Genomic DNA, 68,380 nt, shown 5'->3' on the forward strand with positions numbered 1-68,380 from the left:
CGACGGCAGAGTCAACCATGCAAGGTGACAGCCAGCTCGTCACTTATTGTTTTCGTCAGGAGCAGTTAGGGTTAAGTGTCTTGCTCAACACATCAACACTGAGCTAGGAGGAGCTGGGGATCGAACTATTACCCTTCGGTTACAAGACAAATGCTCTACCTCCTGAGCTAAGCCAAATTTGCATTCAGGGTAGTGGGCTAGGATTAAGCCTAACCAGTAGCGTGTGGTGACCCTAAATTTCAGTGGGGCAGAAACTGCTGGCGTATGACCACACCCACAATTTGTTTTTTGTTCACTTCACTCAATTTGAAGAGAAGTTAGAAATCAAACAACTTGGACCAGACAGACCGGACATAAACAATGTCCAACAAACGAAAGGAAAACTTACAACATATCTTTCTCCCGAGCATGGTATGAAAATAAATAATGGCTATGTGGTTGCTCAAAGAGAAACGCTGTGTTTTTGTTTCCTATGTCTACTTTGCAAGACACGTTAAACTCAACTAGAATCGCCACCATCATCCAAAATTTGATGTCAACTGACCAATAATAGTCGTAAAGCCTACAGAAACTAGAGATAGTTAAAGTGAAATTCACATTTTTAAAATTGGAGCCATGATTTACTGAGGAAGAATTTTTTTGGGAGCATGCTTTTGCAAGTAGTTTGCTGCCCCGCCTGTCCATATGGACGGCACGCGGCGGAGCTAACCCTATTAAATAATGAGAACATTAATACCTTAGTTAACATCAACACCATTACCTTATTTAACATGAACAACTTTAAACATGAACGCCTTGAGTAAATTATTACTACACCATTAGTTAAATGTTAATTAACTGTTACTGAATGCTCATTACTGCACTGTCTAATGTTAATTAAGGTTTAATGAAAAAAATCGTTTTTTTTACAAACCAAACTACTTCTACTAATACCACTAGTTAAAAATAAAAGCAGTTTCTCAAAGTATTTCATCATTGACATTCAATACAGCAATGAAGCCTGTATTCTCTCTCTCTCTCTCTCTCTCTCTCTCTCTCTCTCTCTCTCTCTCTCTCTCTCTCTCTCTCTCTCTCTCTCTCTCTCTCTCTCTCTCTCTCTCTCTCTCTCTGTGTTCTGCTCCCTCCTACTGAGGCAGGCATGGTTGGAATAATGCACAGCAGGCTTGTCAAAAGCATTAATTTAGGAGTTTGGTTTACAATCTGCAATTTCATAACTCACTGGCCTGCCAGGGCACCTGATAACAATTTGAATCTCTTTAGCATCCGACGCGTGTGGAAGACGCATTTTTGTTTTGGCCTCGCCATCTGCCAGTTATTTAATTGTCCACAAGCACACACACATATCATTTCTCTCTCTCTCTCTCTCTCTCTCTCTCTCTCTCTCTCTCTCTCTCTCTCTCTCTCTCTCTCTCTCTCTCTCTCTCTCTCTGTCTATGATGAGATTGAAATATACAGTCACAATAAAGTCACATTCAAATGTTATTTGACCTTTTTCCTGGGGTCAAACAATATAGACGATGAAACGCAGTACCTCACAATGTTGTGACTAGATGTGCTTTTACTGACCTAAAAGATAGTTTTTTATACAACGGAGGGCGGACATCATAGCTGACCTCTCAAAGCGACCACAGAAGCGGCGGCTGAACGGCCGAGCATCAAGGCTCAGCCGTTCACCAGGACGCACAACGACAATGTTCACACGGACACTCTCACAGTCTCAGCCTTTCATTAACCAGCCCGATTTCCTGCTCATTGTTTCCCACAGTCTTTGCGTGTTGTTAGTGTCTTTCTGTGTTTCTGTCTGCGTACAAAATGTGTCATGTAAACCATTTTGCCTTACCTCTTAATGCAAATTGGACAGCCAAATACGCACATAAATAATGCATATAATGCAAAGTGAATACAGGAAGATGTGCGACACATTTACAACAAAACGAGTCTAGCGGCTTTGTGTGACGCCGGTTTGCCAACAGAAGGTATGTGCGGTCAGAAAGAGGAGCCAACATGCCGACCTATGTCTGCTATTGAGCTTATTTGCGGCCTCTTTTTCAGTGCAGAGCCTGTTGTCAACCACTGCTGCTATTCAGGCATATAAACTACATGTATACATATATATATATATATATATATATATGTATATATATATATATTTATACTTCCGAGACACTCTTTGTTCTTTGTTTGAAGGCCCACTGTGAGATGCCACAGTTTACCCGTGAATGTGTGTATGTTTGTGTGTGTTTATGCGTGTTTTATGCGTCCACAGCTGGGTATTAGGACTGGATGCCATAGTTATGGGGGTCCTCAATTAGAGATCATATGTGAATGCATGTGTGTATGTTTGTGTGTGTGTATGTGTGAGTGGATTGTGTGTGTGTGTTTGTGTGTGCGTGTGTGTGTATGTGTGCATATGGGGCAGGGCCGCAGATGCTCCGTCGGCTGATATTACCCAGGATGCCTTTGTGTGTGTGCGTATGTGTGCGTGGGGGGAGGGGGGTATGGTTACAAGGGAATGACTCTCCAAAGAGAACGCAAAACACACCTGTGACACAAACACACACAGGCTCACATACACAAACTCTGCACATTAATACACACTCTGATGAACACGCTAATACTCGCTACGGTAGCAGTTTACACACCATCAAGCACAACACAAGGTAATCAGCCAAACTGACTGTGTGTATGTGTCCGTGTGTGTATGTGTTTGTGTGTGTGTGTATATGTGTTTGTGTGTGTGTGTGTGTGTGTGTGTGTGTGTGTGTGTGTGTGTGTGTGTGTGTGTGTGTGTGTGTGTGTTAGTGTGTTTGTGTGTGTGTGCGTGCATGCGTGTGTGCGTGCGCTCGTGCGTGTGTGCGTGTGTGTGTGTGTGTGTGAGAGAAAGAGACAGCATTTGTGCACATTCCAATTGTACCCATTAACCCATATTACCTGACGGGAGAGTGTGTGTGATTTGGCGTGCATGTGTGTGTGTTGGCGTAAGTCTGTGTGTTTCTGATTATGCGAGGGGGAAACAGCGGCGTATACTAATTAACGAAAGGGAGTCAATCTGCTTTAGTTACTTTATGTTAAGGCTTTGCGTGTGTTTGTGTGTGTGTAGGGGGGGGGGGGGTTGCATGTGTGTGTGTGTGTGTGTGTGTGTTCATACTAGTGTGTGAGATGACTTAATTCCACAGAACACATGTGTCGGACCCTCCGGCTCCACTCGCTTGTCTCTTGCCTCATCCACACCCTGCCACAGGAAGTACCATTGTGTTGATACACTCAAGAAGCCGGCCCATTCTATCTCTTCAGAAAGCGACGGCATTGTAGAGGATGTGATGAGCTTGTCGACGCTTGAGTGAGGAAGTGTGTATGATGCTGTATTGTGGTACTTCGCTGTGTTCTGGTGAGCTACGGGGCTTTATGTTGAGGTATACAATGTGCTGAGCTCATGGTTTGAAGCCCCACCCACGCACACACAAACACTAATAAAAAGCACACCAACACACAAAACACACAGTTGTTGAAAGAAGGCGGCAGATGAAATAAGTCTGAATTTGACCACATCACAAGAATAAACATTTAATTAGGGTGATGCTGGCAATTTTGGATGTGTTTTCATGTGCTGCACTGAATAACCTTTAAATATTTAAACCACGGCCACCAACATTTCCCTGTTTTTGCAAAAAACAAAAGAGAAGAGCGAGAGAGTGAGAGTGAGAGTGAGAGTGAGAGAGAGAGAGAGAGAGAGAGAGAGAGAGAGAGAGAGAGAGAGAGAGAGAGAGAGAGAGAGAGGGGGGGAGGGGAAGGAGAGGGGAAGCTAAAACATGAGAGAGAGAGTGAGAAAGAAAAAGAGAAAAAGAGAAAAATGGAGAGAGAAGAAAGAGAGAGGAAGATAGAGAGAGGAGAAACAAACAACATGGCAATAACATGAATGCAGAGAAGACAAAATAACCAGAATGCCAACTTGATCACCAACCTAAATAACAGTATAGGTTGTTTGTCAATGCGACCCAAAACCACCAATATGAGTGTTTTTATTGAAAGAACATCAAACAGTATCATAAAACAGCTCATATAACTTCACAACGAAAAGACAATGATTCAAACAACATGCAAGCTGTGTGCATCGCCCATATTAGCAACCACAGTGAGATGATAGAACACCTTGCATTAACTAACAAACTTAACATCATTTACATTCAGTTAACAAAGTTTATGAAAATAAATGCAACTTTCCTGCAACAAATGTTATCAAAACAAAAATTACAAAATCTTAAAACATAACATTTTCCACTGACAATAAAAAAACATGTCAGTAATTTTGTTTTCACAGTCAGAAATTGTCAGATATGTGACATATTTCTGGTTTCTTCGGCCAGCTGCTGCACCAGCGAACGCTCATACAGGTCATTTTGAAAATAAGAAGATAAACATATTGCCCTATAGGGTTTATAACCGGTTGGCATATTCAATTTTAAACGTATGCTTCATTTTGAGAGGGAGCGAGAGCGCAAAAGCGAGAGAGAGCAAGCGAGAGAGAGAGAGAGAGCATCCACAGCTGGTCAGAGCTGTGGTTGTCGGGCGGCCAGCTGCAGACACTTGTGCCTGCAGAGCCACCAGCTTGTGAGGATTTCACGCTCCTTCCCCGCCTCTGGACCAATCAGCCGTTAACGCCGCTCCGCAGACACCGGCTGTTTCCTGGGCTCTGCGATGGTCTGCGATTGCCTACAGGTCATGCTGTTGTGCCTTGAGGCACCTGGGAGAAATAGTCTTGCTATATTTTGATAGCTGAAGATGGATACCCCAGGGACAACTCACTCTCTGGTCAAATTATGGTAATTAGGGATAGGTCATATTCGTTTTTTTGACTAAAATCGAATTGGCATGGACGCCTCCGGTGTTATTTGTATGTCGATTTCTGATTGTTGCAAATGCTTCTTAAACGCCACTCTTTTATCTGTACACAGTCTGAAATCATTTGGACAGCCTTCATTGGAAGGTGCCACTCCCCTCCAATCAGGGTCTTCTGGCAGTTGTAAACACTTATAAACACACAAAGGAAGTCTTTAGGTAGACAATCACAATGCTCCACCACTCTGATGGCAACCACACAAATTTACACACGCACACACACATGCATACACACACACACACACACACACACACACACACGCACACACACACACACACACACACACACACGTTGAGTTTAAGACTTGGAGATCTTTGTTTCTAACTTTCAGACAACTGTTAACAATCAGGCTAATTAGTGGCCCTGGGTTGCCAGCTACGCCGCTCATTTATATTTGATGGAACATGAATGTCATAACAGTGAAGTTTGGAGAGAAACAAGATGAATCAGCGAGATTACATTTTACTGTAACTGTCATGCCAATGGCAAGGTTATATACATATATATAAGAAAAAGGGGTCAGCTTCTTACATTTTGAGACAATTCATAATGTAGCTAAAGCAAATGCTTCATCAGGAAGAATGCATTTCCCTTCTATTTCTCATCAAACCATGTCCAGGTTCTTAATTCCCATGCTGACATTACAGGGCCCTATCCTTCATCTCCTCATCTCTTCGACCCGTCTCTACCCCATGCATTAAACAAAAGTACAATGTAAGTATACATCTCTCAATCATGCTCGTCGCTGTTGTCTTAACTGGGACTCATGGTGGCCCTCTTCCATCCCAATCGGCCCAGGGAAGAGGCTCCACTTTACTATGGAAGAAGAGGAGGTGGAGGTATAATATATATATATACTATATATATATATATATATATATATATATATATATATATATATATATATACTCTATAGCCAAGTACTTCCATCCATCACCACCAGCTGTGTCTACTCCATCAGGGGGAACTGCTTCTGATTTCCAAAAGCATGTCTGGTTTCCAAATTGATGTGTCTTATTTCCAAATGTATTGCTATTTCAGTCAATTATCTATTTTTTTAACACTGGTCTCTCCTTTTGTAATGGAGTCAAGGGGAAAGCTAGAAGATTTTTAATCAAATAATAAAAAATAAATAAAAGCTTTTATCGGCCATTTCATGATGGATATTATTCAGAGCCTTTTAATCATCTTGATTAATTATTCATGAAAAATTGTCAGATTCGTAAAGAAGACAAATCGCAAATAGATTTCTCTCAATCAATTGTTGAGATTATTGACAAAATACAGTGAATGGAATTAAACTGGATTCATCATGAAATGCAATCTGTTGTACAACACGGCTTATTCATTTCTGAAGTCGGTTGGGCATTTAACCCTTTAGATTTGCTGCTCTGAGGGCAGGCCTTTCTTAATCACTACCTGTGTCTGGGCACTGAGGGGTAATTGTCAAACTCAAAGAACCAGAATCATATGCCATGAAAGGCAGGAACGCCAATTTTGTAGCTCACTCATTGGCTGATCCAGCTTTGTCTAAATGTGTGCTTCTCCAAAATGAACCCTTCTGATTGGTTGGGCGGGCCTGAATACAGTGTGGCCAATCACCCGGGCCATAGGATGGTTAAATGTAGGGTGGACTGAAAACATTGTTTCTTGAAACCTGCCTTTTCAAATTTATTGAAAAGGCAGGTTTGGAGACATCCTTCATTTAGTTTTGAGTTGTGTGTTTTTTCAATTAATGAGTGAAGCATCTATTCAATTGACTTTTCATGGGTGTTTACTTTGTTCAAAGCGGAGGGGGATGTGTGCTTGACTGCCGTAGTGTGGTTTGAGTATGAGCAGCCCTCTATCTGAAGGCTTGAGCTAGCCTCATCCTCTGGGCTTAGTGTTAACATAGGGAGTCTACATAGACACCACAACGTTTAATGGCGTTCCATCCTGTGCCTTCTTTCGTCTCGGTACGGGTGACGTACACTCAAGGTTTGTCCCCTACCCCCATCCCGTGCAGCTATCCCGCGGTGGGCCTCATCCCTGCTATCTATTGGGTTATCTCGTCCCAAAAGTGGATGTGATTGAGTCGGACATATTTATTTAAGATTTGATCATAGCAGTCAAGCTGGCCGCTACCCACGCTAATACCCTATACTTTAAGTTAATTTTATGCCTTAAATATTTATCAATATAGATATATAGATATATAGATCATCCAACTGCACTACCAATGTGAAAGTGATTTCAAAAAACTTCATGAAGAAATGTCAATTTATTGCCAAAATTGTCAATGTCACTTTTTGAAAGTTGATCATAAAGGGCTTAAAATACTAATTCAATTAAAAAAGATTCAACTTAATAAAAAATATTTAAATAAAACAAATATGAATTCCAATACACCATCCAGTTTTTAGTTTCATACCAGAGACCACCTTGTTTCCTAAGCGTGTTAATCGACCATCACTTTATCATTCATATGGTACACGTTCACATTGGCAGCATTGCCAGTGCTCAGGTTAGCTCTACTGGTTATACCAACACTGTGTCTCATCATGTGCAAGTGGGTATATAGGTTGTAGGGCGCCATAAGGTGTTAGAGGACATTGGCCCTGGTGAAGAGCAACCAAATAAATGAATTAGCAGCAGGAGGAAAGCTAGCGCATGGAGCTAGTGGGCTAACAAGGTTAACATGTTGGAGAACGGCAGGGGTGTCAACTGCCCTACATCTTTCAGGGAATTTGCCTGTCCCTGTACAGACACACATACAAACACACAGACACACCCACCACACACACACACACACACACACACACACACACACACACACACACACACACACACACACACACACACACACACACACACACACACACACACACACACAGAGGAAAAATCAACAAGGTTGTCTTGTTTCAGTGTCTGTCTGCCTCTCTGTCCCTCCTTTTGTCTGTCTGTCTGTCTGGCATCCTAGCATTCTGGCCCACATCAGGGATCCAATGTGTGCGTGCACTTGTACGTGTGTGTTTGTGTATATGTGTGTTTGGGTGTGGATATATGTGTGGGTGTGTTTATGTGTAGTGCGATCGTGTATGTGTGTGTCTTATGGACAGATAGCGGCCCTAATTTAATTAATTATAAAGCAATATGTTGCCCCTCCCCATCTCCAGGGCTCGGGCATCTGGTCTCCTCGCTCGCCCCGAAGACTGGTAGAGCGAGGGGGGAGGGGGGGGGGGTGGGGGGCACCAAGGACATCTCCAACTTCTGGGGTTTCTCTGAAGCATGGAGTTGTGTGTGTGTGTGTTTAAAGACGTTTCAACATTTTCATGAATTTGACTTGATTCACTGCTGAGGATCAACATACCTTCAGGATAGTGTCTTTAATGTCGATTCTTCACGCACACCCTTACACAAGTGCACAAGGTTCATTACTGTCAGCGGTACAGAAACACTTTGTCTGTGTGTCTGTGTGGGGGGGGGGGAGATAGATTGTTTACATCACAAGGTCTTTAAATGTATGACTGACCGTGTTCTTACATAAGTGGAGTGAAACTATATCCCCTGCATCAAAACAGATTGAACCAAGGTGATGGGTGGGCTGTATCATTTATCGGGGTCGAATTAGATTCTGTGATTAGAGTCAGGCCACTCAGGCCTTTTACACATGCGTTTTGCAACGACAGAATCGTTTTTATTGTCAATATGACCCTAAAAGACAAATTTGAGCGTTCGCTTGTATAGCGCCCCCTATCGACTGGTCAAAAAACAGCAGTAAGCATGAAATCCCAAAAATTTCATATTTATTCTTTTTCTTTGGGACGGACTTGGCTTACAGTTTTTTTTTCTGGGAAACCCGAAAATAGCTATTCCCTTTCTTTTCAAATGTTAATTTTATATTATGCAAAACGTATTATACATTTTGTTTAAAACCTAACCATGACAAATAGAAAGTTTTTCGAAGCGTGAATTAAATCGATAGAGTACATGATTTTCAGAAGACTACCAAAATGATCTCCATGGTACAGGAAGTGACCACTCCCCTGGGGACTGAGACGGCCATGTTTGAGTTGTGAGGGTCCCATTCAGGCCTTTAAACATGGTTGTGAAATCACAGGGTTGTAGGACCTTCCTAACTTTACAACACACAAACACCCTGTACACCACATTTCAGGTTTTGTGGGCCACCTTTTTGACATTTTTATTTTTTATGTATGTATTGTGGCATCTCTAGCCATCTTTAAATTGGACAAAAAGGGCTGTGAGCTCCAATATTAGAATACATTGACATAAAACGTTGGTGGTGTCCAGTTCCCTATTTCAAGTCGGATGGAGATGGAAACTTGTGCCTTAAGGCGTGAAAACATAGCTGACAAGTTTTTCATATTACTTGGATCGTTTCGGTGTGGGTCGAATTTCACCTCAAAACTTCAGAAATGGGTCGCAGGATGAGACATCACCAGAAGGGTACATTTCCTGAGGCTGTGTTCATCACTTCATTTGGGGTAGAGCCTCCAAAATTGATCTATATCCTTACATACACAACACCAGGTCTCTAGCTCACTCCTAGGTGTGCTTGACCCCTAAGTCACCTACTTATTACATCATTTCCTTTAGGCCTCCAAGTATTTCAATAGGCTTTAATGCCCTGATTCATGTTAAGGAGAACAGAAGACTCTTGTCTTACTTCCACGTCATTCTGCGCCCATGAATGAGTGTATGAGTGTTTGCATCACTTCCTGTCGTTGTATGATCCCCATGTTGATAATTTTTGTCTATTTCTAATTTTTTTCAAGCTAAAGCAATGTGAACTGGTACACCACAGTTTGTACCTCTCTGCCCATTCATGGATATTGTGAAAACCATGAATGCGGTGTGAACCTGAAACCTTTGTGTGCGTGCGCATATCAAACGGCGATCTCTCTCGTAAACTGCCCCTACGTTTAAACATGCTGTGAGTGCGTTGTGCCTTCATGTAGGGTCGTAGAACCTAGGAATTTCTCTGGTGTAAACAGAGGATACAGTCTGGTCTGGAGGCTTCACAGAGCAGCTGAAATGGCCGCCCCCTCAGTTGAACAACATGCTAAACTCGCCATGACACGGGCTCTGTGTATGTTTGTGTGTGAGTCTGTGTGTGTGTGTGTGTGTGTGTGTGTGTGTGTGTGTGTGTGTGTGTGTGTGTGTGTGTGTGTGTGTGTGTGTGTGTGTGTGTGTCTGCCCGAGCAGGGACAGTCCCCAGTCTGGCGACCTGTGTTGTTCTGTTTGGGTCCACTGCTGCCACATATTCATAATCACGCAAACACACACGGACACATACACCCACACACATGCAGACACCCACACACACACACACACACACACACACACACACACACACACACACACACACACACACACACACACACACACATACACAGTCACACACATATACACACATACACACACATTTACAAATAGCTGACCTATTTTCAAACATACAAATTGAGAAAGTATAATTGTGTGAGTCGGTGCGTCTATGTGTCTTTGTGTATTTGTGTAAATATGCAGGAGCATCAGACCGTGAATCTAACATGACATCAGGTTGTATCTACGTGTCAAATAATTGATGATCCCTGCCTCCCCAAAGGCCACCATGGAGATGAATTCCCCTCAGCCTTCCTGTTCCTGTCCCCGGCCGTACTGGCGGCCATGTTTAATTTAGTGTGTAGAGTCCTATGGGCCGTAATAACAAGCAGAAATAAGAGGCTTTGCGATTCTATTGACCCTCTGTTGCCCCGTTGGCTGCCCAGTAAACATGGCTTGATCAGGAATGTGTGGTTTAGATATATATGCTGTAAAGTTTCCCTACTCTGTCTGCTGTATAAGCATGAATGTCTGGGAGTTCCATTTTTTTGTCTGTAACAGGTTTTCATGGGTTGTTGAAGCTCTTCAAAATTCATTAATTATTCGTTATATCTTGTAAGCAAGGTACTTTCATTTAATTGTTTATTTGAGCGCCCTCGTGTGGCAGTTGATGGGAACGATAGTGACCGGAAATCGTAAGCTTGTCCCTTTTTGACGTTTTTCTCTGGATGAAACCCCGTGTCTTTTTCTCTCTTTGTTAAAATTAACTTCACCCAAGATAAATTGTATACTATTTGACATCAATTGTTCGGCTTACGAATTGTCATTCTGTGTTTCTATTGTTCGGTCGAGTGGGGTTAGTTTGCTAAGCCTGCCTGTGTGACGGTTAGCTGCTGTGCCTCGTGCTTTAGTGTTCTAAGGAAGTCCTGCACAATACATTTTTATTGTGTAAAATAAATTAAAAAAAGTTCAACAAAACTATACAATCACAGGGTAAAACAAAAAAACAGGGCGCCCTTTTGCTTGCTTACGATTTCCACTGTGGGGCAGGAGCTGTTTTGTTTCATCATCACCACCAACAACATTCTTGTGTTTGTTTGTGAACCTGAGAAAAGTTGTCAAACAGTCTGCTAAGATTGAGCTGAGACAGAAGGGTTACATGCGGATGTGTGCGTGGGTGTGTGTCTGGACACAGCGCAGTAAATATAGACAACCCCAAATAGCACGTCTGGTTAAAGACAAATCCACAGGATTCTCTGGGGGGGGGGGGGGGGGGTAATGCAATACATCTCAAAACCATTTAGGGTCAAGACTCATATACTTCAGAATATGTAAGGACAACATAAGAACCATCATCATGATGCTCATGTATCACACAACTATCAGCTGGGTGTAGATTGTAGATTAACCCCAGAACACTTAACAAACACATACTGGTGATTAGAAAACAGAAGTAAACAAAATCGCACCAAGGTCAAGGTCATCATTGATGGATTCAGCTTTGTTGTTAAACATTAAAACAGTCCTACGGCCCCTCATATCACTGCATTGTGCATCAGGCGATCATGAGATAATCATTGATTTGATTCGGTGGGAATATGAAGTGCATAAAAAACTAAAGGCATCATAAAAAAACACTTAAATTACTGTCATTCATTGCCGCAGCATCAATCAATGGATTTTAATACATGAATGACGCTCCGAACTCAGCGAAAGTCGGTTAAAGTTGCATGAGGTTGCAACTTTAACCGAGTAATGGTTTTTAGGGGTTTGAAATTATGAACAACCTCAATAAACTCAAATAACAACGATGAGTTAAAAACACAGCCAATGTTTTTTCCATTCAACTTCTTGCATGAATCTGACTTGGTTGATTGCACTACTTGGATTCATTACCTGCATGTTGTGTGCAGGACTTAACCTCAGTTGGAATTACAGTAAGAGATAACTTTTGTAGGATATAGTCTAGAACCTTCATACAGATGTTCCCTTCCTTTTGAAATTATGTGGAAGAGTGAAATCACAAATTGGACCATAACTTAGAAATAAAAAATGAAACATTTTAGCTCAGGCTAGCTTTGGACACACCAGCTTACAATTTCATTGTCAAAGAAACGCTTCACTCTGTGAAGTGTGTCCTTCATTCCACTTTTTTTCTTTTTCACTCTAATTTGTGAACATTTCTATGAATAATCATTCCCTTCCAAATATATTTCGGTTCTGCGTGTTCGATCCCTTTTGCTCTTAAAGGGGACATGTCCGACTGGGCAATTTCCTAAGATAAGATACTGCTTCATACACATGCTTTGAAGAGAACCAAAATTACTGTTTAAAAGAATTGTTGAAAGGTTAGACCATTGACGTGATTGGTCTGGGGATTTGCGTTCTTCATGGATGCCTTTCGGAAAAATATCGTCAATGAACCAACCTTTATAAAAAAAAAACTGCGGAAACAGATATTTCACATATAAAACAGGACTTCTAACGTCTATCAGTAAATGGCAGTGTTTTAATGCCCCTTTAAGACATTTAATTTCCCACTGAGTTATGAAAAATGGCCTTGCCCGTTTTATGGGTCCAAGGTTATTGGGTGCTGTCAAAGTATTGTCTGACTCACACTGGACTTTGAAGGCCTCCAAGACTGTTTATGTAATAATGGGTTTCATAATGACAAACTGGACTTGAATTCCTGCAGAATGTCAGAGTTTTTGAAGCGGCAACCTTGTGTGTCAAACTGATGCTTTCATCCACACACACTGCACCCATGCATGAGTGGAACCTATTTTCTGCCGCAGTCCTGTGATTAGAGTATAAACAATGTTAGACAAACAAGCCAGCTATAATTGTTTGTAGTCAGTTGAGTTTTCACAGACATGTGTGCGTGTGTCAAAAGAAAGAGGAAAACATGCTTCATTTCTTCCTGGTCTACACACAAATTATTTTTGAATGTTTTGGTAAAAGTGTTCTAGAAGTCTCAACCTCTCATTTAAAACTTATGATATGTTGTTTTTAAAATCACTCTCACCCACCCTACCACTGAATTGAATGATAAAGAAAGACATTTTGTGTAACAGGAAAAAATATTAATTATATATAACAGCGTAAAACAGCGGTCTAGCCAAACCCCAGAGTAGAATGGTTGTGGTCAGCCAGAGTCCGTCCACACCCGTAACTTCACAGCATTGTATTTCCTCAAAGAGATGATTTTGTTTCTTCGGAGGAATGCAGTGCTATAAATAGGCCAAAGACGACTACGGGAAATCAGGGATTTGCGTGCTAATTAAAGAGTTGAGGCTCCGAACCCTTCTGTTATAGTTCATTTTTCATCAACCTCTGTCTCCGGCGCTGTCTGACCTACTGGATGATTGACTGAATGGTTATGCTGGCTGGCTGGTTTAAACGCTAACCTTTGCCTGACCTTAAAATTGAACCAGTTGGTGTTTTGCTGAACCCAACTTCAAATATATTTGAAGTAGCAGCTTTCATGATCTGAGCTCTCATCGAATATTGTGTGATGTTTTGTTAATAATTCGACACAGATAAAATACTATGCTAAATAACAGGTGGAGGCCATACCCCAAAAACATTATGCATCCAGTCAGCTTCGATCCGATGTATGTCACCGATGTCGACTTTGGGTCGATTCGTGGGATCCAAAATGGACCTGTTCTATGCAAGGAAAAGCCTTGTATAACCCTAACATTAAACTATACCAAATCTAAAGTGCACCTTTTAATGAATAATCATTATTCTCATACCATACCCTGCATACGTCCATCAGGGAGAATGATGGGAGGTCAATTTAAAAGGTTGTTAAAAACGTCCAACAGGCCTCAATATTCATACAATATCAATTACAAACAAACAATTTCAACATGACCGAAAATTATTTTCATACAATCATACGAATTAGGATTTATATTGATAAATATGGGTGGACGTGAGCTTGTTAGTGTGAGCAAACACTCTTTGGGATGGTCTTTTTTAAACACTTAAAATATACTTAAATAGAACTTTTATTACCTTGGCCAATTCAACGAATTAAGTGAGTGCGTAGGCTAGTTATTCGGCCACACACATATTTATCATCCACTCTCAAACCGCCTATAGGTGGCAGCAAAGTGTTAATGTTACAATGCAACCCGATCCTAAGTATTTTTTGTTTTTCAACTTTTGTACAATAAAAATTCACATGATAGAAATGTAAAATAAAATTGACATAATTTTAAATCGGTTGAATTATACAAAATAAAATCATAGAATGAGGACAGATAAAAATAAAAGAACAATCAAGAGGTTTGGGAAAAGTTACCTACAATGGTTTGAATAGCTTTTTAGTTGTAGACAATTTCACATTGCTCCTTCCCATTCATGGAATGTGTTTTTTTTGTGTTAATTTTAATTGGTGTGTGAAATTTGACCATAACAGAATTACATTTATAAGAAATAATTAATCAATATTTTCAAATTTTACATAATAGCACCAAATAATAGCATTTCACAGGAAAGGGTAACATCTGGGAATATATTGTTGGCAGTAACGTTTACACTGTGTACTGGGGGAGAAAATCTTCAGATGTGCCAGATGTAGTCATATTTTCAACCCACACTCTTCATATAATAAAAAAATGTATTTTTTTACCTATACTTTTTTAATCAAACTACTCAAATAAATACAGACGAGGAAAGGTTCAATAATGCTAGGCTAACTGAAATCACAATGATCACAATACACTTATCACACTCTCTAACTCTTCCTATGACGGAGCTTACACTCTTGCTCCACCTTTTGGTCCTGCAACCGTTACACAGCACAATGATTCCATCACCATTACACTCTTACATCCCCTTGTGATGCTGCAACCGCTACACAGCATGAGTTCATGTTAATGATCATCATTATGTTCTTCAACTATTCTTATCTTATTCTCAAATGTTCCTTCATTCTTAGCTAACTAGCTAGCTAGCTGGATAACTCTGTTGGCATTCCTATTTATTGTGCTCTGTCCACGTAAAAATATAGATAAATAAAAAAAACTCCCTTTCAGCTTCTCATGTCTCTCATTCTTCTAAAAAAATAAAAATAACTTTTAGTGTGCAGTTATTCTCATATACTTTAACTTGCATTACATTGTACTATAACGATTGTGTTGACTGTACTGATTATCTCATAAGATACACATACTGCCCTCAACAAGATAAATCCAACCCTCACAGGTCATTTTCCCCACCACACGTGTGTTAATTTATTAGGAGCCTATAGACATTAAGAATGTTGTAAAGAGTTCAACACAAGGTCGATAATGTTGTTTTTGCTGATGGGTGTAATTTTGTAGTCTTGTTTCAACAATTGCAGGTCGGGGTCGTGCCGCAGACATACAGGTGCACTTAGGTTCAAAGTTGAGCCGGTTGTCAGAATTGAAAAGACAGAAACATCTTGAACGTCTGGCAATTGCATCTGGAATAACTCAAAGAGGGTTAAAAGTAGCCAGCCAGATTGAAAGAGTGAAATCATCTTAAGGAAGCGTGAGAATAGGCAAACTGCAGCCAGCCAGAGCAAAGTGTATAAAGATCAATGAAGTATGACAATCTGACCAAATCATTAAATTCACTCAAACCCTGTTTCAAGCTGAAACATACGTCCTTACTGAGCATCATTTATACTAATAACATCTGTATAAAATCTCAACTAATTACATAATACTAAATAATAATAATAAATATGGTAGGACATTGTAGACATATGTAGACATCAGGATGGGACATGGAAGGACATGATGTAATAAATGGCCGTACCTACTAAAAAGCACAGTGAACTGAGTAAACGACTTATTATACCGCATAATTACTATTGAACAGGTCCAAGTACCAGGTTGATGAAACATGGAACCAAATTTGGCTGAAATGTGTGTAAACCAAATAATTCAACTTAACAACTTTTTGTCGTTTTCAGAGCTGAAAGATTACGGCATAAATAACAACATTAGTGGCACCTGAAGCTGCCACTCAAACTAGCATGATCTGAGTGTCATAGATTCAGAATCAGAATTTGATGTAAAACTCTTTGGGATAGTTGTAGAGCAAGCGATAAACCATCTTGGGGCATCGCTGGAATGAGTGACAAGTTGTTCCCGTCGTGGGAGAGGAGCCCTTGAGATTAGGTGTCCATCACGTACAAATACTGTGATGGATTGACAGAGAGAAGGGGAGGACACACAGCTCTGCCTGGACAAATCGTATCATCTAATGAAAACTCGTTAATATTACTACCAAGTCGAACTTTGTGTGCACAAAAAGAGTTGTTACCATCTTACATACACACATACAAATATGCTTTTTTAATGGTATTGTGAACAGAGTAAAGAAAATAGGGTTAGGGTTAGATACAAATAAACAGATATAAATGAACGTAGTGACTCTTATGCAGGCTTGCTAATGATTTGCACACAATCCTCAAGTCATCTGAAAGGTCAACCTGAACAACAGTTGTCAGTTGTAACTTTTTCATCTGCCTATTATTCCCTCAACGTGTATTTCATGTGCATTCCTACCTTTAATAAAATGAGCGATGCTAAGGATGGCACTGTGTACGGCAAGTTAATCTCGAACCTCATAATTACACCCAAAAACCGCAAGTATTTCAAAATTTTACCTGAGAATTTGTAAAAAACTGAATTTACGTAATTGTATCAGACAATCGCCCACCCCAGCCTGGTTACAGATAAGAAATGGTACTTGCAGGTGACATCTCTACGATATTATTGTGTTATGGCGATTATAATTATAAGGATTATAAGGATCCTTGGTTGGTCCTTTGAAAACAATTTGTCGTTGTCTCTCATCTCTGTCCAGTTAATTATGCACCCTGGGTCCTCATTACAGAAAAAATCCTAACTTCTTATTCTAACGTAAGTTAGGGACTCAAAGATAGGAAAAATCCTAACTTCCTATAACAGAAGCAGTCCCTAACCCATTTCCTATCTTATCTTTGGCCTCCTATCTTATCTTAACTAAGGTAATCCTATCTGTTCTTTCAATCAGATTTTTTTGATCGGCAATCGTCAGCTTTTGTCTGTTTGTGCACCCAGAATGTGCATGAGATGAATAGAACAAGTCACTTTTAACGTTAACAGAGACTGTTGATAAAGGATTTTTGTTAATAACGGCAAGCTAGTACCACTAGTACTACGGTCATGGCGGGTATTGGCGCATAGCCTACAGAGAACAAGAAGAGGAGTAATAAAGTAGTAAAGTAATTCATTACTTTAGTACTTATGCGGGCTCGGTAGCCTTTCAGCCATTACATTTCTGTGGTGATGTTCCTCGTCTGCTGCCATTTTTTCCAGCTAATGACAGTTATTTTGAAATTAGGGCAGGGTGCATGGCCACCTAACTTAGGGATTCTAACATAAGAAATTTCTAACTTAGGATAGTTCTGTAATGGCTTAATTTCCTATCTTAAGATAAGATAGGATTTCGTCCTAAGTTAAGTAAGGAAACCTCCTTCTGTAATACCAAAACCTCTAAATGCCTTCCTATCTCAAGATAGGATAGGATTTCAGAGTTAGGAATTTTCTGTAATGAGGCCCCTGCATTGTTTATATCTGGGTTTTTGGCAACATTTTTTGCATGTTCTTTAATGCATAATGCTTGCTAAGCCAATTGAGAGATTTGAAAGCCTGGCTCAGCCGCTTTAAATTAAATGTTTGATAGGTCACTCTGAAGTGTGTGTGGATGATAATTTAGGCTGGGGTTTGGTGAGGCTGCACACCTGTTGCAATTTGATTCATCAATGTGCAAAGGTCACCAGCCATCTGTAAAAGTCACCTAGGTGGAGTGTGTCAGCAACCTAGTAGGCGTGTAGCAATGGACCTTGCTGCAGTCAGATTCGGCAACATTGAATCAGAATACAATATACCTGTTACTGAGACCTAATCATATTTTCATTCAATTAACCAGTAGATGGCCCTCAAGGCTCATGACATTACAGAAAACCTCAATTCTATACCACTCAATACCACTCACCTTGTGCCAAAAATAATCACGTTAAACAATTACCAAACCAAGTGAGGCTAATTTAGTTCCAGTTAAAGAAGCGTTACAGATGTTATGGTGTTACCGGTGTTAAATTAAACTGTGGATTCCATGTAGTCCAGTCCTGTCAGTCACCATCCTTCTGTGATAAGTGGGTTCAATCCTTTGAAACATCTACAAAGCAGTTTATTTGCTTCACTGCCTGCAGAACCAAAATCTGTCTCATTCTGTTTTAAAAGAGAAAGAGGCCTTTGATGAAACGTTTTGTTTAACAAATTACTCCTTTTACATTCAGTGACCATCATGTATGTGCATGCCTGCATTATGTCAGTGTGAGCCTATTTTTTTTATATTCTCCAAGAAACTTCAATAATTGTGCAATTGTATGGCAATGCCCGCTGTGTTATGTTTCATAGTACTTTAGCAGTACTTTGTATATTATATACATTACTTTAAATATAAATGATTAAAGAATTGCCATCCAAATGTTAAACATTGACATTTCTAAAGAATAAACAAAATCCTGATGGCATCATTTATTAATTAGTTTGTAACTCTTTCAATAAACGCATGTAAGCACATGTGTTAAGTGTTGCAATCATCTCCACATCAAAAAACTGAAATGTTAATCTCAACATTTGTTAATTACATCCTGACACTAATAGCAATAGATGCCAGAATGACTCCTTGTCCAATCAATGTGGTAACAATATGTTACGGCTGTTGTTGACATGCCACAAATCTTCCCTCTACTCTTGCTGTTGCTGAGAAGCATGTCTGACATCTGGAAGCACTCAGGACGGCTCTACATACCCCTTCTGTCATCTCTTAGGGCTCCCACATCAAAGAGAGGAGCTGATAATGCCTTCTCTCCTGCAGGGGAGGGGAAGGTTTGGGGGGGGGGGGTGGGGCATAGCTTTAGCAATGGCTTTAGCCTCAGCTGTAGTTCAACCTTTGCTAGTGCTCGAGCCTTAGCTCCAACTCGAGCCCTAGCTAGAGATTTGGCCCCAAACTTAGCTGTAGACTAGTTATGGCTATACACTTTCCTTTGCTTTTGCCTTAACTATGGCATTAGCCTTTGCTATAGTAGCCACTGCAGCAAGTGTTTCCATGTGACACATGTTAGGATGATATTACATGCATGATGATAATACCTACCTCCTAACTGCACTGTTTGGAGTCATTGCTGGTTTATAGAGAACTGGGCAAACGAGTGGGCCGTCTTTAGCGAGACAAATGTAGGGATGGATGGGAAAAGCCTATGACAAAAGGAAAAGGGAGGAACAGTAAAACATAAGAGAGGAGAGGCCTCTTACGTCTCACTGTCGTGCCCTTAGGCAATACACGGATTAGACCATGAGATTAGTTTCCACTATCTAAACACATGTTCAAGAACCGACTTACATCAAAGTAGAACGGAATCAGCCCATTTCTAACTCACTAGGTAAACTCTAAACTCTGGTCAAGTCTGCAAAACAGATTTCGGTACAGATGTGTTGACAGACTTCTGAAACAAACAAGTCACAATGTGTGTATTCGACAACAACAAGGAAACTATCAACGGTAAAAGCAAAAAGTCTTACAACACAAAAACATTGTGTTGTGTTTAGCTGTGAAACTTACCTTGATGAATACAAAACAGACATAAAATCAAGAGCTAGGGCCTTAAAAAGAGCAGAATTATATTTGAGTCGTGGGCCTTTGGCGAACTGATGCTGATGTGCCAAACGATGGAATTAAAAAAAAGTCCTATATTTTGCCGTTGTTCTCAGCAAGATACAAAACTGTAAGACTTAACTCTCTCATTTCAGGGAGAATTTTGTTGTGTTGTGTTCAAGAACACAAATGTGTTCTTGAAACAATTGGGTATTGGTGGTCTTCCTTGGGAAAGTCTGGAAACTAGAGGTCTATCAGGTTCTCACAACAGCTTGAATGAGAGGCAAGAAGCAAACACCTGTGGGATGTCATAGGCCCTTTTATTAAGTGGAAAGGTATGTCTCTCCTTTGGTCTCCTAAGCTTCCAGGCAGCAGCACCTGATATTTACCCTACACTCAGGGCCGGTTCTGGCCCTTTTGTAGCCCTAGGCGAGATTGAGTTTTTGCGCCCCCCCCCCCCCCCAATAGCGAGCCGAGCGTTGCCCTGTTAATTTACATTGCTATATTAAACATCACTTAAGACGCATATTAACTGATTTACCTTTACTTTGCTTGCAGCATTTTCACACAATTATTGCTCCACTATACTACATTGCAAATAAATGTGTGATGCATGGACAACAAACAGAAATGTTTCAGAATATTTTCTTTTTAATTATTTTAAATGACTTATATACATTCATAAACACTTAAGCATACAAGTAAAAATAAGCCAAAAGTATCAAGTCAAAATATGCAAATATATACAAAAATGCTACAAAGAATGTTATGAACTTAAAAAAAAAACACACTAAAAGAACACTATAATGGACACCAGTTTAACTATTAAACACTCTACGAACAAAAGTGCAGTTGTATCGGGCATTTCTATTGACCTTTCAAAGTGACGCAGCATTAGAATTTGACAATTCTAGACTTCCTAATGGCAAATGTGTTGATGGTATCATCAAATGATATCTGACTTGAGACCTCTTGGTTGACGCTCATCAGTGCAAGCCCATTGAGGCGTTCTTGACTCATCGTTGACCTTAGGTAGGTCTTCAGTAATTTTAATTTTGAGAAGCTTCTTTCAGCAGAAGCTACAGTCACAGGTAATGTGACAGCAATTCTTAGGGCCACCCACATATTTGGGAAAACTTCTTCAAGTTTCTTCTCTTTTAAGTGATTTAGAATTTCCATTGTCGTCATGCCGGCTTTTGGCAATGCTTGGAAATTGTTCAACTCAAGTGCCAGTTCCCTCCCGTCAAAGTCTTTATGGTCACCTTGGCTCAGAGTGTTGCTGAGGGTTTCGCACTCCTGGGCGAGTTCTTCCTCTGTCAAATTAGGGAAGTTAATTAACACTCCAAACTTGTCCTGAACATCACCCAAAAGCTTGAAGCGTTCTTGCAGTGATGTTACCGACGCATCGACAATAACATTGAAGAAGGAAATTTCTAATTTCTTAAGTGCGTCTCCTTCTGGCTCATCAGGGGATTCATAAGAGAACTGTCTCTTTGTTTTTCTCAGCCTCTTCTGCTTTAGGACGGTGTCCACATTGATCTCCTCACAGAGATCTCTTGCGGATACCTGAGCAGAAGCGAACCCAGTGCTTCTATAGCTCACCAGAGAGTCTACTGTTTTCCTCAGGAGATTCAGAGCCACATCCAGCTGCATTGACACAGACTGCAATGCTTTGCTGACATGATGTATTTTGGCCAGCATGTCATACCACACAATGCTACAAATGGTGAAGCGGTATGACCCAACTTCTTCAGCCAAAGACTGTGCTTCAGTTATTACCATTGAGTCAGTGGCTTTCTCCCTGACCTCAAGAAGGGCATCCCTCACCTCCGCTGTCTGGAATCTCACAGCCTGCACACTGCTAATTCGACTTTCCCATCTTGTATCTGACCAGGATTTCACAGTTGTTTGGACGTGGTGCTTTAGGATGGCCCACCTTTGTGTGGAGGCAGAGAATAGTGTAAAAATTCTTTGTAGGTAGCCAAAATAACTGAGTGCATCCGTAGAACTTTTTGCTGCATCCGCAACAACAAGATTTAAAGTATGTGCTCCGCACGGGACGAATAAAGCTCTTGGATTTTTTTTCAGAAGTCTAGCTTGGACACCTTTGACCTTTCCCTTCATATTTGCGCCGTTGTCGTAAGACTGTCCCCGGCAGTCTTCGAAGGGAAGGTTGAACTCTTCTAGTCTCTTCAGAATGAGGTTGGAGAGGCTTTCTCCCGTGGATGATTCAACTTCAAGGAACCCCATGAAATGTTCTTTTATTTTTGGGGTGTCGGTGTCGTCTGCTGCAACAATTCTAACTATAACCGACAACTGCTCTACGTGGCTGAGGTCTGGGGTGCAATCCAAAATAATGGAATAGTATTTGGCCAGCTTTATCTCCCTTAACATATAGTGAACAATTTTTTCACCAATGCAATCAATTAGTTCATTTTGAATATCCTTTGACAAGTATGTTGCATGCCTGGCTCCTCTCTCCACATCAGCAACATGTTGTTTGAGAACTGGGTCAAACCTGGCCATGAGCTCAACTTCCTTAAGGAAGTTCCCATTATTTGGCTGGTATAGTCTGTCTGAGCTCCCCCGCATGGGAATATTTCGCTCGGCCAAAGACTGTATTATGGCGACCAACCTGGTCAGCACATCACGCCACCTCCTCCTTTCAGCTTGAAGGAGTGCCATTTCCATTTTGTCAATTGTTTGGCCCTTTTCAAGTCGAGTCTCCAGTTCCTTCCATGAGGTCATGTGCCCTAAATGCTCTGAACTTTGCTCATGGCTTTTCAGGATCTCCCCGCAATTCTTCCAGTCATTTAGGCCACTACTATTGAGGTTAAAATGTTTCTTTGAAAAGAGCTTGCAGCAGAAGCAGTACAGAGTATTGGTTTTCCTTGAATATACAAGCCAGCTTCTCTTGACTTTCTCCCCATTGACTAATTTCCTGTAGAAGTAGTGGTGGTGGCAGCTTCTCCCATCATCTCTTTTGGGAAATGTAAAGTCTGGATTGGTCTTGTATGGTCCTCTACTAACTAACTCAGTCCTTACCGCATCACAGAGGGCTGGCCAGTCAGCAGGATCTATGGGTGCTCCCTGGATATTAGGAATTGAGGAGGGTGAGGTGTCTGCAGGCGGCAGTGTAGTAGCAGAGCATGTTGCGGTTGTTGTTCCTTCACTGGTCTCAGTGGTCTGTGTTTTACTGGTGCCTGGAATACTAGATGTGGCCCCTTCACCTGTATCAGCCAGATGTGGTTGAAATTAGTTTCATAGGGATTTCATAGGGATCTTCAAGTACATTTTGTCAGGTGGTTGTTGGCTTAGTTATGCAAAGGACTTACTTGCTTCAGGCTGCGTGTCCCTGGTCTCAGTCGTCTGTGTTTCACTGATGCCCTGAGTGCTTGATGTCCCTTCACCTTCACCTGTATTCAAGCATATAGTATACCAGACAAGCAGTGTTTAATAATGATGTGAAAATGATCATGTATTTGAATTACTTTTAGAAAACAAGCTATGGACGTGGCTTGAATAAATACTATTAAATAGACTCACTCACCTGATGCAGGCTGTGTGTACCTGGCCTGTGTTCCACTGGTCCCTGGAGTACTACTACTGGATGTCCCTTCTCCTGCTGCAGCTGTATTTAAACATAGAGTTCATCCATGCTGTTCATTACACAATTGCATTTGGTCATTTCTATCATCCTTCCACATAGTTGTATTGTACAAATACATTTTATCTGACCATGTAACTTGTAGTAGGTAACTTACAATTACTACCACCACTACTATTATTACTACTAGGCTGCTACAAGACTAAATAATACTACTAATAACAAAAAAGTTATAATAATAATAGTAATAATTGCTAATAATAACAATAACAAAAACAGCAACAATAGTACTAGTACTAGTAGTGCTCTGTAAGGTGACCTTGGGTGTCTTGAAAGGCGCCTCTAAATTAAATGTATTATTATTATTATTATTATTAGTTGTACTTACAAAGTTCAGAGAGAGGTGAACATGACGGATCAGGTGTCCTTTCTCCTGCAGGTGCTGGCTTCTGCAAATATTGCTTGAGTGCATCTGGCCAATTAAAAAAATATATATACGAAATACTGTTTATTCCGTGTTTTATTTGGCCTTTTGTAAATTCATTGAAACCGAAACCGAACCGTAAAAGGAAAGGGAGATTACTGGTTGTAGTCTTTTCGCTCGGTTTTAGCCCTACGGTTGATACGGAGAACCGAGCAAAAAGACTACAACCAGTCTCCCTTTCCGTTTCCGGTTAGGGTTAGGGGGGGCCTGAAAACGCGATTTGAAAATTCAATCATTTCGAATTATAGAATTCAAAATTAGCCAAATACCCGGGACAGGACCAATAGTAAGAATTTCGTTGGTAATCACTCTTATTTCATCCTAGACAAACCAGAAACGGGGCTCAATGTTCAAAATACCGGAATTGTCCCTTAAAAGTCGGTGGCTAGCGGTGGCTAGCGCCGCGGTAGCTGCCTGAGCGGCCGCAATGTTACATGATGCACTTGACAGCCTGACATGAGTTTGACACTATAATGGCAGAGGTCAACGTCAATTACCTCTATACTGGGCTTTCTTTTCTTCTTCTTCTTTTTTACGTTTTCGTCCTTGCGCGCCAGAGGGTTTAACTTTAGTCCTTTTCATTTTAAGAGTCAATACCTATGTCAAGCTTGATCGACGCATCTTAATTTACCGAACGTAACGTCTTTCACGCCACGCAACGCCCCGCAACGCCCTTGATCGACGCATCTTAATTTACCGAACGTAACGTCTTTCACGCCCCGCAACGCCCCCCCCCCCCCATGGAAAATGATTTACAAAAAACATAAAAAAAAACGATTAACTAAACGTCTGGCTGAGGGGGCGCCCTAGGATAATCGTGTTTAATAATAAAAAAAAATCTTCGCTTGTTTAATTAAATTAAATTAATTAAGGGCGCCGCTAGAGGGCGCCCCCAACACATTTGTCGCCCTAGGCAATTGCCTAGGTCGCCTATGCCAATCGCCGGCCCTGCCTACACTCAAAGAGATCCGACCTTCTCCGTGTCAGCCTCGCAGGGTTATACACTGTCCCCCTTGGTCAAATGGCTTCATTCACTAAACGGTTCTAGTCATGTGGTTTGACACAAAAGGAACTTGACGATTAATGGGATGAATCGGTGAATGGGACGGGCTTTGTTGGGGTTTCAACTATTAAAACTTGTTTGCTGAACACTTCAAGTCATAATCGGCCCAGAATTGTGTACATTATTATGGTGGCAAAGTTTGCATAGTTTCCTGGGTGCGTTCGGTACTTAAACTGTATAGGCCTACGTACAATCAGAGTTGAGGAACTTTAAATTAGTTCCTGGCATCAATCTGTTGCCAAAATGTGAAAAAAATAGTTTTTTTTCTAATTTTATAACACTTGCAATAATGCAACTAATGCACGCAATGCAACTTAACAACTCGGATACATGTGTCATAAATATATACGTTTCATTTGACGTTTTGGCCACTGGGGAAGGGCTATATTCGGTGCCCCTCGGACAAGCGGGCCCACCTACAGGGGAGACAGACTGCTACCTCCCCTTTTCTCTGCAACTTCTGACTTCTTGTCTAAAAACGTTGTACTCCAAACAATGCGAGTGCCTCGTCTCTCCTCCTCGTGCACTCAGAGCTGAAATTGGAAGACACACTCGTGGCTTTACCGGCGTTCACCACACACGACTATTAATGGGACCAGACGACTGAGTGAGGTGGTCGCGTCTCTGTTTGGAGGAATTTGAAAGAAGGCTACAATGGAGAGCGCGTTTTACCCCGTGGTGCGGCTGTCCTTCCCGGGTTACATACGAGTTGCGCTGCAATGCATGGTGTTGGTGCTGAGCCAACGTGGTGAGTGGTGAATATTTACTTGACTCTATTCCTTGCAGATATGTTCGCGCTTTGCAAACGACCACCTGACATTTGACGTTGACGCACGCATTTTGTCAGACAGGCGTGTTGATCGCTTTACTTTATCAACCATGAGAACTGTTTCCCAACGTTACGATCAATGAATAGGCAAAACAACCGCTCTAAATGTAAAACAAACCCTATAGAAGGCTACAAAGAAAAACGACGATGAAATATGGATGTTAAAGAGCCAGTGAACCCAAACTCGTTTTCTTCAATTTGTCTGCATTAAACCTGGTCTTATCTTCAACAAAGTAATCTATGCAATGGTATCACTGTTACTGAAGGAAATCTAAAATCCTATGTTTTTGCCATTCTCCGCAAAACACTACGTGAACGGTTCCCTCTGCTGAACTCAGGTGCGTTCTGTTCGTGACGTCAGAATACCTTTTCCGAGGCATCGTGACGTCGACCACGGGACACCGGCGGCGCGGTGTGTGGACGTGTGAATCTCCGTCTGGCCAGCTTTTTATATAATGTCCGAGTGAGGGTTATACTTCCCGGACACCGCTATAGTGCGTGTTTCATGTCCAACATCGCTCATTACAGCGCTCAAACACTAGCCTACTATAAAAGTATCAAAAAGTTGGAGTAGGTCGTAACCACGGGGATTACACGCCCCCCTTATTTATAAAACTCTCTCCCAAACACGTTCTTAAGTAAAACACATAATTTTCGAATTCCATCTTAAACAGCGGGTTCACTGGCTCTGTACATTGACGTTCATCTTGACATCTCAACAGTGTGGTCCCTGGTTTTAACTAAGCCTACTTAAATCAAGGCTATCAAGTATTGTCTATTGGTGTATGTTCATTTATTAATTGTATTAGTTTACATGTTCTCATATGATTGGTTTGCATGGTATAAAATCGAATGCAGTCTGTCTTATCCTGCCATTGTTGTTCATATCTGAAAAGCAACTCTTATTTCTCTTGATCGATTGAGCATTCCCTACTATGACTTGATGTCTAATGTGGACACTGGAGCGGTCACAAATGATCAGGAAAACAGAAAACAGTTATTAAAATATTGTTGGATGAGTTGTTAAAGTACTGTAGCAATTTATTTTAGCTCTAATCATGTGACAAATAACAACACACAGTGTGTTGCGACATTTCGTAGGTTAGTAACTCTTGACCTCATGCTTTCAGGGGGCTCTCCTCTTCCGAGTCACGGGTGACGAAAGTACAATAAGGTCGTAGAGCTGGCGATAAATCACAGTCTAAAACAATCTGGCACTTGGGTACCTTTCTTGTTGGTTCGTTTTCTGCCAAGTTGTTACTCATTTGGTAGGTTGAGGTCTGTTCGGACACTGAACTCAATAACACATCAAAAGATAACATAGATAACAAAAACAAAATACACAAGAAGGATTGCAAAAAAAAAGGTTGTAACATGAATTGTTGTGTGAGCCAGTGTTTCTGACTAGGATGGTCTTGAAGGCCTGACAGCCATTGGCTTCCATTTGGCGGTTGAGCGACAGCCCCCCTGGGCCATGGACCCCCAGCCACTGTTGTGTTAACACCCTGCTCTCCCTAAATACTGTTTACTGAACACAAACGAGACGGGGTGACTCAAACACATCTGGCGAGTGCCTTCGGGACTTCCAGGATTTACCCCCTATGGGACGGGTGGGGGGTAAATCCTTTAAGCTAACTTCCCTCTTTTTTCTATGTACACACCTTCAACCTCTGTCCTCCACCCCTCCCCCCCCCCCCCCCCCCCCCCCCCACAAACACCTACACACACACACACACACACACACACACACACACACACACACACACACACACACACACACACACACACACACACACACACACACACACACACACACACACACACACCGTTGATGACTGGAGCAGTGCAGACTACAGCAAAAGTCTGGTCGAGTATAGTCTAGTCTGGCTTGTTTGGGTAACCCCTGACCTCAGCTGTTGCAGGCCCAGCTCCCAGGCAAGGTGTACGCACAGACAAACCAAAGACGTAAACAAGAGGCATTTGCTCTTCAAGTGCTTTGTTTAAGCTCGGGGTCACTGACACTGTTACTCGCTACCGGTCCTTTCAAGGTTGTGGTGGTCTTCAGACACTATCCATACCAGCCATGTTTGCTTTTCCCGGTATATTTCAACCCTTGGTATATTAAGGCTGGCTACCTCCAATGCTCCAAGAGGTCAGTTTAATTTACTTTGAGTTGGAAGTTTGATGATATTCTTTTGTAATTGTTGGAAAAATAAATCCTAGCTTGTGTAATGACAAGGGAGGTAGAAGCCTTTCGGGTCTTTGGACTTTTTTTTTGTATTACTGATGTTTTATTTTGAGGGGTTATATTAGTGTAGAAATTCCTATGGTCCTTTCTTTGTATCCTGCTCCAGCATTAAGCTATAGTTCCCCATACTAGTTCCATGGGCCATTGGTTTCCAGGTCCTCTCCCATGGTGCATGGGGAGGCGAGGAGGAAGAGAGCGATCTGTGTTATTGTAAGTCATTTAGATAACAACTGGCCATGAAATAAACCATCCAGCCCACTGCTCTTCTTCCGGTTGACATGTTAGTCCTATGTCTACTCTGGACCATTTCTCTCCTGTTGCCCTGTTCTCAGTCAACGCTCAACTCATTGTTGTATCAAACATGTGCTGACTGGGACTAGGGCCATTATTTGCTTGCAGAATGAACAGTAGAATCAGTGGACGAAGGATGGTTTTCATGATGGATGGATGAATGAATGAATATAAAAATGCAATGATTAAGAAAAACTTAATTTGGGACTGGAAAGATAATTGTTTGATAATTGAATATTGCAGTGAATACAAGAGTTCAACAAATATTTAGTGTGGTTAAGCTCATGCTCGCCCACTGGGAAACTATGATTTGGGTTTGTTTTGAACTGGTCCACTTCTGACCAGTTCAGTATTAAGTCGTGATGAAGTCACCAAATCAGGTATCCTATAATCAAACCCAAAGCTTTATTCTCAATTTCTTCACATTTAACAAACGTACAAAGGAATCGAAACAAGTGCATAAAGTACACAGGCACAACAGATAAAGACAGGTAAACAATAAAGTGCACAACAGATAAAAACATTTACTAATCCAAAAATAAAGAATAAAATATTAGAGTGCAAAGTAGCAGCAATATATTGTATGATATATTTTAGTAGTGCAAAATGTATAAATTGTAATATATATACATTGTAGTGGTGCAAAAAACTGTCAGTAAGAGCAGCAAAAAGTATATTGTATGATATATTGTAATGGTGCAAAAATTTTAGATGGTAGTAGTGCATGCACGACTACTTAATCCCGATAATGCAACGTAAAAGAGCACAACTGCTGTCCACTTACCTCCTCACTCACTCCCGATGTCTTTAAAGCGCCAGAGTGCTATCCCGGTGGCCACTGGACCCTGAGGAACCCGTACCGTAGTGTGGACTTTGACTCCACTGAGATCCAGAACATGGCCATCCAGGACCTCATCTGCGACCACTCGCTAGAGGCCGGGTGGTACCGCTTCAGTGTCAACAACAAACCGGCAGAGATGCCCACCAGCTGCGTGGAGGTAAGGGGACAAAATAATCACCACCTGCCATGCTATGTGAAGACCTAGTCGCAAGCCAGAAGTACAACAATGGCCGCTTTTCCTTCTGCGTTTCAAATTTGCTCAATCTCGATTGGCTCATGCCAACAAGACACGAAACGTAAAACAAACAATTATTAGGATTAACTTACAAGCAACAAATATAAGTAACACATAAACAAGAACCAGCTTTGTTTTGTGATGGAAACAATAAAACGCAAAGCTGATTTGGAGAAGAAGAGAATTAATTTCAGGGCAGGTTAACAATATAGTGCTCATGTGCTACAGCAGTACCTGACCAGGCTGCACTGTGTAGGGGGGTTCTTTACTGTCCAAATTACAGGGTTTCCAGTACAGAAATTTCCTTTCAATAGACACTTAAGTAGTTCGCCTCACTTTACACAGGTACTTCTATTAAACCATCATCTTATTTTCTCTTATCCTTCCTGTATGTGTCAGGTGCTTGTTTTTAGTTTAGCTACTGCTAAAGACAACTTAACGCACCACCGTTTTATATGGTCCCAAAATGATAGCCTTATCTAAACTGTGAACAGCAACCAAACATCCTAACCATTCCTTATGTGGGAAATGCAACCAAGGTTGAGTGTGCCCTCAGACCCTTAATTGACCCCTTTGGGCAAAGGTGCTTGTTACACATAACATTGCTAAACGCTGTTAATGACACCAGTTTGCATTCCCACCCCAGATGAACCGGTGTGGTACCCAGGCGCCTGTGTGGCTGTCCCTGAAAGACGGGCCCCTGCCCAGGCCTGGCGAGGTGAGGCAGCTGTCAGCCTGTGCCACGTGGCAGTTCTTCCTTGGCGGCACAAAGGACTGCTGCCTCTTCCGCATCCCCATCACGGTGCGCAACTGCGGGGACTACTTCATCTACTACCTGCAGCCCACCCAGGGATGCATGGGCTACTGCGCAAAAGGTGAGTGGATGGTCATTATACACTTGTCCGACCAAATTGTCAATGGTCGGACAATTACTGGTGTTACTTTCAGTTAGTAGAAGAACGCTTATTAATTCATTATTTTCGGGGCTGGTAGGGAGATATGTATGCAAACAATCAGAGCGGTGAAACATTAAATTAGTTCCTGGTTCCTCAAACTGTTGCCGAAATGTGATATTATTATTATTATTATATATATATTTTTTTTTTTAACTGAATAACGCATGCAATAATGCAAGTAATGCACTCAATGCAACTTAACCAATTCCTATGATGTCCCATAGGGAGTGATTTTGTATTTTTTGTATTTGTGTTTAATTTTTGAGTATCCATTTGTATACTGTGTTGATTTAGAAATAACATTAATTATGAAAAACAGTCATATTTAAATGAGACAGTCTACTTAATGCATGGTGAAGTTGATTGAGGCACTTTTATTGACTGACATTATCACAGATTTAAATCCGTAGTTTGATATGGATTGATTAAATAAACTGTTCAAAATTGTTTGTTTCCACAGTAAACCAATAAATAAAACCTGTTTTGTCTTGTAGTTGCACCAGACTTTGGTCCAAAACTTTGTCCACCCGGTGAAGTTGAGGTCAACGGGAGATGTAAAGGTGACAATATAAACCAATGCTCCAATGTTCAGTGATTCGATATAAAGAAGAATGTGTTATAACATGAACTCATTATTATAAGGACTCCATACAATTGTTTAAATGAACATCAGCAGGCCAAACTGGAAAGTTGAACGACTAATAGTATATTTCCCGAAAATAAAACAGGGATGGTGTCATAATCCATAACCTTAATTTAATTATCATTGGCTAATAGAGTTATATTGAAAAAATTGTCACACAAACAACAAATAAGCCGAAAGAAAAATAACTGAACTTAAACAAATTACTTTTTCCACCATGCCTCAAAATCAGCCAGCATCTCAGCCCTGACCTCCAGACCCACCATCACCCCAGAGCTGGTGGGCAGCAGTGTCCACCTGAGGTGCTCCTTCCTGGGGCCGCCGTCCAGCCAGGACCTGGGCTACCAGGTGGTGTGGGCGCGGCACATCGGCCACAGCATGAAGGCAGAGATCAGGCAGGAGTCCACCATGAAGACCTCCTCCCTGGTGGAGATGGATGGTCTGCACTTCAGACTGGGGGAAACGGTAATTCCTAACAGACCCTTGTCAGGGACAGGGGGGGGGGGAGAAGTCAATTTAGTGGTGGGTCGCGCTGACTTCTGTGACGGGGGAGGGGTTGTGTGTATGTGTTGTGGGGTTGTACAAAGAAAGTGTGTTGCATGCCATAAGGGAACGGTAATGTCTGCATAGGGGCAAATCTGAACATGTAATTGGGTAATAAAGTGAGTAACATCCGTTTGCCCCCCCCCCCTCATAGTTCTCCTGTAGTGTTTCTACGTTCAGAGCGAACTACAGCCACAGTAGATCCACGCCGAAGGAGAGCGAGAGCTTCTACGCTGGATTAAAGGTAAAAATAAACCAGCAAAAAGAATAAGCTGTTTAACAGTTCTGCTGTTCCTGACCAAGATATGAATGATTAGGGTTTATATTTGCATATAATGTTAAGAAGAAGTAAAATCGTATTCTGTCCCTTTATGAGAACCCTGAGAATGAACATTCAGGTAAACACTTTGAACTTGAAGGAAGAACCAAGACTTAGAGGAAGTATGTTGAAACTGAAACTGAAACAAGAGTACTCAAGGCTTAAGAATTAAGTCATAAACATGCTTTCACATAAACTTTAGGATAAATGCTAATTAAGGTAATTAACAAAAGAGCAGAGAAAGCAACAAAAATACATCAAAGACAAAGAGTTTATCGCAAACCCTCTCCAATAGTTTACAGTGCAAAATAACAGAATACACCATGTCAAAGAGTGGCTGTTTGTAGGTGACTAAAAAGCCACTGTGACCTATAACCTTGAATAAATATTGGAAAGTACACAAACTTTAGATGCTACTCAATTCGACACACTGGACCTTTAAATGTGACATATTATACCACCAGGTGTGAGTGTGATTAGCCGTTACAAGCCGTTTTGAAAATCTGCCTCTTCTGACATCACAAGTGGGCGTGTCCAACTAGTTGCATGACGGATAGATGAGCAATGTTTTCTACAGTCCACTAAGTAGGTTGTTCAACAGATCAATCAGCACGCATCTAAGTCGACACGCCTACTTGTGATGTCAGAAGAGGCAGATTTTCAAAACGGCTTGTAGCTTCAATCACACTCACCCCTGGTGGTATATTATGTCACTTTTAAACGATTGGACTAACGTTATCTATCTGCTGCGATCTCTGTCGGTAGTTTTCCGTGGAGACGCTGCACATAGCGGAGAACAGCAAGGAGCACCAGGTCAGCATCCACAGCACCGTCCCGATCCCGTGTCCCCGCCTGCAGCCGGGCCACCAGTGTGGCCTCCCTCTGGTCCTCAGTGTTCTGGACCCAGGTCAGTCTCACATAGGGTGCGTCAAATGGTAGAGATAAGCGAGAATGGTGGGATTTCCCAGCATGCTTTGGAGGGAGGAGTACGAATTTCAGTTTCATGGGATTAGCAGCGAGAGGTGGGAGAAAGGGAGGGAGTTTAAAATAGAGAAATATACATTCTGAGTTAAATGTTTCGATATTGCTTGGTCAAATTCTTGGTCAATTTTTTTATAAAAATCTCCTTGTGTTTGTTGTTGTTGTTGTTGTTGTTGTTGTTGTTGTTGTTGTTATGTTCTCATTGTTCTTTTCCAGGGACTGGTAACTGACGTGCACTGCTAAAAGGAAATCTGAATCTGAAATTGCACCTCTTTAGACCAGAATTAAGCAAAGATCCCAGACCCTCACTCAGCCTACACGCACACACAGACACACTCATTCAAGGAACACAACAAGTCAAGGAAAAAAACACATAAACGCATCACCTGTCGATTCCCCCTTCTCGTGTTTCAACTCGCCTTGGCGTGCCAACGAGCCAACCCATCAATGGTAGCACAGCATGTTCAAGACACTGTGTTTACACCGTTTGCTCCAGCTGACACCCGTTAACAACCTCGTTATCCTCCTCCCTGTCGCCATGCAAACAGACAGCCGGGACCACGAGGCCCCCAACGTGGCACTCTCCACCTGCCAGCTGGCCCTCACGCCGTCCTCGTGCACGGATGCGGGCTGCGGCGGCCGCGCCTCCTTCACCCTCACCGCCGTCACCGACTTCACGCGTGACGGGAACCGGCCCAGCCTGGTCAGCGCCGGCCCTGCGCCGGGGGCCCCGCGGCTCTGGAGGAACTACGTCTCGCCCCCCTTGAGAGTGAGTGGGAGACCGTCGGTTGGTTTGGGATTGAGATGAGAGTACATGACATTACATTAGATTACATTAGTAGTAATTAAATTTAATTTTATTTATATCATCCCTTAACCACAGGTACATTTTCAAAGGGCTTAACAGGCCATATGCTTGTGACACTAATTCTTCCGCATGGGGGTCAGAAATGTATAAAATAGACCAATAGACCAGCAATAGAGTAGTGTTGTCACGATACCAAAAGGATGTAGGACACCTTCATAAACATCCTGAAACTGATACTGAAATTTCACCACAGCTAAGAACTTAAATGTCAGTAAAGCTAAAACCTCCATCCAGCAGGGGAGTTGTATAATTTGGTGATCAGTCTAATTCAGTGCAGCACTGTATTGGACAGGCTAACAATCCCTGGTTTGGGCTAGAGTTGAACGGTAAAGTGGTACTAGAAAGGTAACACAATACCCTGCCGTTAAAAAAACGTTTGTATACTCCATTTTATTAGTACCGGTACTTAAGAATTACAGCGTTTTAAGTCGTATTTCCAACCGTTGAGCTTTAATTGGAGAATGATAGGCTTGGCTGCAACATACTCGGCGCAGCTAGACTCGGTCTGACCTAGTGCTCTGCCGCCTGCCATATAGTGGAAATACTGGACAATAAAATGTACAGCACACAGCGATATGACACAGTTTGTTCCTCACTTTAATCCGGGTAGACAGATTATTTGCAAAAGTTTTCAAAATACTACTTTGATATCTGGTTGTGAATATAGAAGTGAAATATCAAAGAAATCTCCTAATCACCAAGTATGGGCGACATCAGATTAATGCATAGCATTGATAGGCTTTGATACAACTCTGCCCTTGATCTAATTATTTACAATAATCCAATTATTATGGTTAGAAATCTACAAATTCACTTCCTAATCATCTACAATGATGAAAAAACCAAACAAACTAGACCACACATAAACTAAAATGTTAGTGATCATGAAAATAAGAAACAGAAATCCATGGGGGAAAAGAGTAAAAAAAGTAGGAAACATCCGGCGCTAATAGCAGATAATGCCGATATAAGTGTTACATTTTATGCCGCCTTTTGTCTGCAGCAAGTGGCTTGGAAGTCCCCTCGTTGTTCCCTTGGGAATTGGTGATTAGCTTCCATAAGTGCGGCTGTCAGTCTTCCCCAGACACGCTGTCTCCATCACGAAGCTATCTGGCCTTCCATCTGTGTTCAGTGAAAACTTCAAAGGAGTACGAGTGAAGTCAGTGGGGGCCCGGGTCGGAGTGATCTTTTGTTCCCTTCACCTCCACCCCACTCATTCCCCTCAGGTCACAGTTCAGGACCTCCCCACCTCCATCTGCTACTCCCTGACCGATCCGCACATCATTACGCTAGACGGCAGGTAATTGACCTCAACCTGTTTGTCGTTCGCACTTCATTAAGGGAGCACTCGTGGCCAAAAGCTGTACAACAGGTTTGGAGATACAGTGGTGCTGTGTGGTGCCGCTATGGACGGTTCTTAGAGTTTACTTTAAAATAATCCTGGGACTGAGGCCAGATCCGGGAGGGGTTGCTGCTGTGTCTAATGTCAGACTTTTTTTCATGTGTGCAAATTTCTACCGTTAAAAAAAAAAACTGTGACTTTTTACACGTGTCTGATGAAAACATTAAGGCAACCTATAAATAAATGAATGTCAATAACTGCTAAAGGGAGTTTTTTTGACGGCGGAGACAAGGAATATTTGTATTACCGACTTACATTTTTCTTACCATGTTTTGAGTTCATAAAGCAAGGCGAAACCAGCGCTGAAGAACACCCTCTGTGCGTCCCTGTTTGGCATCAAAGGCACTACGAGAACCAGCAGACCGGAACCTTCCTGTTGTACCGCAGCCTGAGCAGGAAGTTCGAGGTGCACGCTCGCCAGTGGGACTGCGGTAGCCGGCACTACGCCGTGGCGTGCACGTGCGGCGTGGCGGTGCGCGAGGAGAACGAGGTGGCGGTCTTCGACATGTGCAACGGGCAGCCGCTGGAGACGCGGCCCCAGCTAACCGTCAAGACCCTTGGGGAGGGGCCCGGCCAGAGGCGCCGCCTCAGGATCCTGGAGGCCCACCAGGGGAAGAAGGTCACCGTAGGTATCTGAACCATGTCCCCGGTGTGTCCTGTTCAACAGGAAGTGATGCCGCAGGAAGTGATGAAGAAGGAGGATGTGATGTAATGTGATGTGGCGGGGGCAGCCTGTGTTGTTCTTATAATGTTTAAAACAGTGAAAATGGGAATCTTATGGGTACTGCTGGGTCTATAAAGTTGACACTACAATACTCGGAACATATTTACCCTAACATGTCCATAACACTCACAGCAGCTGTAGTCCAGCATGGACACCTGCAGAGTTAGATGGATGAAACCTCAATACATTTGGAAAGAAAAGGATGACGTACTGTACAAAACATGTATTTTACTAAAATAGAACAAACATTTCTATTGTTTATGCCAGATTAAAAACTCAGCAAACACAGATATTAAATGTGGAACTTAAAGACGCACAGACGAATATGTAATGAAATAATTCTAGTTGTTGTTGCACTAGAATGACTTTGAGACGTTTGTGATGGTGATGCTTTGTTAATGATTCAAGAAAGTTCCAGGTTGCTCGTTGATCTATTTTCTGAATGACAACCTCTAATCAGCTGTTAATTAGCTGCCGACTGTGCCTCTCCTCTCGTAGTTGATCTTTCCCTCCGGGGCCTCTGTTAGGGCCGACGTCAGCGACTGGGGGATGAGCCTGAGCGTCAGAGCGCCCGGCCTCGACTACGGCCACACGGAGGGCCTCTGCGGAACCTTCGACCGCAACATCCAAAACGACCTCCACAGCTCTGAGGGCATCCCCTACCCTAGCGAGGAGCTGGGCCGCTTCATCGAAAGCTGGAGGTCAGTCAGGGTCACGCCCTTTTGTTACCGGGAAGATGTTATGGAATGATCTAAATATCCTTAAGAAGGGGCAGGTCGTCTGAGGTGTTTTAACCCTCTGTATTCCCCCGGCAGGTTGGGTCCGGGGGAGAGTCTGTTTGACAAGCTGCCCACGGTGACGAGGCAGGCATCCAGGAGACCTTTCTGCCGCTGTCACCGAGGATACACCGCCGTCGGCTCCCAGTTGTTTGGTGGGGGGGGGACCAAGGACCCTGTCGCCTCCTCTCCCCACTCCGACTGCTCGGCCCACGACGACGTGGACTACACCTCCCTGTTCCCCTCCATGGACACCACCCTGGAGTACATCCAGAGCTCCCGGCAGGACGACAGCATCCTGGACATGTCGGCCTCGGACCGCCAACACCCGCTGGAGAGACGCCGTCCGCACCCTCGCCCGCAGGAGGAAGACGACCCACTGGACGGGGAGTTCAGGGAGGACCTCCTGCTGTCGGTGGGACGGCAGCGGAGGCAGAGCCTGTACGAGTTCCAGCCGGTCTTCATGGCCCAGAGCCTGACCCAGGGCCTGGCGTACTTCTTCCCCGAGGACCACCAGACGGAGGCCCGGCCGGCTGTGTGGCCCAGCTGGCCCACGCCTAGCGGCCTGACCTCGGCCAAGGCCCTGGAGGTGTGCCAGACGGCGCTGGCCAACTCCTCGGTGGGGGCGGTGTGCCGCGACCTTCTTGGCCGCCGCTTGGACGAGGCGGTGGATCTGTGCATCCTGGACCTGCAGCTGAAGGACGACCTGAGCTGGGACGAGGCGCTGGTGCCGTACCTGGAGAACGAGTGCGAGCGGAGGCTGCTGGGGAACCGGACCCTGCGGGCGCTGGAGCTGTCGGCCCCGCCGGGGGCCTCCGGTGGTGTGGTCACGGCTCTGCGCTGCCCAAACTTCTGCAGCGGCAACGGACGCTGCACCACGTGGGGCTGCCATTGCTTTGCGAGTCACAGCTTCTATGACTGCAGCCTGGCCATCAGTGAGTCCTCCATAGAGTGACTTTAGTACAGTTTACATTAGTTTAGTTTATTTTGATCGCATAGTTTCACAACATTAAATACATAAGTTTAGAAAACACTAGAAAAAAAATTACAAAGTTGTCATCTAAATTTATACATTGACATTTCTTATTAAGAGAACTGATCGAAAGGTGTAGGTTGAAGCACTTGCTTATTGCACCTACAATTTTACATTATGTTTTATTTATTCGTTTTTCGTAGGTCCCTCAGGATCTTATTTTAAGTATTATTTTTTATAATTGTTATTATTGTTATAATGAATTCCTGTTTATTTTATGCATATTACATGAAGAGTTACAAAAATGAATTCACCTTCATATTCATATGAAGGTGTTCCGTACATGCCTGACTTTTGTACTGTGCCATACATGCCTGACTTTTGTACTTGTTAAGCAACTTTTCGGTTGGTTGACTGGATGATTACCCGCTGTCTTCGGATTGGGTGAGAGACTGCATATGAGATAACAGTGATCTGTCTTATGATAGGCCAGCCGGTGGAGGTCACAGACTTGGAGAGCAGCGGCCTGTGTGACATCCGGTTATTCGACTGCCGCAGCATACGGGTCTTCGGACTGGGTTTTATCGACTCCCCCGACATCAGCTGTCACGCCACCAGACTCGAGGTGAGATATAGCAAGGTCCAAGGTCAACCTGAAGGGCTTGTGAAGACCAGTTTCAGTTTCAGCATCTCACCCATATCCATGACACATATCCCCCTGTCAATGCATCAACTAAGCCGCACGGCCTGCTCTGTTCCACCAAGCACTAACAATGACATAATATACGTTAGCCAATACTGTGTTTTAGTATATGCTACACGTGAACCTCCTAAATGGTGAAATTTGATTGGTTCGCTATCTCGGGAGATTGGGCAATATCCCATGATTGAGATCTCAAACTCACAATATTGTTTTCATCGCAAAAACGTGTGTGATTGCTAACAAACTGCTAATAAAAACAAATAAATGCCAGCTAAAAGTGTTATCTTGTTTATTTTTTCTTATGTAGAATACTAAAACAATTATTCACCTCTTCGGCGAATAATTGTTAAATATCAACCTTCTCGTCCACGATCTGTCTCCATCGGCTCCTCGTTACAGTACATGAACGGGGCGTGGATTCCAGGGGAGAATCAGCGCACCAAAGCCACGTTCCTGAGCTCCAAGGCCCTGGACTGCGTGGTCCCGTCCCTGAGCAGCACGGCCGTCCTCAGCGAGGACTTCATGATGGAGGACAAGCCCTACGCCCGCTGGGAAATGAGGGTAACTAGCACTAGCCTCTAATCCCAAACTTGTCAGGAAACGTTCTTGTATTGGATCCCCCTATCAATGTGTCAACTAAGCCCCACTGCCTGCACTGTTTCACCAAGCACAAACAATGACATGATCCAAGTAAACCAATACTTCGTTATAACAACTTTCTCGTCTGTGTCCATATATGACAAGCCCTAAGCCCGATGGAAATCGAGGGTAAGACGCTAGTAGGGCTGAACGATTCATCGAATTCAAACCAAATCACAAAGGCTGCGATTTTGTTTTGAGATTTGTTGCTGTTACTGATTGAAGATCCGCTCATTTTCTTTTACAATTCAATAGTTGTTTAAAGATTTTATAATATCAATTCATGCATCATTCATCTCCATACATAGGCCTGGCCTAAAGGAAAGAGCAGTTTTATATGCTTACTGCCTCCAATGTTGGTCATAAAAAATTGCATACATTGGTGGAAATAATCGCTATTACATTATTTCCCCAAATCGTTCAACCCTACGCACTAGCCTTTAATCCCTATCTTGTCAGGAAACGTTGTGGGATCGGAAATTGCTCATATTCCCAGATTACTTTTTGAACCGGGGCTCAAATATGTGGCGTCGACACCGACAACAATCCAGGTTGGCATTATTTTAAGGTGAGCCTTGACATCTGGATGGCATCTTTGCTTTTTTAGGGGCCATACCAATGTGAGTTTGACTTATCGCTTCTAAAGCCGTACATATGGCGCATATATGGTTCACTTAAATTATTTAAGATTTGGTTCAAGGCCGCTTGTGTTGAACATGTGTGGATAGACGCTGAGGGAGATTTGAGATTTGCAAAGCGTTAGTATTATGTTCTCTATCAAAACATGGCCGCAGTTCAATGTTTACTCTGCTACAAGCGATTTGAACACAAGACTTTCTTTCTCTCTCGGCAAATTTGCACACCCACCAAGACACTCATGTAGAAATAGGGCACAAATGAGCATATATTCCATGTTTTAGTCAAAGTGTTGAATGTTGATTGTGTTTCACGTGTATCAACATGGATGTCAATATCTGGGATTAAATGGTGAAATTTATGATGAAAACAACTAGTTCCCCTGTGTTTCTGTTGAAGACAGGGACAGGATCTTGTGTGATAAGTGATGGTATTGAAGATGAGTCACAGCAATTTGTCCTTTTAAGGTACCAGCATGTGTGGGTGTGATTAGCCATTACAAGCTGTTTTGAAAATCTGCCTCCTCTGACATCACAAGTTGTTGTGTACGCCTAAATGTACGCTGGATAGATCAGTCTACCAGCCTACCCAGTGGACTGTAGCAAACATTGCTCATCTATCCGTCATACATCTAGGTGGACACGCCCACTTGTGGCCTCAGAAGAGGCAGATTTTCGAAACGGCTTGTATCGGCTAATCACACTCACACCTGGTGGTATAATATGTCACCTTTAAGACCATGTCAAATCACTTGTTTGGTTGTAGAACCCCCGGAGGACCTGATTGATCGCAGACTATGTAGGAGATTGTGAAGGGTTTGGATGCCACTCTGCCAATGAGTTTAATCTCATCATCCTACATCGTATCATAGTGGTGATATTTGTTCCCTGAACCAGGTGACCAACGATGGCTCTCAATACAGCGAGGGCAAAGTGCTGACCATCTACGACGGCATGTGCCAACAGTGTGAGGCCTCACCGTCTGGACTCTGTAAGTTGAAGGTAAACTCTTCCACTCACCGGTCAAACAAACGCATCCAAAAAACGTCCAAGGCCTTAGGAACACAGAGCGCACAGAGCGCGAATTATGTTAAATATTTGTAGTGGAGCCAAAAACAAAATATAATCATTTTATTGCTAGCTGGATTCATATTGTACTCAAGGCTAAATGGGGGGTGGTCCAACCTATGCTAACATTTTCCAACACCAAAAACAGTTTTGAGGGAAGACTTTTGTACTCTTCTGTTGTAGTAAGTCAATACAAGCTGAACACATTAGTTCACTGAATTATATTACTCCCCTGACGTAGGCTCATCAGCTGATGTTGGTTTTCCTACAGACCAAAAATCCCAGAGCCTACCAAAACCCAGGAGATTACATTCTTGTTTCAATAGATGAGTGAATCGGGAGATGGGTTTGGCAGATTGTTATGAATAGTGTAAACCTTAATTTGTAGACGTGGTTGTAAAAGAGAACCTTTTAAATATGTATCAACTGCGTTGATACTGTTGACATTAATAATGAATTGTTACAGCGCAGGTTTTAAAAATTTAACACAAGGGCTTCATAAGTGCACATTGCTACTTATTCAGGGCTTCAGAATGGCTACAACATGGCTAGCCAGGGCGGCTTAAAGCACACGTTGGACCACAGAAGGCCTAATGGTGACCAAGGATTCATTAAATACACAGTCTCTGTGTTAATGCTTTCCCATAGGCCCAATACACACACACACACACACACACACACACACACACACACACACACACACACACACACACACACACACACACACATACACACGCACACACACACACACACAGCGTCACACCTTTCATTTCAAACACACGACCATGGCTATCACACAAGCTTGCTTACATGCAGACCTTGCAGTGTCCCACACGCAAATACACCTCGGCTATGCAACTTTGCGTGCCAAAGTGGAACTGTAATTTAATAAGTGCAGACTGGACAGGGTTAACTGGTTGATCATTTCCTGTGTGTTATCTGGCGACCGCAGGGAGACCCAGCTGGATCAGAAAAAACCTTAGAGGAGGGAGAATAAATAATAAAATATTAACGGCATTCCAGAGAGCTGCTTTAAAATGTTGAACTTGTTATGTTGAAATGTTGAAATGTTATGACTCGTGATTTTAACTTTCTGTTTATTCTCATAACACCTATCTCTGCTCTCTCCCTGGAAGAGTATCTGTTTACTGGGTATTTATGGCTTTCTCTCTCTGTCTGTGTGTCTGTGTGTGTGTGGTCTAGGAGAGGACGTGCAACATAGACGGCATGTGTTTTGGAGACGGCGACTCCAACCCCAGCAGCCCCTGTCTTCTATGTGACCCGGGCTCCTCCAAGTTCTCCTGGTCGTTTAACCAAGGTTGGAACGCAATCTCACACTCCTCAGCCCTTTCTCAAGACAGTTTCTAAAGTCATTCCCAAGAATTTGCCGTTTCACCATGGCCACATTTAGCGCAATTTTGCGCTAACGATAACTGTGAACTCTGCTCGCAATGGATTGCAAGCGATGGTGCATTAAGTTAAGATAACTTAACAACCTTATTTAATCCTTAGGTGGAATAATGTGGGTGGTAACAGCGGCAGGAATATAGGCAACAATAAGGATAAAATAAAATACAAAGAGTAAAATACAATACACAAATTATAAACTTCATGTTAACATAAAAATGACTATAGCAAAATATGCATTGTTTTAAGTGTAGGAATTTGGCTATTTAAAGGGTTCACCGTAGATAACTAAATACCAACTATGTACAGGATATAATACTTATACCGCGTGTGGAAGGAAGCTTGTAGGGGGTGGCAGTTAGGAAACAGGCCTCAGATGCTTCCCATCTACCCCATTTTATCATAGAACACCATCTCGAACTCCTCCCCCTGGATAGTAACATGGGTTTGGGGGTTTTCTGCTCTGTAGGGAGTCCAACACATGCTCCTTGGTCTTGGCGATGTTGAGCTGGAGGTTGTCCTCCCCAGACCCTAGACCAAGTAAAATAAACCTAACTCACTATGCAGTCTGCCCTATCTAGGTGTGAGTGAACCCTGTGTGCAGCAGGTACACGATGCCGTCGTCTACAATGATCACCATTGAGATTACTGGAGCATCCGCATGAGGGCGTCCACGGATGGGGGACCTTCTTGAGCCTTAAGGCTCAGTTATGGTTCCTCATCGACAAAACGCAATGACCAGGCAGACTCTTCAACGCAGTCGAAGAGTCATCGCCTCGACGGAAGGTTACAATTTTTGGGAGGCGCACGTCCGGCCCTTGCGGTGGATGCAAGGAGGGTTCGCAAGGACGTAATGGGCCCTAAACCTCCTTGCGTTGCGTCAATGTATAACCATAACCAAGCATTTAGGGAGAGGTTGAAGAGGTCCTGGAACACTCCTGCAAGCTGTGCCGGCACACGCCTTAAGCATCCTAGGTGGGTGCTCTCTGGACCCATGGCTTTGTTTGATCGGCACTAGGACAGCTCCTGTCCCCAGTGGCTGGATGTGATGAATGGGCTGGTGAAAAGGATGTCGTTGAGATAACTGTTGGGAGGGGGGGGGGTTCCGTAATGAGAATGTCTGCAGTCTTTAAGGGCGGTTCTGGGACCATGGTGGAACAAGACCCAGCCTGCTCAGTTCTCGGGGGGTGAGGGGCTAGGTCAGACCTGTTGAAAAAAACAGCTCATTTGCACGTGCCTGGCTCCACTCCACTAGTCAGGGCAGATTGTTTGTGTCCAGTGATCCTTATCATCCCGCTCCACAGCTCCTCGGCCCGGCCAAGGAATATTGGTGCAAATTCAACCGATCTGTGCACTTCTCAGCGCAATCCCTGCATGTAATGTCTTGTCTATGGTTCTATCAAAATGTATTGTTTCATTCTTACTTGACAAATTGCATATGACTTGCATGGATAATATACAGTCACACAAAATATCGACAGCCACACAGAATATCAGCAAAGTCCTGGCAGGCCTGATGAATAAGGGGACTTCTTCTGTTCGGCTGTCTTAGTCGTGATTTTATTGTGTCATGTTAATGTGAATATGTTGTGTGAATATGTGGCCTCACTGCACCTAAACACGTGAAGCGTATTTATTCTGTCCACATTTTAACAAGCAGGTCAATCATACATATAAAAAACAAAGACACATGCATGTGATCTTCCAAACCCCACGCCCCGTCTGAATGCGCTCTCCAAAAGCGCTCGCTTCCGTACAGGGATTCAAAGTGTCATTGTGCATTTGGTGGCACGTCTCTTGTAAAGTGTCAGGCATCTGGAGCTTTTAAAAGGCAGACCGCCGGGGAGCTGGGGTGCTCTAGAGATGGGTGGTCTCGTGGGGGTCTGGTGGTTCTCAGGCTGTTCAGGAACCTGGAGTCCTCCATCTGAGCAGGGAGGATTAAAATGGCAGCCGGTTTAATTATACTTAGATTAAAGTGGAAACAAGGATACAGCATTGGGCCGTTATGAGTTAATTATGAATTTAAGGAGAAACAAAGACATAATTACTGCATCTGGCCATCAATAAATGCAAATGAATTCAGTGAATTCCAGTTGACGATAGGGTACTATCAGTCGCTACAAATTTCCCTACTGTAGTAATAGATGCTGTAGAAAGGGTATCAAAAGGGTTTCTAATCTAACAGCTACCAAGTTTAAGAAAAAAATAAATGATGACTGCTGCGACGCAGGCAAATATGATAGTTATGGTATTTGATGTGCGTTCATTTTGTTTGTATGCATATCTTTCAAGTTTGGTCCTAGTTGGTTGCACAGTTAATATCGTTTTGCTAAAGTACTTAGCACTAAGTGTGGGTGGTGTGGTCATTAGTTGTGTTTTAACAACAATAACACTGTTTTTTGGTGTGGCTTCGTTCTCCCTTCCCCCCTTTTCCAGCATCAAAGGGGATAAGTGTCCAATTACAAGACACCAAATTCCCAACATATAATTGACGGTTGTTTAAACCTTGAAAGAGACACACACACACACACACACACACACACACACACACACACACACACACACACACACACACACACACACACACACACACACACACACACACAGAGAGATGAAGTAATTTCAGAGGAACATTCTAATGCAGAAGTTCATGTTTCATGCTGCTCTTCTGGCTTTTGTAGTAAACACCAGCTTTTTTAATACTCCTCTGGAGTGCATAAAAATAAGACATTTCCGCCCGTCTTTTCAATTTCCTTTACCAATGTGATTTCTTTGTATCCAGCTGTGGTTCCTGGCTTGATGAGGTGGAAGCGTAAACCTGTGTGGTTGCCAGTAGTTTTACATTTTTGGACTTAGAGAACTTCAATAATTTCATACTTTCATAGCGTAAGAAATAAGAAATCCAAGTAAGAAATCTCTCTCTCTCTCTCTCTCTCTCTCTCTCTCTCTCTCTCTCCAGTCAACCAGCCCCCCGCCTTCCACCGTCCGCAGGCTGGCCTCCAGACCTTCGCCGGGGAGAGCTTTGTCTTCCAGTTGGCCGCCTCCGACCCAGAAGGCTCGGCGCTCCTCTTCCAGCTGGAGGGGGGCCCCGCGGGGGCCAGCGTCTCCCCGGCAGGCCTCCTCATCTGGAGCGTGTCTCCCCGCGAGGAGGAGGAGGAGGAAGAGGAGGAGGAGGAGGGCGACGGGCGGCGGATGGTCCGCTTCACACTGTCGGATGAGTGCAGCGCCCAGAGCAGCCACGAGGTGGAGGTAAGGAGGAGGAGTAGCAGGAGGTGGTTAGGTGGAGGAGGAGGAGGAGGGGGAAGTCTAGGAGAAGGCTGAGGAGGGTAAGGATGGAGGGGAGGAAGTGGATGAGGAGTGGAGAAGGATGGAGGAGGAAGTGGAGGAGGATGAAGGAGAGGAGGAGGAGGAGGATGGAGGAGAAGAAGTGGAGGTGGAGGAGAGGAGCAGTACCATTTGTATATTTGCTACCCAAAGGAGACTTACGAATAAGTGACCACCAATGAGTAGTGAACTGGCCATCGGGAGCACCAGAACGTTCTCTAGGTAGTAGCCATGTAGCCAACTCTGCGCTGTAGCACTGATTATAAGCACTACTCCCCACCCATTGACCCAAAGCCATTTTGAAAGTGTGCTAACTTACGCCTTTATACGCTAGCCAATCAGACCTTCACACTTAACCACTGCATGTGTTTTACTCGCCAGATCCACGTTGCGCCGTGCGGGTGTCAAAACGGCGGCACTTGTATCACGGACGTCAGCTTTCCCGCCGGAAGCGGGCGCTACCTGTGTGCGTGCCCCGAGGGTTCCCATGGCGACCTCTGCGCCGACATCATGGACCGGTGCCGGTCAGGCCCGTGCGGCCCGGGCACGTGCGTCAACAAGATGAGCGGCTACCGATGCGAATGCCCTCCAGGAATGACGGGTGAGTTAGGGAGAGGGAGAGGGCATCCCATAATACTGGAAACCCGATGCCAAAAGGGTTGCTTTGCAAAGCAACCATCCCCCACTGGCCATGCCTACCCATTGACAACGTTTTCTCCTCAAAACAGTGATAGTTAAACAGATACACCTGTCAATTTGCATGTAAAGCATCCCATAAAAGCCCAAGAATGTTAGCTGTTTGAGTTGTAAAACTGAACAAAGGGCGTACCAGGTTTACTGGGGGTTGATTGTGAGAATAGATTATGCCAGGCATACATGCATTTAGATTGATTGGTATTAAACCAGAAATTTAAAAAGTTGATTATATTTGCCAGACACTTATTTACAGCATAAACTATCCTAAATAATGATACACCCGAGCCATAGAAGGAGATCACATTTTTTAATGTTCGTAAAGAGATAATTATAAGGAGAACACAAACAGTTATACATACCAACACTTCACTGAACACTTGTATCACACTCTGGATACAGTTAGTACCTGGTGTTGTCACTATCCATCATTGGTCAAAGCAGGTAAGCGATCAAGGTGACCTCAACCGGATCCATTTCTAGCGAATCAGAAGGGCTATTGCTGTAGCCAGTGTTTACCCCCACAGTTGGTTTATGTCCTGGAGGTTTATGGTTTTATCTTTGGCTAACATGCCCTGTGTTTCCTTGTTTGTGTAGGTTCACACTGCGCGGAGGACGTGAATGAGTGTGAAAGGACTCCCTGCTTCACCGGGGTCATGTGTGTCAACAGCTATGGCTCCTACAGCTGTGCTCCGTGCCCCAAGGGCATGCTGGGAAATGGAACTGCATGTACTGGTGAGTTTACTACACACGCCAAGCCATTTGTTGTGTGCACAACACTATGAATATATTTACACATATGTTTTTATTTTAACCACCAGACGCATTCAGGGTTACTTCACTCCAATCCCGTTTAGGTGTTAGCAAGATATTCGTCAACTTTGTTTTTAAAGGCCTTTATCACAATTCAAAGTCCTCAGATGGACGCATGTAAACTTCTACCGACTTTCCTGAGTCATGTGATGCTCAGCCAGAGCATCTGTAATGCTTTGCATCACAATTGGCTCATATGCTCCGGGCAATCACTTAGTTTGTCAGATAACATAGGAAACTCTGACTAAAGGTTTGCATGTTTTCATTTAGATATATAAAATAAATGGTCCTGTATGTAAGATTGGAGAAAGAGTGAGGGCAGAAGAGAGCCAATCATGGAAGAGATGCCATGATTGATCACAAAAGAAAGAGCTGGGAAAGGTCAGAAATCCCAATCAGGTCAATCATCAATTTGCGCCACAAACGCAAAACCAATATTCTCTCTTCGCATTTCAATCATGTATAGCTGACAGACAGCTATGGCATATCTTAAGAGCATCCAATGCACCTTACAACATATATCAATAATTCTAACCACATCCACTTCCACCATTAATGCCAAAATAAATGTGTTAAGCCTAAGCAAAACTAAAGGGTTAATAGTTAGTATGAATACATTCAACATGATAACATGACTCCCTGCACTGGAAACCAGATGGAGGGATATGCTCCCCCCCACACACACACACAAAAATACATACACAAATGCAGATCACACACAGAGAGAGAGAGAGAGAGAGAGAGAGAGAGAGAGAGAGAGAGAGAGAGAGAGAGAGAGAGAGAGAGAGAGAGAGAGAGAGAGAGAGAGAGAGATTCTGTCATGATAACTTAACCGTTTAATCTATATTTGAGCACATACATTATATACATTTGGAAATGACCGGTCCATAGCACTCTCAAAAGAACTAGGTGGTGAAATTTAGGACCAACATATTGCCTATAATGTCGATCAGGTTTAGGTTTATTCTTATTATGAGAGTTAAAGTTGGTCAATAATTACTAATTACATCTAACAGATAGTCATTGTACCCTGCTGCATTTATGGGGTCTCATGGTACTCTGTTTTTTGTTTGAGCAATGAACAATCGAAAATAAATAATAATTAATAATAATCAAGCATATTCTGCATACATTCAGATTCCCTCAGATTTAAATAATGAAACAATTAAATCAGGGCTTCATACACGTGTTGAGCACAGACAAATCAGAGACTAGGAGAGAGAGCAGGAGAGAGAGAGGTTAGACGGAGGTGTCTGGCTGTGACGGGTGTGTTTGCTTTTGTCTGCGCTTGCTGTCAACCAGTGTTTCACACTAGGCTAGCTGTTAGCTTAACCTCCACTGGCTGTACATCTGCTGATACCTCCCCCCCCCCCCCCCCCCCCTCGAGGGGTCAATCTGTCCCACCAAAGCTCTAGCACAAACATCGAACTGCTGCTACCCCGCCAACAGCACAATGCAGTAGTAGGCCATGTCATTCTGCCACACTGACATATGATATGTATTTTATTCATCCTCATGGTACCTGTTTGTAGTTATAGTAGTGGTGTTAAAATGAGTCTATATTGTGTATTTTGTAGCAACAATGCAGTAGTAACGTGGGAGAGACTTATGGTACTTTCATTGGGTAAGGAGTTCCCCTAGTTCAACTGGATAGGCCATGTTCAGAAAAGTTGCCTGGGAAACGACAACTAGCCAGCTAGTTCAGCTACAAAACTCTTTGTTGTTTTTTGGCACAAATCAGACCACTTTATTAACCTGGATCACCAAATCTGATGTTGTATTATAATAAAACATTTCATCTAATATTATACTATAGTCATACATTTTAAACTTAGACTTTAAACCATTTGGTTTTCATAGATACATTTAACGGTAAATGGATACACTGTGGTTGATAAATTACAGACCAATTTTTGTTTTTTTGTTGATCCTGAATCACAAATTGATTTAGTAAGAGGTGACTTTAGTTAGCTAACTTAGGTAAGAATGTTTAATAGTCATGTTTTGATTTGACTTAAGTGCAGGCCTTCAGGGAAGGTCAATCAAGGATTGAGGAGAAGCATGTAAATTGTTCGCTCGAGAATCTCTTATAAAGATATTGGAATATGTTAACATTCTCTCTCTCTCTCTTGCGCTCTCTCTCTTTCGCTCTCGCTCTCTCTCTCTCTCTCTCTCTCTCTCTCTCTCTCTTTCTCTCTCTCGCTCTCTCTCTCCACATGCACACACACCCATACAGCGGCCCCTATCAGTGTCACATCTGCTCCTCGTTTCACTGTCTACAAGCGACCAGATGTTATCCCGTATCCATCCAAAACCAGGCCGGGAATTCTTCCTGACGCATCTGGAGTTTGGCCCTCACAAGCCAAAGCAGACGCAACCAGAGAGATTCCTGGAAGAAACCCGTTCCCGTCGCGAACCAGGGTTTTCCCTGCTGAGGCAATCCCGGGTCGTACGACGGACCGTCCTCTGAGCAAGACCAGCCCTTCCGGGATCATTCCGGTTGTCGTGGTCGACCCAAAGAAGGTTGAAACTCTGAAGAAGATTCTGGGGAATATCTCAAACCCGTCCCATAAGGGGCAAGTCACGCCCAAGTATGTAGCGAGAAGCACGGCAGGCCTGGACAGAGTCAAACCTGGGCAGTCTATCAAAAGTGAGGCGGTTGTGAAGGCCGCTAATACGGTTTTGCCTTCCAAGGAGGAGAGAACGGCTGCTGGTGAGATGATACACTCAAGCAGACAACATAGAAACACACACACACATAACTAATAGTATATAAACGATGCAATATCATTGTTAGTTGTGTGCTGAATAGAGGGCATGAGCTCAAACCAAACGCTCCATGTTTCGTTTTATTTCTGCAGGTTTATCCATATTGGCAGGTTTATCCTTATTTGCAAACTTATTTTGGGCAGGACTGGCACATTTACAGATGCACATGAGGGGCCTTCTATTTGGATGACAGGTGAAGTCATGATGATCTAGCACACAATGATATACTGCTGCTACTACAGTAGCATCTGTAAGAGTGTCTTCTGGTGATCTGCTAGAGTAGCAGTCAATATACATGACAAGGGAGTTCCCCGTATGGGACCAACCAACCTAGCCAAATATGTGAACCATAACGCATATCAACCAGCTAATAATAGACTTAATTAAAGAAAAGAACGTCAAAGATTAAAGTAGGACTAGAGGGTGACAGTAGCTCAGGAGGTAGATCGCGGATTGGCTGGTGGTAACTGGTAGGTTGCTAGTTAGATTCCTGGCTCCTCCTAGTTGAGTGTCGAGGTGTACCAGTGCGAGTCACCCTAACTGCTCCTGACGAGCTGGCCTCTGTCACCCTACGTGGTTGACTCCACCGCCTTTGTGAATGTTTGAATGAATGGTTCAGAATCAGAGTTACTTTTATTACATTCTTATTGTACAAATAAACAAGCATACAATTCTTATGCTTGGTACCTCAACGCACATAGCAGCAAAAATACAATCAAAAGTAAAAATAAGTAACAGGAATAACTAAAAAATGTTTGCGTGGTAGTGGCACTAGCCACTACCGCTTTGGATAAAAGCGTCTGAAAAACCCCCTACATGTAAATGTAAGTAGGAGTAGTTGTCAATCATGTGTCATGTCGCGGGGCTGTTTCCAGTGCTGCGTCCTGCCTCCGACGTGTCCTCGACCTGCGCCAGTCGCCCCTGCTTCCCCGGGGTGCTGTGTGTGAACCGCCGGCGGCCCCACGTCGGCTTCGTCTGTGGCCGCTGCCCGCCCGGTCTCCACGGCAACGGTCGCGTCTGCACCAAGAACTCCAAAGCAGGTGAGGGTGTTTGTTTGGGAGGGCCTGTTGTACATTTGCCTTTTGCACACTTTAATGATATCCTGAACATTCCCCATAAACCATTTCCCTGTCTGTAAGTAACTAAATCTGTCTGTCAAATAATAAAAGTTAGTCAATGACCGATGCCCTATCACGTGGTGTCCCTCCTAAGGCTGCTCGATTATTGAAAGAATGATAATCACAATTATTTTGGTCAATATTGAAATCACGATTATGCATATAATTATTTTTTGAGTTTGAAAACATGATGCATTTATTCAGAATTTCTCTCCAAAAAAAACACTTTGTAACTGAGAACTCTGAAATTGCAGATTGAAAAAAATTGAAAATGTTGAAATCGAAAATAATGTGCAAATATGTCTTCAGCTGCGATTTATATAAAACATCGAATAAAAAAATCTATTAAAATCAAAAATCTAAAAATATATATTTATATTTAGTTTTTTATTCGATTATTTTAGTTCGGAGATCGTTTGCCCCAAAAATTTAAATTGTGATAAAAATTCAAATAATTGCACAGACCTCGTCTCTCCTCACCCCTCTGTGTGTCCTCCCTCAGCCTCTACCCTCCCGCGTCTCTCTCCGGCCAGTCGATCGCCCCACAACCCCAACGCGCACTCCTTCCAGCTCCACCTGCCTCAGCTTCCCCCCCGGCACAGCATCAAACACCTGTCCTCGCCTGTCACCAGAGCCGGGGGAGGCATGGGAAGGAGGGAGGCCATCACCCCCCCCGCCGCAGCAGCTCCGAGGCACGCGGTCCAGTCCTCGCTGGATGTAGGCGGTCAGGGGACGCACCAGGACGCCAGAATGGGGAGCACTGCCAATGTGGGGAGCGGGCGAAGGGCCACAGGGCAGGTGGTCCCGGGGCGGTTGGCCCCGGGGCAGGTGGTCCCAGGACAGGTGGTCCCAGGGCAGGTGGTCCAGAAGCAGTCTCAGGCAGCCCTTGCGGTGAGCAAAATTGTTCTGGGGAGTCAAGGGTACGCCCTGGGAGAAGGTGAAGCAACACATTAGAGGAAAGGTTTCACTGGAATTTTATCTTTTGTGTAAGGGAACAAGGAGTCATGCACCTAACTACTACTACTTATCCATTCTTATCTATTTTAATATTTTATTTTATTGTATGATGATGTATGTGAGCACGATGTGGATGTTGTATTATCGTTTGCCTCGCGTATGAGAAGTGCTATATAAATAAAGTTGCCTTGCCTAACTAGGCTGCTTTGATTTATCTTCAAAACATATCCATTGAGCTCCATTGAAATTTTGAAATTGGTCGGCATAATCGTATGTATTACCAAAATGATCCATGAATTAAATTTGTTTTAAACAGACGTTAGAGTTCAAAACATGATGGTTACAAAGAAAACCTAGATATGTAATCGTTTTTTCCTGAAATACGTATTTTGTGGTCATTTGTATCGTTCATATAGTATACCTTACCTTTTGTGCCTCTCTTTTTCCAAAGCTTCCTGTAACGGCCGCCGTCTCCAGGACGACCCCATTGGCTCCTCAGCCCAGGGGGACCGCCCAGTCCAGGTGGACCATCCAGCCCGGCCCCCAGATCTACCACAAGGCTCCCACGCCAGCCCAACCCGGGGCCCCTCCCCGGCCTGTGGCCCCGCTGACGGCTGTCCTCCCCGCGGTGCTGTCCTTCGCCCTCCCGGACTCCTCAGAGTCTTCGGCGGACGGGGACGAGCGTTTGCACCCTGAGGATCTCGTGCTCACCGCCGGCCTCATCGAGGTGCCAGAGGGCGGGGTTAGAGCCCGGGACCCCCCCCTCCTCCTGGTCCACAGATCCAGCGTCACCACCTCGGCCGCTAAGTCAGTGCCGAGGGGCGCGGCGGCCCGAGGGGCGGCGGCCCAGACGTCTTCGTGTGGTGACCTGTCCTGTCACCCCGGGGTGCCCTGCGAGCCGACCAGAGAAGGGGGTCTCCGATGCGGGACGTGCCCCGTGGGATACATTGGAGACGGGCGGACATGCAGGGGTACGGATTCACCCCTTTCCATTTCTTGTCCATTTCATTTCATCAAAATGTGCACGTGTGGAAGTCAGGTTGGACTCAACAGATACAGAGCAGCATGCGTACAAGGATTCGGCCGGTTGCTAAGGCCACAGGTTATACGTTGACATCTGTGTCGAGATGATTTCCGAGTCGTCAAAAATCAAATCGAGCCATGATTTTTGGCGACTCACCCCCTCTCTTTGTGTATGCGTGCTCCGACATTGGCTCGCAGTTGACGAGCCGTTGACATCCATTCTATTCCTAACAAGTGTTCAGCAGCTGCCATAGCTGTGTCTCTGGTCTGTCCAACACATGTAAGTTAATTCGAACTGCCAATATGTGTATCAGACACGACGAGTTTTATGAAAGAGGAGCATGTAGAGGACGCATTCCACCATCCTGGCAAAAACTTCTGCAGAGTAGTCTGCATAAGAAATTGAGTTCAGACGGGCTGAGAGTGATAGATTGAGGAGCCATACGAAATGAAGAAGCCGAGGCAGTCGAAAAAATAAATGTATATATGTAATATTGAAGTGTTGCTCTGCCATCAGGATTCTGAAGGATCTGCCTAAAACACAGCCAATATCTTCACTCACGCATGTGGCTAGGTGCTTGCGGGCACCTAGCAATTCGTATGCGCTTACTTGTGTTGGATAATAAAAAATTGCAGTTATGGAGGCTACTAAATTCTTTAGAATAAAACTGGCTTGTCAATGGCTTGCCAACTAATGGCTTGCCAATTTTGGATCGCGCGGTAAATCATGAATGATTTACCTCATGACTTACACAATGTCAACAATTAACCTGGGGTCTTAGCAAACTGGTCAAATTCTGGTCAAAAACTGGTCAGTTTCACATGAACATGCCAATATACAAGATGTACAGGCCAATATATCTTCCAATGGAAAAGAGTACCACATCGTACCACAGAAAATAAACCCACTAATTTCATATTTATATTTATTTTTTGCAGTATAAATGGTGAAAACAATGACAATGATAACATGAGGGGCGGCAGCTGTGTTGGTTAGAGAAAGCAGATGGGATTAACTGTTGTTTGGCGTCCCCTGTCTGTCACTACAGCCTTCTGCAGGCACACGTGTGGCGGGAACATGGAGTGTGCCGCTCCCAACTCATGTCGCTGTAAACAGGGCTACGCCGGGCCGAGCTGTCAGACTGGTGAGTGAAAAGGCTCTTCTTTACTCTTCCGTGATTCTTTAAAAGCTACTGTCAATTCAAGAGCTGTAAAGAGAGAGAGAGGAGAACAAAGCAAAAGAGAGCCAAGTTTTGAAGCCAATCAACCAAAACAACATCCCCTCCCTCTCTGCTCCCTCCCTACATTTCTCCATCTTTGAAAAGTGTTGCATCTCACACACCTGTGATTGGCAGGCATGAATCCCGAATGATTCAGGGAAGATATGCACCGGTCAGAAATAATTTGTCACATTGGGTCACATGCAGTCAACTCCAAACCATTGTCCTCAGAGCACATTTAACTCAATAATAGTTTACAGATTGCTATGCCATTTCAAAATAAATTACCCTACAACAAAGTTCTTAAATCTTTACTGCAGCACCTTTAATAATGGGAATAAAGGGAAATATCCTTGCTTTATTGGATGCCTTTTTATTGCAGTTACCTTTGGTTCATGCTTTCAGTCAACTCTATTGTAAAAACGACTCTGAAAAGGTTTAATTTAGCTCTTTTTCCTTTCAGCCATATGTCTGCCCGAGTGTCAGAACGGAGGCGAGTGCGTGGCGCCAGGGGTGTGTGCCTGTCCACCGGGTTACCACGGCGATGCATGTGAAAGAGGTAATGGATAATGGCTTTTTACTTGCGTCAAATGCACATTCACGCGTCAACATTTTGTCGCCCATCGCCTATTTAACTTTTATAATTCAAACATCTTTTCAATATTTACATGGGAATATTTTTTTGATTATTTTTCGTCAAACTCACTCCATGACTTATTTTCCCTAACTTTTTTATGGTATGAAAGGCTATTCATCACAATTAGGCATAATCTGTCACAGATGTGATGTGTGCAACAGAATATAAAACATGTTACACCTACAACTTCGTTGCTTCACAGCAATTTACAGGCCAGCCATCAGAGAGTGTCAGACAGTGGCTAATGCCAGAGGGGCATTTCAGATAAAAATGGGTTCCGGCAACTTTTTGTCGGTTACTACACTGATCCAAGGAAATATGGTCATGCATCATTCATATGTCTTTTTAAGCCTTATTAACTATCTCCCTGCCATCGGCAGCAATGTACACAAATAATCTATTTTTTGAGTTCATGCTAATTTAAGTTTAATTAGTGGTATATGTATTACCATTGGTTATATATATTCATTATTCATTCGGTGAGTTATCCTTGTAAGAAGCTTACTGAAAACCACAAATGTCCCCGCAGCCACAGTGAAAATGTTCCTTCTATGTGTCACTGTATATATTGGTGGAATATAAAATGCGTCACTGTTTATCTTCGCAGCTTTGTGCAGTTCCCCTTGCCAGAACGCCGGTACCTGTGTGGGACTGCAGACCTGCTCCTGTCTGTATGGCTTTGTTGGGCCACGATGTGAGACCAGTAAGTCTGGAGCCGCCCCAGAGAAACATCGGCCTGTGTATCATTTTTAATTTCCTGTTTATTTTCATAAAAAGTTTATTTCATACCCAATACAACCATTTCACAGAGAAACCGGGGCTACTATGTCTGAGTAAATGTGCAGATTTTGTATCAAGTTGTTGTATTTCCTTCACAAATAGCAGCAGTCATGGTAGCAAGTCTTTAGCCATTATTGATGTTGATGTTTCTGGTCCACAGTGGTGTGTAATCGTCACTGTCATAACGGGGGCCATTGCGTATCGCCAGACGAGTGCACGTGCCAACCGGGCTGGACTGGACCCTCCTGTGAGACAGGTGTGTTTGCGTGTTTAATTGCATTGCCTGAATGTGTTTTGTGTTTGTGTATATCCTATTTAATGTGCCCTCTGAGTTTGCAAGTGGTGTGGTCATGTATCTGTGTTTCAAACTCCCCTGTTACTCTTTGTGTTTGCGTGTGCGTGTGCGTGTGCGTGTGTGTGTGTGTGTGTGCGTGTGTACTGATGTTTTGATGTGTTTACAGCACTCTGCTCACCTGTGTGTCTGAATGGAGGAACTTGTGTTGGACTGGACACATGCAACTGTCCCCATGGATTCTACGGATTGCAGTGTGAACATGGTAACCCTTAGGCTTAGGGTGTGTTTCTCAATTTTTGGATGCCAGACTTCCGAGTCGAAAGTCGAAGATCTCCCAGCTTTCTTGCGGCATTTCTCAGAGGCACGCCCCTTTTTTGTCTTCATCTTTCGGAATTCTGAGAGTAGACCGAGAGCAGTGATGACGCTCTCAACAAAATGGCTGCGCCTGTGAAGAGATTTATTTTCTTTGTGTTTGTACCACGTTGGTGATTTTAATGTGGATTTCTCTTACACACTTGATGACATTGCTACTTTATTCTGGTCACCAATTTATGCATTGCATGGTCTGGGTGTGCGTGCAATACAATGTAAGGTTCTGTTTTTTGTTTTTTCGGGCTGGTTTGCTAAATAGGCTAATGTAGCTAACAATAAAAAGCGACTAGTCAATCTCTTGACACAATCAAAAAAACGAACAGGAACGCTATAAATGCTCCGAGACCGGATATGACGTCAAAAGTGCAACTTGGAAGGCTGGCGTCCAAGGATTCAGGAACACACCATTACACCAAACATTACAATGATACACCCAGTGTGTCAATGACACACACTTGTGAGACTGACGCAAATGACCCTCTTGGCATGCTCTCACACCACACCTCATATTTATCATTCAAATGATGCACAAGTGGGACCACTGCATGTTAAGTTTGGTCAATGTTATGTTGTCTTGGCCAAAATGCCCCTGACTTGGTGGTCAATGGTCACCAGGTCGTTGATCCTTCTAGTGGTTTTATTTCTATATTCATAGAAATAACATTTGTTAGTGAGTCACCAACTGAAAATGTTTGTGGCACCAGTGGCACAAGTAGAATCTTCAGCCCTGACATATATTCAATGCATCTCGTATGCCATAGCATATATATATATATTACATAAAATTAGTTTTTTAACAGTTGTTACATCTGACACACATTGGCTTGTCTTGACTCCATCACCTTTAATCACGACCCTCCTTCATCCTTAGCGGTGTGCATTCCCCCCTGTAAGAATGGCGGTGTGTGCATGAGGAACAACATGTGCTCCTGTCCAGATGGCTACACCGGGAAGCACTGCGACAAAAGTGAGTCCTGTCCCCTCCCTCGCTACACCCCCCTCTAGCTCGCTCCATCTACTGTACCACCCCATCCTTGTGTTTATCATCCCTTTTCCAACTGTGAGCAACACAGTTGACCGGCGATGTTTGTGTAAAATGCCTTGGATTAATGCCAATGTTTTTCATCCCTTTCTTCTCTGCATTCTCCGACTCTACCAAATAATGTGTTAATCGTTGTTAGTTCTGTGCAGAGAACCCGGTCGGCAAACATAAACAACGTTTTAATCTCTCCCTCACTGTAGGTGTGTGTGAACCCATGTGTATGAACGGTGGCAGGTGCGTGGGTCCAGGTGTGTGTGACTGTCCGTCAGGCTGGAGGGGCAGGAGATGTGATAAACGTAAGTAGTTCTGGAAACTCAAAGAGTCTAACCAGTTTAGCCCGCACAGTGTATGAAAGGAATGAACCCCGAAGCTAAACCACAGCGGTGATGCTTAGGCCTCAACACGAATGCATTTCCATCCCTGTCAGACTTTAAGTTCTGACGGGACACACCTGAGTGGTTTATATGGGTTATAACATAGTTATATTAGTAACTTCTATTGAAATTCTAATGTTCCTCTGCCGCAGTACGTGTCATGTCAAGGAAAACATCTGGTCAAACGTCACTTTTTCTAGTTATCGGATTAGAAAATTCTCTGTACGAATGCCCCAAATGTCGTTGTCATTACATAGTTTACTTATAGCAATTTCAACTTTCACTTTATGAACAAATAACCCCCTTTTGGATTTGGCTGACCAGGTACTTGTCACATGAAAATGTATATACACCCCTTGCTACACTTTCAGTATGCAGCAGAGCACCGTGCAAGAGGCTTATTAGACAAGATAAGTAGTAATTGGATAGCAGTTATATTTGATACAAGTTGGATTAAACTGTATTATCTTTGTGCTCTGTCCAGCTACTTGTCTCCAGAAGTGTTTTAATGGAGGGGAATGTGTGGGTTCCAACACCTGCCTCTGTTTACCCGGATGGCAAGGCAGGTTGTGTCAAATTCGTAAGTATTCTCTCTTTTAATGCATCCTTCTCTATGTATCATCATGAGCCAGAAACTTTGATAACCCGGCATGATGGCTGTAACAAGGTCCATGCTACACGGCACCTGGGTGACTTTTAATGGGCTCCTACAGACAACGACGCAGGGTGGTGGTGTAGAAGTCTGGTTTATTGTAAAAGTTGCAGTAAATGAACATGACAATGGCGCTCCACTGCCATGCAGGAGATCTCCACACACACTCACGCCTGATTTCCACCGGGGACGTACGCGCCGCGGCAGCGATCAGCAGCGGTGACCTTGGCGCAGCCATTCCGCGGCGCGTCCCCGGTGGACATCAGGCGTCAGGTGGGTGGAGATGGCTGGTTGAACCTGTGCGCACTGATTACTTGATCTGCAACAGGTGTGCAGCCCCACCCAGCCCCACAGTCCAACTGCTAAACACTTATTTGGAATAAAATGGATGTTTTATATATATATACAGTATATATGATACGATACGATAGTACTTCATTGTCAGAGCAAGTCAGAAATTTGTCTTGCATCCCATCAGCTCTATTTACAAACCTCACAGACAAGACATCAGGACAGGACATCAAAAACAGGACATCAAGACAGGACACTAAAATAAAAATACATACATTCATCATAACAATGACGACAACTTTTAAGGCCAATCAGCGTGCATTTGATCAGGGATTAGGTGCCTGATTCAGTTCGAGGATTGACTGCTGAACTAAAGAGTGCTTCAGTCTAACCTTTCTGAATTATTTATAAATACCTAATAAAAATTGTCCTTTACATCCTGGTCCTTTACTTGGTCTTCCAGCTCACTGTCAACAAGTCTGCCTGTACGGGAGTCGCTGTGTCCGGCCTAACGTCTGTGCCTGCAGGAATGATTCCACTGGTTCTCTTTGTTCCCAAAAGGTAAGCCACACCTCAATGCAACGTGTTAAGGCTCTCTGACCGGACCCTGAGTCACTATCATTTGGGGTCCTTACGAAATCCGTAGGAACCCTTTTGTATTTGTTGGATAGATAGATAGATAGATAGATGTATACTTTATTGATCTCCAGGGGAAATTCAAAGTTACAGTAGCTTGAAAACGTCACACACAGCAGACACATACAACATAGACAAGATGATAAATAAAATAAAGTATCCACATGGATAACACAGACGAACAAAGATAAAATATATGTTGTTCTTGGAGAATGTGTGTCATGATGGTTTGTTAGTATTCGCAAATTCATTTCGCAGCAGATTCTGTCTGCATTTTTATTTTTTTTGAAATGTGTCTGAAGTAAAATACCTTAATTCTTCAGAAATGGCCTTCCATCAACTATTATTGAGTGTGATATATTCGGAGCCTGTTTTTGGTTGTTTATTTCAAAATCAGGCTCTCGTCCACTCTTTTTTCCGCTCTCTACCTTTACAACTCTGGAATCTTATCGCAGCAGCTTAAAAAATGTATGAACCTTTCTAGATTTTCCATCAATCTCTGTGAGGCACTTCTTCTGTATCTTCTAAATTCCTTAAACTAATTACAACCAGCAATATCATTTTGCCACTGTTTCCTCAGATCCTAAATCCTTGAGGCTGAGCTGTAGTCACAAAAGCAAATCCACTGCCCTCATCCCAGCACTCAAAGAACAAAAAGCCATCCTCCATATCACTAGAAACCAGACAAAGGACCTGGTGTGAAGCTAAACCAGAGAATACAACTATTCCTTGTTACGGTTTTGTGACAGTTTGTGGCGGCCATTAATATGGACATTTTGAGCTGACCAATAGCAGTGTTTCAGCCAGCCGAAAGTTTAGCACCCTTTATTTAAAGGTTGGGTATGGAATTCGCTTTTTTGGCCATTTTTGCAGAATTACTTGAAATCCTTATCATAACCCACTTGCAGCCAGTGAGTTAGAAGTACTGACATGAAAATTAAACAAGTCAATCATCTGTGGAACGGGCAGGGCTCGAAAAACTCCAGCCAATGATTTCCAGAGCAACCGAGTTGCATTTGACAGTAAGTACGTCAATCAAACGGTCGTACTGTACTCCCCCTCCCCCCCCGCGCGCGACCCCTTCGTGCAGTACTCGTGACCCAGAGCTCGTGACCCAGAGCAAGCACCTGTTTGTTGTTATCCTGCGGTAGCTACTGGAATTAGTTAATCCACATTTGGACCTAGCAGTAGAAGACAATTTCCATGGCAGACAAGACGCCACCATCCCCATGTTGTTTTTTTAATGTTGCCATGTTGTTTAACGAAAACCTACGCTAGCCTGGCTCGCTCTCGCGCATCTGTGTTCGCGCTCGTGCATGATTGCGCGTCCAGGTACTTGGAATGGGTGGAGTCAGTCAGCGTTGAAGGAGAGGGGCTAGGACCATTTGAGTTGTGTATTTTCAAAATCTGCTGGCGTTTCGCAAATCCCATACCCAACCTTTAAGTGTGTTGCACATCACTATAGTCATTTATAGTACATTTAAAAGGACCGCCTTTAGGTTTGTTGTGTATATAAAAATACATTTAATTGAGAAATTGTATTTTTTTTATCTTTATACTAGTTGTCTAATTGTTATACTTTATTATATATGTTAATTTTTAGATCTATTTCAAATTTTATCGCTATTTATTTATTCAGATGTTTATGTCTTCCTCTTTTTGTGATGTTGTATATATTTTAGTCAGTACCATCTGTTATTTGTATTAAAATGGTATATCCATTGTTTTGCTAATAAACTTAGTCTCCCAAAAGTTGAAATTTGACAGCAATGTATTAATGTATTCATCATACAATTTGGAATTCAAAATTGTTATTCATTTAATTACCCAGGAACTATTTGTGAAAGGGGTTTTTAGCACATTTAGCACAACATTTCAGTTTGCTACGGTTTCAACTACGGGTGTGTAGAAAGCCCTGCAATAGACAGCAATTACCTTGGTGCTGCCGGTGTATAAAATGTATATTATGTGCATGTTATATTCAATTCAGTTGAATATATAAGTTTAACTTAGTTATTTATTTGTATTGTTTTTTTATGCAGGGTTTCTGTTTCTAATTGGTTCTCTGGATCTTTGAGGGAGTAAAATATGGGTCACTACATTTAAGTAATGTGATTTGGTGTGTAGCAGATGTATAATCCCAGAATAAGCGAGGTGTGGGGGGGGGGGGGGGGGGGGAAGAGAGGTCATTTCCGACGGGCAAGGCGGACTTTTAGCCGAGTAACATCCCTGGATCCAGTACCAGCAGAAGAGAGGGGATCATAGCGAGGCAGAGTATACAGAGTTTTGGTCAGCTCGTCTACCTCAATGTCCACTCCAAAATCTGCTCGAGCACCGCCGTGAAGTTCAACCTCTACCTTTTGGCGACCAACCTCCTTAGCCAGGGTGCCATCCTCAGGCACAGCAGAGTCCGCTTGCGCTGGCAATACTATCAACGGCAACTCCACTAATTTGCTAACCACGATAGCTTTTAGGTCCCTTTTAAGTATCTGTCTAGAATAGGACACACCGAAATAATCCGCTATCTGGGCCAAATCATCCTTCCGACAGCGGTCTACTTGCCCAATCGAGGGACCGGCCAAGAAGGACTCCAAATCGAACAGCGACATTCCAATTGACTTACGTCCTACCACCAAGCTATGTGCAACTTTCAGTTCAGTTAAGGGATCCGTTTTAAAGGAATCCCGGACGAGCCCCCATTTATGTTACGTCCCCCTGCTAGGGGAAGGGGTGGCAACATAAAACCAGATGTGGTTGGTTTAACTGAAAGCGTTTATTTAGCCCAGTGCCAGTGATAATCAATTTAACAAACATAGGAGGCAAAACTACAAAAGGAAAAGGACCGTTGGGTGCTGTCCAAATCAAAGAAACGAATACAACCAAGAAGAAGCTCACAAAATACAAGGGTGGAACAGCACCCCTACGTCTAGTGTGTATAACAAAGTATAACTGCAAGTCCGTGTACGATAACCCCTAAACAAAACTCTGGCCCAGTTCCCGTGCAGCAAACTAGAGCCTCAATATAACAACGCTCGTTCCAAGACCGAACGTGGCAAGCTAAATCCCCGAGGCCAGCCCCCTTGAATGTTGAGCTCGGCTGTTCTTTATCCTCCCGGATCCTCGGCCCTCCGGTGCGGCAGCCAATCACGTCCGGGGAAAGGCGACATTCAAATTAACATAATTGACAGCCAATCACACGCGGGGCAAACACATGATCATTAGCATAACTGAGGATTGTAACTGAGGATTTTACCCATGAATGCGGGGCGTCAATCCGCAGCCGTAACACTGATGATGTTAGTTAATTTCTCTGGCACTCCGTAGTGCCTGAGAAGCTTCCAGAGGGTCTCCCTGTCCACACTATCGAAGGCCTTCTCGTAGTCGATGAAGTCGATGAATAGCGGTGAATTCCACTCGAGTGACTGTTCCAGGATGATGCGCAGTGTAGCAATCTGGTGGTCTCTAAGCTGGGGGTCAATCACATCTTTCATCCTATCCAGTAAGATCCTGTAGAAGACCTTTCCTGGGATGGAGAGTAGCATGATCCCCCTATAATTTCCACAGTTGCTCAGGTCCCCTTTCTTTGGCATCTTCACAAGATAGCCCTCCTTCCATTCGCATGGGATGTTTTCCTCTTCCCACATCTTCTTAAAGAGAGGGTGGAGCATCTCTCCCATGGTCTCTGCGTCCGTCTTCAGTGCCTCGGCCGGGATGCTATCTGGTCCTGCAGCCTCATGCGCTCATGATGCCAAAGACGAAATAACATAATACAGATAACACTTATTTTTACTTTATATTTGTATTGTATTGAATTTAGCTAGTCGTTTTTAAAGTGTATCATAGTCTAGCTAGCTTGTGTTAATACACTCAGTTTACTAGATAAATGTGATTAAACAATTAAATACAATACAAATATAAATTTAGCAACGCTAATAAATAGGGGTGTGACGATACACTCAGCTCACGAGACGAGACGAGACACGATATTCGGTTCACGAGAACGAGACGAGACGAGATTTTAAGAAAACTACAATGACAAAATATATGACTGGACCAACAGACTTTCATTTAACCGAGTTGCACAAGCATTTTGAAATGTTTTAGTATAACTCTTTACATGCATGAAATTGAAACTAAAACTAAAATTTATAAAAGTTGGAGTAAAATAAATGTAATTAAATAATGATATTTTTTTCAAGTGCAATATTATCTGCGAAACCAAATCAAAGTTCTACTCCATCAATACAGAGTGCAAATAGTGCAAACAGAGTCTGACCAAGTATGTCACTGACAACTTGGTATTGTCCGTGTCTTATCAGTCACTCTACTGCAATTCATCCTTTCCGCCGGGTACTCAAAATGTTGCCAAACAAATGATTTAAAAGTGGGGGGGCATCTTCGACCGTAATACGGGTATTTTCCGACGTCATTCTGGCTGCCTATGGCTGCTTCCCCTGCTTTCCCTCCTTCTCCTCCTCTTCTTCTTTTCCTTCTCCTTCGTTAGGTTCTGGCAGCCTAGACGTAGCAAAGGCGCATCACTTCCCCTACAGGCCACAAATAGAAGTTTGGATAGCTCACAAATCTCGCAAGACAAATCTTTAACGCGACGGGTAATATCGTCGAGTTTAATCTCGCGAGATCTCGTCACACCCCTACTAATAAATGTAATTTGTAAAATAAGTGTTATCTGTTTAATGTTATTTCGTCTTGTGACGCTCAATGAATGAGCGCGAATGTTCATGAACCTTCCAACGTCATCGTTCGACGCCATCGTCTGTTGCCAGGAAGGTTTGGAATTTTCGAACGCAGATTACGTAGGCGGTACAATTTTGGTGTGACAGCTGCTCGTTTCGCCATCTCCTGAGGTGCGCAACCTGGGCGTCATCTTGGACTCCACTCTCTCCTTCCAGTCCCACATCAAGAACATCACCAAATCCAACTCAGAAACATCTCACAACTCCAGCCTTCACTCACACATTCAGTAACTTAGACACTCATCCACGGCGTCATCACCTCCCGTCTGGTCTACTGCAACGGTGTCCTGCCTGAACTGCCCACCAAGGCCCTCAGCAGACTCCAATATGCCTAGAATTCAGCTGCCAGGGTTCTAACCCACACAAAGCCCTGGCAGCATATCCCTCCCATCCTCCATTAGCACCACTTGTTAACAGTCAAGTCACGCATCACCTGCAAAATTCTCCTGCTCACCTACAAATCACTCCATGGACTCTCACCCCAATACCTCACAGATCATCTCCACCACCGCTACACTCACTCACTACAGTCACGCACCCTGCAGTCCTCTCACAAGGATCTGCTGGCCATCCCCTGCACCAGATTAAGGACCTTTTGGGACAGGGCATTCTCTGCCAATACTCCCACACTCTGGGACAGCCTACCACTCCAAATCTGCTCTGCTCCATCCCTGCCCATGTTCAAAAGCACCTTAAATTATTCCTTTTCACCAAGTCTTTTGTCCCTAACCTGAAAAATAATCTTTTGGGACAGCTCTAATTGTTAGGGTCTAGGCCTAGAGGGTTTAGGGGAATTTCAGTTAAAAATTTGTCAAGCGAGGCACCCTGAGATGGAGCATTTGCTTAAGCTTTGTGACTCACTTTCTGTAAGGCTACTCATTTACATTTAGGGCATTTAGCAGACGCTTTTATCCGAAGTGATTTACAATAGGTTTGTCGGAAGAAAGAAAAACGACAATATATCGTTGTTTGTAAGGTAAGGATGCTCATAGAACAAGTGCCAAGCACTTACATTCACTTACTCATTCATTTAATTTCCTGCTATTCTGAAGTAATTAAAACGTGGGTGAACATTATTATTCTGTGTGCAATAAAGTAATATTGCATCATATAACAATGCTCAGTTTTTTCATTTTGTCTTAGGGTTAGGGTTAGGGTTCTCCAAGATTTTCTTAGCTACATCTAGATTTTGTGTAAACGCGCGATTCTAAGACGTTCATTTTGCTTATGGCCTTCCATAGGAAAGGTCAACACGACAGCTATTAGTCTGTCTTCCGTTCTTTACAGTTATCCCACAAAAGGTGGAATGCTCTCAAGGTTCTTCACGTGGGGTCTTCCATTCAGATCGCCGACTGAGTTTTAGTTTTATTCCTAGTTTTATTTCTTTGTGCAAGATAAACAAGATTGCATTCTAAAATGTACATACAACCCACTGCATAGCAAATGTATCTTTAGATAACATTTTCAACCTTTTTAGAGTTGACAGGTTTACATTTTGCAAGTTGGTTAATCTTCATCTGTTACATTTTTGTGATAATGTTATTTTCCAATATTGACACATGTTCTGATGCCTTTAGGGGTTTTTCCAATTCAATTTTGGAACTATTAATTTTGTGAACTATTGTTTCATGAACAGATGCATGTAGATAGATAGGCTTATGTGCTCATCCACATAAGCCAACAAAGGGACGTCAATGCGGGAGAAGCCAATAGCGATCTTGCCCTCATTGCTTTAACCCAATCAGGTTACTTCTGGTGTGTACGTGACATGCACCAGTCTGTGGTCTGTGTTTGAGTGTGTGATGTATATATACAGTCCGGCATCCCGAGCGAACTTGCGGTGGCTCCAAAGGGAAACAGAAAAAACATATATTATTTTTAGTGTCTGACGTCCCGAATGAGTTACAACCATGGAAAAAGTCAAGAGGAAAGCAGAGAAGACCAACCCAGTGGTGACGGCGAATTGGTTCTCAAAGCTTTTCTTCAGGTAAGTCAAAAAAGATTGAAATGGAAACCGAGCATATAACCCCTTCATAATGTTACGAAGTGTTGATCATGCCTGTTCAATTGTGAGAAAATAGAAAGTATTTAGGGGTGTAAACATACAGGACTTAAATAGACCATAGACTAACAAAGCTTGGACTACTTAGGCCTTACACATATATACAAGTCTTGGACCTGTATATATGTGAATTCAACCACTTGACATTGGGTAGGTGCATGACAGTGGTAGGCCTGCCATAAAACTTCAATAGCCCAGGCTTTTATTTGTTTCAATCACTGAACTTTCGAACAAAACTCTTGCTCAGCAAAGATGGGAAATACTAACATTTATTATTTAAACCAGTATGAATATTCCTACCGTATGTAGGCCTATACATATTACCAGTAGGGCTGTAACGATACATCAACTCACAATTCGGTTTGTATCACGATTTTTGACCCACGGTTCGATACATCCCTCGATTTTTTTACATTTAAAAAGCATTTTATTTAACGCTTATATAACAATTAACTTAATGTAACATTTAATAACAAATAATTTGGAACACTGAACTGATTTGAACAGAAAGAATACTACTAAAGTATAGCTAAATTAATAAATAAATAACCAAAGATTGCAGTTGGAGGAACTAGTTTGGTTGTTTGGTCAAATATCCTATAGCGCTTCTTATTAGGCTATGTAGCTTAAATAATTACATAATCTGGCCGTATAGAATGCAACATGTTTAATAGCCTAACTTTCAAATAGATGGGAGAAAACATGAACGTCTAACATGAACGTTGCAATAACAAGGCATAGTGTTACGAGTAGCGTATGTGTGTGCGCGAGAATGGCAGTGTGCGTGTGTGAGTGACTCAGCGAGTGAGTGGACGAGCGAGGAGAGCGAGCGGTAGCGTGAGTGTCTAGTGAAGAAACTAACGAGTCCGGTAGAATAAATTACCCATCCTGTCAATAATCGGTTGCCGCTTCATTCCGACCTATAAGCAGACCAACTGCCGGTCAAATCACACAAAACAATAGAGACAGGGATCACACAGGCTATTTCTTTCGCGCTTGGCCCACTCTGGATAAATGTCGTTCATATTGCATGTGAGGACTTCAACGGCTGTGGAGAAATGCAATCCACCGTAGCCATGGAGAGCTGTCATCACAGAGGGGGCATCTCGTCGCAGACTTGCTGCATCGATAAGAGGAGCGGTGTGAGCAGACTATTATTTAGACATATTATTACCACATTTCAATCAGACATTTTGACCGGAGAGTTAGAAAGGCCGTATCGCGCTTCTGCCTCTCACACCGCGAGAAAGGTTTGTGGCTTTGAGTGTCGCGATTTCGGTTTCGATACGCGCATCGTTACAGCCCTAATTACCAGGCTATCGAATAACGCCCACACACAAATACACAAACACACACACACACACACGGTGGCGGAGTGGTAATCGGGAGAATTCCCGGTGGGCCGTTAACGTTTCGGGGCTGTCGGCTGATTACTGCGGGATAACAATATTGCGTTTATAAAAGTTCAGCGCAGTCCGGCAACCTGAGCTGTGCGCCCGCAACCTCTCACTCACTCAACAGCCGCAACCCTTACAAATTGTCAACGTCGCAACCAAGTCGATTTGGCTAGAGGGGACTAACTGAGCAGACCTCCCAAGGTGGTACAGCCCAGGTGGGTCTTCAACTGCGATTGGTCAGAAAGACGTAACAGCTAATGACAACATTGAACTCTCGTGCAGGCTCAAACAGAGTGACAGCAAACACACACACACTTTTAAGGAGTTTTTCACCCGTATCCTTGCTTGCCCCAACAAGTTTGTGCGGCGTGCTTGCTGTTTTGTTTCCGCTGTTGTTAGATCCGGTATGGTGTTGTCGTTTTTCTAACGTAACAAATTGTTGCTAGACAGCAGGTGAAAAAAATACAGCGTTTGCCAAGCCAAAAAAGCGTTAATCGCGCGATAAATAAATGAACGCTGTTAAAATTGGTTTGCATTAACGGCGTTAATAACGCGTTAAACTGACAGCACTAGTTATAACAAAACCTTTTCGACCCACATATGGCAAAATGTTAAACATAACATAATTAACAACATTTTGACAAAGGTTTTGGAAGTCAGATATGACACAGATTCAACTGATTTTTTATCTCTGCCCGATTATTAATTAATTGGGTCTCTGCCTTATTAAACCACACAATATTAAAGGTAACATCAGGACAACACATGCTAACACCAGTTCTGATTTTGGGCATTTAGCAACTACGCTTTCAGCAAAGAGACTGCACAGGGAAATTGTCCTATAAATTAGGCCATTGTATAATCATTGTTAGAAACACGAAAGACAATTCCAACCCCAAACCAAATAAGCATGGAATAAAAAGAGTTAAGTATTTTAAAGCTGCACATGCACAGCAAAAGCTATCTTTTTCACGTCATGTGAGCTCCACAAAGGCAAAAAAGAGGCAAAAAAACAGAACAAATA

General features: G+C 43.1%; 2 protein-coding genes across 3 annotated transcripts; one reads left to right on the forward strand and one right to left on the reverse strand.

The window, feature by feature from the left end:
- Positions 1-20,522: 20,522 nt before the first annotated feature.
- LOC115542811 (zinc finger MYM-type protein 1-like) lies at positions 20,523-24,947 on the reverse strand. Its single transcript, XM_030355241.1, has 4 exons — positions 23,908-24,947; positions 23,463-23,543; positions 23,248-23,328; positions 20,523-23,142 (listed from the first exon to the last, which is right to left on the reverse strand). The coding sequence occupies exon 4, from the start codon at positions 22,658-22,660 to the stop codon at positions 20,807-20,809; it is 1,854 nt and encodes a 617-aa protein (XP_030211101.1). The 5' UTR covers positions 22,661-23,142; positions 23,248-23,328; positions 23,463-23,543; positions 23,908-24,947; the 3' UTR covers positions 20,523-20,806.
- A 553-nt stretch (positions 24,948-25,500) lies between these two features.
- Positions 25,501-60,127, forward strand: si:ch211-246m6.5 (von Willebrand factor D and EGF domain-containing protein). Of its 2 annotated transcripts, XM_030354941.1 has the most exons (34): positions 25,501-25,814; positions 29,248-29,432; positions 30,157-30,385; positions 30,961-31,026; positions 31,342-31,574; positions 31,807-31,896; positions 32,737-32,878; positions 33,501-33,721; positions 35,047-35,120; positions 35,565-35,847; positions 36,445-36,647; positions 36,762-37,657; positions 38,184-38,320; positions 38,798-38,959; positions 40,570-40,674; positions 41,944-42,058; positions 45,107-45,396; positions 45,853-46,072; positions 46,762-46,899; positions 49,214-49,690; positions 50,622-50,786; positions 51,367-51,755; positions 52,273-52,792; positions 53,894-53,989; positions 54,528-54,623; positions 55,309-55,404; positions 55,642-55,737; positions 55,943-56,038; positions 57,020-57,115; positions 57,391-57,486; positions 58,049-58,144; positions 58,367-58,489; positions 58,971-59,068; positions 59,724-60,127. In XM_030354941.1, the coding sequence occupies exons 1-34, from the start codon at positions 25,721-25,723 to the stop codon at positions 59,736-59,738; spliced, it is 6,438 nt and encodes a 2,145-aa protein (XP_030210801.1). In that variant the 5' UTR covers positions 25,501-25,720; the 3' UTR covers positions 59,739-60,127. The 2 variants fall into 2 exon arrangements, with proteins under 2 accessions (XP_030210801.1, XP_030210803.1); XM_030354943.1 differs by lacking the exon at positions 58,367-58,489 and having other exon boundaries at positions 25,502-25,814; positions 59,724-60,124.
- The last annotated feature ends 8,253 nt before the right edge of the window (positions 60,128-68,380 follow it).

This window comes from Gadus morhua, chromosome 4, assembly GCF_902167405.1.
Source record: "Gadus morhua chromosome 4, gadMor3.0, whole genome shotgun sequence".
Taxonomy (NCBI): Eukaryota; Metazoa; Chordata; class Actinopteri; order Gadiformes; family Gadidae; genus Gadus; species Gadus morhua.

Bases quoted from the DNA above. Each gene is read 5' to 3' on its own strand.
- LOC115542811 (XM_030355241.1), bottom strand. From the start codon at position 22,660: ATGACCTCATGGAAGGAACTGGAGACTCGACTTGAAAAGGGCCAAACA.
- si:ch211-246m6.5 (XM_030354941.1), top strand. From the start codon at position 25,721: ATGGAGAGCGCGTTTTACCCCGTGGTGCGGCTGTCCTTCCCGGGTTAC. The intron at 46,073-46,761 runs GTGAGTTAGGGA...TTGTTTGTGTAG, and splicing joins ATGCCCTCCAGGAATGACGG to GTTCACACTGCGCGGAGGAC. The intron at 46,900-49,213 runs GTGAGTTTACTA...ACACCCATACAG, and splicing joins AAATGGAACTGCATGTACTG to CGGCCCCTATCAGTGTCACA.